Source organism: Eumetopias jubatus, unplaced genomic scaffold, assembly GCF_037043125.1.
Source record: "Eumetopias jubatus isolate StellerSeaLion01/CBP00866 unplaced genomic scaffold, mEumJub1_p1.0 scaffold_11, whole genome shotgun sequence".
NCBI classification, from domain to species: Eukaryota; Metazoa; Chordata; class Mammalia; order Carnivora; family Otariidae; genus Eumetopias; species Eumetopias jubatus.
This window is the reverse complement of record NW_028274817.1, coordinates 42,149,816-42,221,904: the sequence shown is the minus strand read 5'-3', so window position 1 is coordinate 42,221,904 and position 72,089 is coordinate 42,149,816. Positions and strand designations below refer to the sequence as shown.

The window sequence follows — 72,089 nt, the reverse complement described above, 5'->3', positions numbered from 1 at the left end:
CCCCGCTGAGCAAGGAGCCCAATGTGGGACTCGATCCCAGGGCCCTGGGATCATGGCCTGTGCCGAAGGCAGATGCTTAACTGACTGAGCCACCCAGGCATCCCTAATTCAATAAACTGAACTCACAGCCAACAGCACTATAACTCAGGCATGAATGAAGTTTATCTCATACACGCATTTTCTCTTTAAGGTATATCACAGTCTTCTTGCTGTATCAGCTATTGACCCCTGTTCACTCCCTTATGTTCATTGAGGAATATGGCATCTCAATTAATTTCTACTTCTCCACCCCCAAGGTTCCCATTATCTTAAGTGATTTCAAGTTTTACATTTTTACTAATTTAACAGCTTGGCCTCTTATTCCTTGATCCTCTTATCTCCAATGACCTTCTTCCATAGTCATTCCTTGAACTGTGTGATCACCTAGAATTTTCTTTACCCTTGAAACAATGAACTTTAGTCTACTACTATCTCTCTAACTCATTCCCTCTCTGATTGGGAGGGTCGGAGATGGTTTCCTTCATGCCTGGTGCCTTAGTGGGAATATCTAGAATGCTGGGCACAGCTGGGCTGTATGTGCACGTGTGCTCTCTCTCTCTCCATTTTGTCTCATGATCTCTCCATGTGATCTCTCCAGCAGGGAGATCAGACTTCTTACATGATTGCTCAGGGAAATGATTACTGGGACGAATGGTTAATAGGAGCCACATGTTAAAGCCTACCACTCCTTAATCCACTGCAGTCTGGCAACACTCCTTGTCACTCTACCGTAATCACAATCTCTGAGGTAAAGACCTCTCAGTTGTTAAATCCAATGCATACTTCTCAGTACTTACTTTGCTTGCTTTTCCTGCTGAATTGGGCCCTATTGACCACTAACACTTTTGTGAAACTCTCTTCCCGTGGCTTCTCTATACCATTTTTTTTTTTTTTTTTTTTGCTGTGCCTTTAATTTTTTTGGCTGTTTCTCAGTCTCCTAAAGTGACTCATTTCTTATGGCTCTCCCCTTAACTACTGGGCTTTGTTATCAATTCTCTTCTCACTCTGCATGTGCTCTCTGGTTACATCATCCACACCTATGGCCTTATCTGTTACTTACCTACTGAGGATTCCTCAATATACATCTCCATCCCAGATCTCTCTCCAGTCCTCCAGACTCATATGTACTCTGACTTGGATGGTACCTCAAATGTGGCCAAAGCCAAATTCATCTTCTCCCTTAAACTTGCTTGCCTCTATCCTATATTGACCAACCTTCCAGATGGCCAAGGCAGAAACTTGAAGTCGTCCTTAAGTCTACTCTCTCAAATCCCCGTCATATACTTTGTTACCAATCCCTGACCCTTCAACATTCTATGAAGCTCCTCAATTTATCCATTCTTCTCCATCCCAGATACTAGATCTGGCAGAGGACTGAGGAGGGGTCTTAGCATGTTATAAGGATCTATAAATTGCATAGAAAGTATAGTTTACTGCAATAAACTCAAATAATGTTTTTAAAATTTTTAAAAAGATTTTATTTTTAAGTAATCTCCACACCCAACATGGGGTTTGAACTCACAACCTGAAGGTCAAAAGTTGCATGCTCTATGGATTGAGCCAGTCAGGCTCCCCTCAGATAATGTTTTTTAAAAAAGCAGAGGTGACCAAGAGATACCACAGGATAGGGGATATTTAAAGAGTAAAGCTCCTCATGGAAAGAGGCACTGAGCTTGGTGGTAGCAGGATTCTGCCTGGTCACAAGGAAGTTATTTTCAGCTCACGGGAAAGCCCAACTAGGGTCTTATCAGGCTTCTCCTGAACCTGCCATCCTGAAACTTCATCACGGCTAGCTTATCTGGTTATAAAAACTGCTTTTATCAAGCCACATCATCAGGAACTAACATCGGGATCCTGGGTACAATTTCTTACTACCCCACTAGAATATTCTTGCCCTGTTGGCCACAGGTTATATAAAAGTGACCAGTTTCTGGCTTTCACTAAATGACCAAGTAGCTTCTATTAAACCCACCTTCCCTCAAATGTAAAAATATACTCAGGACAAGACAGTAAAAAACAACTACCTGAAAGTACTGACAACCCAAAGCAGGCAGAAACTGGAAGAGAATCTATACTTAAAAGATAGGATTAGAACTAGGTGGTATTACCATTCTTTAAGGCTTTTAGCTATAGGGCAGGCCTTAATCAGTGGGTAAAACTGAATCTTTACCAAAAGGCAGAATTCAGGATTTCAGCGGCTGAAATATGTGGGGGTAAAATCCTGGAATGGAGAGATCCTGACAAGTGGAACCCTAAATTCTTTGTATAAACTCTGTCCAAATATCCAGCTGACCTGTGAACCATGAATGCATGGGGCAGTCTCCAAACATCCCCTAAAGCTAAAAGAATTGAATAGAAACTTCAGCTGCTGCTTACTACCAGGGAGACTGAGTATGGAATTTGAGTTCAGTCAAGTTAACTGCCTGTTAAAACAAACAAAAATCAATACTCTTCAGAGGGACATAATGGAATCCAGATTCTCTACAACATGTCTTCTACGATGTCTAGGAGACAAATCAAAATGACTGGATATGTCAGAAATAGAAAATGTGACCCATACTGAAGGAAAAAGGCAGTCAACAAAGACTGGTTCCAAGACAATCTAGATGCCGGAATTAGCAGGACTTTTTTTTTTTTTTTAGATTTATTTATTTATTTGAGAAAGAGAGAGAGTGGTGGGAGGGGACAGAGGGAGAGGGCAAGAATCCCAAGCAGACTCCCCACTAAGCGGGCAGCCTGCCACAGGGCTCGACATGCAGCTTGATGGGGGCTTGACAGGGCAGGGGGGGAGCCTCGACAGGGTTGGCTCAGTGGGGTGGGGCTTGATCCCATGACCCATGAGACCATGACCCGAGCAGAAACTAAGTTGGACACCTACTCAACTGAGCCACCCAGGTGCCACTGGAATTAGCAGGACTTTTTAAGCAGTTATTATAACTATGCCCAAGGACATAGTGGAAAATATGTTCATAATGAATAGTGACCAGCTGTACTTCATCCAGGTAAAGATAACCAGCTTGCAGATATGGGCAACTAGTTCTAGGTCTAGAAGGAACATGACAAGCCTGGCCAGGAGCTATAGTACCCACTGACATCACCTTAGTTCAAATACTTATTGTTTCTCATGTTGACTATTTAAACAGTCTCATAAATCACCTCCCTGCTTCTGGTTGCTATCTAGTATGACCCCCACCCCAACACACACACAGACCTTAAACACATCTACACTGATTCCAGAAATAACTTTTAAAACACAGCTTTAATCAGGGCTTTAATTGCAAGGGACAGAAACACAACTTTAATTCAAGCAAAAGAGGAAATTTATTGGAATTCTCATATAATCATAGGAAGGACATGGATGTAGGTGGGCCTCAAGGACGATTGATTAAGACCAGAGACTTGAACACTGATAGGAATCTACTTACTGTTCATCCTGCATTTTGATTGCATTCTCTCAGATAAGCTTCCTCCCTGTGGCTGTTAAAGGGCCTATGAGCAATTCCTGGCCACACATCTTCCAGCTATACCACAAATGTGGGACACAATATTTTCCCCCATTTAAGTCAGAAAAAAATTGAAGAGAAGAATTGATTGTTCTGATCTAGATGACATGCCCATATATCAACCAATCGAATCAACTACTATGACTGGAAGCCCCCATTAGACCTGCATGGCTGGGCACCTGGGTGGCTCAGTGGGTTAAGTACCCGCCTTTGGCTCAGGTCATAATCTTGGGGTTCTGGGATTGAGCTCCATGTCAGGCTCCCTGCTTAGCGGGGGGTCTGCTTTTCCCTTTCCCTCTGCCCCTCCCCCTGATCATGCTCTCTCTTTCTCTCACTTGCTCTCAGTAAATAAATATATTAAAAAAAAAAAAAAGAACTGCATGGCCGGGGTACCTGGGTGGCTCAGTCAGTTAAGTGTCTGCCTTCGGCTCAGATCATGATCCCAGGGTCCTGGGATCGAGTCCCGCATTGGGCTCCCTGCTCAGCAGGGTCTGCTTATCCTTCTGCCCCTCCCCTGCTCATGCTCTCTCTCTCTCTCACTCTCTCTGTCTCTCACTCTCTCTCAAATAAATAAATAAAATCTTAAAAAAAAAAAAAAGAACTGCATGGCTGGACAGGAAAGAAGCAGCACTCACCCATGCCAAAACAGAGGGTTTTATTTCCAGGGTAAGGGAAAGACATTGGGAAAACAATAAAGATCTACCAGATCTCCTGTGTTCTCTATCTCAATTGGTGGTAACACCACCTTCCATGCAATCATTCATGGCAGAGTCCTGGAATTTCTCTTACAGAAGAGACTATTAGTTGTCCTCAGTATCTGTTCTCCCCTTTCCTCCACCAGGCATTCTGCTGCTTGGAACATGAATGTGATGGCTGGAGCTCTATCTTGTATCATGAAGGAAAGTGTCACACTGTGGAGATGACAGGACATTAAGCCCTTCAGGGTTTAACATGAAAGAGAAATGAATTTCTATCCTGTTTAATCCAGTTATTTTGGATGTCTGATAACTCATAGCTGAAACTGATCCTGACAACCCCCTCATTCGCCAATGTGATCCAGCAAAATAATCAAGAAATTAAGAGTGAACCAGGTTAGAGTACATTAGAGCCAACCACCTAGGCTTGAATCTATGCTCTGTAGCTTCCCAGCTCTGTGATCCTCAGCAAATTGCTTTATTTCTCTGTACCTCAGCTTCCTCATATATAAAATGAGGTTAATAACATTATCTATATCATAGGTTGGTTGTGAGAATTATGAAAGATGATTCACATAAGCACTGAGAATAATGCCTGGCACATAGTAAGTGCTCAGTGAGTGTTAGCTACCATTTTTAATGCCTGCCAATTTTACCTACTAAAGATCTTAAAAGACAGCCCCTACCTTCACTGCCCAAGAGCCACTTTATTCCACTCGAATGAGCCCTGCTTCCAGTCCCATTCCTCCACAGCATCCTATACGATGTCTCAGCCTTGCTTATCTAGAACACCCAGATCTGTTCAGGTCACTCTTGTTTTTTGTTTTTTGAAGATTTTATTTATTTATTTTAGAGAGAGAGAGCACAAGCAGAGGGAGGGGCAGGGGGGAGGGAGAGGGAGAGAATCTCAAGCGGACTCCCCGCTGAGCATGGAGCCCCATGTGGGGCTCCACCTTAGGACCCTGAGGAACCTTAGGAACCTGAGCCAAAACCAAGAGTCGGATGCTTAACGGACTGAGCCACCCAGATAGTGCCCTGGGCCATTCCTGTTTTAAACTCAGTGATGATTCTCCATTATCTACAGAATGAAGCTTTAACTCCTTAGCCTGGTGACTAAGGCCTGTGTGTGTGTGTGTGTGTGTGTGTGTGTGTGTGTGTGTGTGTGTGTGTTTTGCCCTTTTGGACGAGGCCTTTCTGAGCTTACTTCCTGTCTTCCACCACCAACCACATCCTGGCTGCACTGAACTATTCTCAACCACCATCTCTTTACCTGCCTCAAAAGTGTCAACCATCCCCACTCCCTCTCTCCTGAACTCTTTCCTCTCTTGGCTTCTGTGGCAACACATTCTCCTGGTTTTCTTCCAATGTTCCTGGCTATTCCTTTTCCATCTTTTTCATGTGCTTCTCATTCTACAGCCCCTTGGTGAGTGTCAGGGTTCCCTCCCTAGTCCACTTCCGATTTCACTGCCGGTCTTCTCCCTGAGTGATGGCATCCACTGTCAGGCTCTCAAGATCCATCTATAGGCAATGACTCCCAGATCTTCACTCCTGACCTCTTGCCTGAGCTCTGAGCTCACACATCATATGGATATTATCTCCTGAAGATCAGACAGACAAACCCTTAGAATGTCCAAAACAGAACTCATCTCCCCCATCCCAAACTTGCTTCTCTTTTTTACTCTGAATCTATTGACAGCACCACCAGCACCCAAGCCAGAAACCTGAAACTCCTTATTCTCTCCATCTAATAAATTACCAAATGCTGCCAATTCCACATTCTCTGTAACTCTCCAATCTGTCTTCGCTTCTCTATACTCACTGCCCTTGCCCTAGTCTGGCTCTCATCCTCTCTAGCACGGACTCAGCAATAGTCCCCTCTCTACCTCCAGTCTCTCATGCCTCCAATCCAGCTGACAACCTGAGTTACCTACCTACAATGAAAATCTTATCATGCTACTGCTCTGCTTGAAACTCTTCATTGGTTCCCACTGCCCAGACAAAATTACCACTTCCCACTCCCCAGTTGTTAAATACCTACTATGTACTAGGGACTATGCTAGGTTTTAGTAATATAATGTTGACCATAAAATGGCCCTTGCCTTTTAAGGAATTTGCCATTCTTCTGTGGAAAGACAGATACATAACCACATATTAATAGCATAATGTGATAAGTCCTATGATACATTCACAGAGCATTACAGAAGCACAAGACGAGTTCCCTGAGAGCAAAGACTTGTGCCTTCCTAATCTTTGTATCCCCAACATATGGTACCAGATCTGATTCAGTAGAGAATTGTTTTTGAACTGAACAGATGATCTTCTCTGATCCTCAGTTTCTCTCCATGTAAAATGGTTCACAGCTCACGTATCAAATGAATGCAATCTATGGGTCTTGTTTGGACCCTACTTTGAATAAAGTAAATGCAATTTTTAACAGTGAGACAACCAGGTAAATTTAAACACTGGTTAGATATTTTATGATGTTAAGGTATTATTACTTTTTTTTTTTTTTAGTGTTATAATGGTATTGTCGTGTGTTAAAAAGTCCTTATCTTTTAGAGGTATGTAAGAAAGTACTTAAAAATGAAAGAATGCAATGAAATATGAAATTTGCCTGAAAATAATCCAGTGGTGTTGAGTGGGGGTATAGCGAAGTACAACTGGCCACAGCTATGTTAATAATTGCTGAAGCAATAATAATAATTGCTGAAGCAGAGGGATAAAGTAAATGACAAAATTAATCTCTCAGGGTTTCGTGGCAGTTCAATGAAGTGATTATATAAAATTGCTGATATAGTGCTTGCTGTCTTAAAAATGTTAGTTTTGCTTCTCCCCTCAGCCATTTACCTCCATCTATGGGGACATAGCAGAAGCAACAGCAAGTCAGTGGTGGGAGAATTTGAAACCCAACATCCAAAGAACTGACATATTCAGCCTCCATTTCTCTCCTCTGCTCAGTAAAGATAGAGTGGCTAAGAGCGCCAAAGGGCGCCCAAGCAGCCTTGGGCAGGAATGGCAGTGCTCCAAGACCAGCAGAACACTGGGAAAGAAATCATGGTTTGAAATTTTGTGGACAGAAAAACTGTTTCAGATATAAAGGAACTCTTGGATGGAAAGGGCTGGTCGTTTCCTCTGCTGTTTGAATCCCTTGGCAATACTGCCACCTTGTGGCTCTTTGGCATATTGCTTTACCTTTCCTGGATGCAGTCAGCTCTCCTGGTTCTACACTGAAAATTCTGGAAGGGAACAGTCCCTCTCAATGAAACGTTCCTTGAACTGCTCAAAGTTGAGCATATATCATATCATATCCCTCATATCAACAATGAACAAAATTAGTTGAGCATATAAACAGAATTAAACATGTAAACAGAGTTAAAATAGCTACCTTCCCACCCACTATAAAAATATTTAACATTTGTTGCACACTTAATATATGCCAGGAACTTATCTAAGTCCTTTATGTATATATGCATTAACTCATTTAACTCTTTTTCTAAAGATTTTATTTATTCATTTGAGAGAGAGAGAGCATGAGCAGAGGGGAGAGGCAGAGGGAGAGGGAAAGGGGGAAGCAGAAGCCCTGCTGAGCAAGGAGGCCAATGGGTGACTTGATCCAGGACCCCGGGACCATGACCTGAGCAGAAGGCTCAGCTTAACCAACTGAGCCACCCAGGCATCCCTAACTCATTTAACTCTTAACAACAAATCCATGAAGGTTATATTAGGTAATGTTATTATCCTCATGTTACAAATGAAGCAACAGAGGCACAGACAAGTTAGGTAAGTTGGCCAAAGTCACAGAGCTAGGAAATGCTAGATAGAACTCACATTCAAGCCTGACCTGGGTCCAGAGCCCATGCTTTAGTTTAAAAAAAAAAATACTACTAAACCCACACCACTTCCCAATGTCTGTTTGATGACTGAATAAATAAAAACCTTGGACCTCTGAAACCCAAGGAGAGAAAAGCTCAGGTAGTAGAATCTCCTAGTAGGAGGTTAAACTGATCAAGACCTCATCCCTCTGAATCTCACCTAGTCCCTGGAATTCTCTCTGCTGGATCACTACCTCTTTCACACCCTTTGCCTCCAAAATAAGTGCTCTCCCTTTAATGTGTTGTCTTAGATATAAACAAAAAACACTCCATGATTCTTCCTAACATGAACAAAACATGCTGGCATTTTCAAAGATGCTACCAAATTCTAAAGATAAACAGAACAGAAATAGGGGCACCTGGGTGGCTCAGTTCAGTTAAGCATCTGACTCTTGATTTCAGCTCAGGTCATGATCTCAGGGTCCTGAGATAAAGCCCAGCATCAGGTTCCATGTGGAGTATGGAGCCTGCTTAAGATTCTCTCTCCCTCTCCCTCTTCCCCTCCTCTGGCTCACACTCTCGTTCATGCTCTCTCTCTCAAAAAAAAAGAAAAAAGAACAGAAATAAACAAGGCAATTGTAGAGAGTATTCAAAAACAGTGTAGATTCTGACCACATCTATGTGGTTTCCAGGCTTTGTGCATTTCAGTATCTGGATTTGTGGCTGGACTCAGATAAAAATATGGCTGCCTTTTGGTGAGCACTCACTCTATGCAAGGCAGGGCAATGAAGAGAGAAAAAGAAATAACAAGCATCCATATTGGAGAAGAAGAAGTAAAACTACCTCTATTTATAGGTGGCATGATCTTGTATATAGAAAATCTTAAGAAATCCACAAAAATACTATTATAACTAATAAATTCAGCAAGGTTGCAAGATACAAGGTCAACATACAAAAATCAACTGCATTTCTATACACTAACAATAACACTCCAAACAGGAAATAAAATTAATAAAACAAGTCCATTTACAATAGCATAAAAATACTTAGGAATTAGAATAGAGACCCGAGATTGAGCTCTTTGCTGACAATTGGAAGTGGCTCGTATCACTTTGGACCTGATGGATAAAGAAAGGAGCCATATGCCTCCAGAAGACTGTTCCCTTGATCATAAGAGAGAACATTTGAAGGAGCATTCAAGCAAATCATGGAAGACACCTAACAGAACATCAGCAAATGTTTTTTAAACTCAACTAATTGATCCCATAAACACTCAAGAGATCCAATAGAGAGAAGGAGTCAAGGCCAGCAAGAAATAGCACTGAAAGGATTGGTGATTTATATTTCTAACGTACACTTAAAAAGATCACTCTGATTATAGAACTGGTGAATATTTATCGTAGATTTTTTTTTTTTAAATACTGAGTTTATTTCACATGTATATTTTTGTCTCCCCACCATTTCCATTTGTCTGACCACCACTACTACTATGTCCTATCATAACATTCCATACATACTTAAAACCAAGCAAAGGGTGGAGTTCCATCTTTAAAAACTAAACAGGCATTTTGGACAACACATTCTTGGCAATGGAACCTGGACAACATTTATCAGACACGGTAGGGAAAGTTCTCACTCTGCATTATAAAAAGGACAGCCAGATATCAACTGTTACAGAAAAGAAATAAGACGGAAAATTTTAACAAACTGTTTAAACTATTTTCTTAAAGAGACTTCCTCCACTGCCAGAGATCTTGAATAGCCTCTTGGTCAGTCATCCAGAAGCAATTCTTCACATAATTGATGAACTTGGCTTCCACTTTGGGAAGAGAACCACCTTTTTCTATACTTGCTTGCATTTTTGCTTTAATGTCTTCTACAGAACTAGGTCCTTTCGGTGTTTTGGGCGTGTTTTCCTGTTTTTTGAAAGATTCTTGACCTTTTGTTCTTGGTGTTGACGGTTTTGAGTCTTTTCCATTCTGGTTTGATTTTTGTGCATTTTTGGCTGGAGTATCTCGTATAGATTTCTTTACTGGAGCCTTTTCTTCAGCTTCCTCATCATCAAAATCATCATCATCATCATCTTCATCATCATCATCATCGTCGTCATCTTCATCATCATCTTCATCAGCAGCAAGTTTTACTTTTTTCTGTGGAACCTTGCTACCACTTCCAGGAGCAGAACGCTTTCCAGATATACTAAGGAGTTTCACGTCCTCTTCCTCTTCATCTTCTGACTCTGCATCTTCCTCCACAGCTACTAAGTGCTGTCCACTAATATGCACAGGCCCTGAACCACATTTCAACCGTAAGACCACAGGTGGTGTTATTTCAAAGCCCCCAAGAGAAACCGTTGGCTGTACAGACATTTTCAAAGTTGCCAGTGTGACTTTAATTGGACTGCCTTCATAATTCATTGCCTCTGCTTCAACAATGTGCAATTCATCCTTTGCACCAGCTCCTAAACTGACCGTTCTTAAAGATAACTGGTGCTCATTTTCATCATTATCCACCTTAAAGTGATAATCCTTGTCAGCCTTTAGTTCACAACCGAAAAAATAGTTCTGGGGCCTCAGGGGGCTCATGTCCATGTCCATCGAATCTTCCATGGGGTGGTGGCACGCACTTAGGTGGAAGAGAAGGCAGACGGAGATAAACGACTACTGTTCCACAAAACGGCCGCGCAGGACGGAATCACACCAGGGACTCGTAGAAGATTTTTTAAATAAAGGAAGAAATAAAGAATATAAAAACAATGTATAAACCCACCACCCCAAATTAACCATTTTAAACAATTCTGAGCATTTCAGATCTTTTTCTATACATAGGCACCAGTCTATCTATCCATCCAAATTATGCTTACGAGGGAATGTGGATTATAGTGAAAAAGTGATTTTGTACCCTCCTCCATTTAATGATATATTCTTTCATTTGACAAATGTTTAGAGGGCTTAATATCATGTACCAGGCACTGTTTTAAGTTCTAGGGATACATTAGTATCTTGAATGTTTTCCTGAAAACTGGATATTTAATGACTTATTAATATTTCATATTTTAGGTTAACTATAATTCATTTGACAAATTCCTGGCTGTTGTAGTTATCCTTTTACACTGTTATTAGTAATTTCTGCAGCAAGTACCCTCATTCATGAATCTTTGTGTTCTTCTCTGATCATTCACTTAGGATAGAAGGGAAGTTATATCAGATTATAAAGCATAAACTGTTCACAAAGTTGTTTAGAGATGCTTCTACAAAAGCAGATTATACAAATAGTAATATACAAATATTTTATAAGAATAATATACAATAATATTCATAATAATTCACAAACCCAGCTCCACAGTAGTACATGAGAGTACCCATCCTGCCACCTCAGTGGTATTAACTTGTATTTCATTGTTAAATATCTTTGTATATTGCCTCATATTAGAATCTGTTTATTCTAGTAGGTCTAATGTCACACTTGTATATAAATATGTAATCTTTGTTTTTCCATTAAATTTTGTTGATTTTCACTTATTGTGACCATTCAGAAAATACAGATTTTAAAGGAAAAAAAATACTTAGGAATTAGTTTAACAAAAGAAGTGTAAAAGTTGTATACTGAAACAAAATAAAGTTGAAATAAATATACAGATCTACATATTCAATGCAATCTGTATCAAAATCCCAGTAGTCTTTTATTTCAGAACTTAATGAGATGATCCTACACTTCACATAGAAATGCAAAGAAGCCAGAATGGTCAAAACAATCTTGAAAAAAAAATAATAAAGTGGGAGGACTCACAGCTCATGATTTGCAAAATTACTCCAAAGCTATGGTAATTAAGATTGGTACTGGCATAGGATAAATATATTGATCAGTGGAATAGAACTAAGAATCCAGAAATAAACTCAGACCTTTATGGCCGTTGATTTTTAACAAGGGTGCCAAGACCATTCAACAGGAAAAAAAAAATAGTATTTTCAACAAATGGTGCTGGGACACCTAGATATCCACATGCAAAAGAATGAAGTTGGACTCCTACTTCACACCATATGCAAAAATTAACTCAAAATGGATCAAAGACCTAAATGTAAGAGATAAAAACACAAAACTAGAAGAGAACACAGGTGTAAATCTTTGTAATCCTAGATTAGGCAACGGTGTCTTAGATATGACTCCAAAAGCACAAGCAACATGTAACTGAGATTTGTTTTTAGTAAAGGATTAAAGCAACCAAAATAAAGCTCCCGAAAACACTCTTAGATATAATTCCTTAATTGCTCATGTTTTGCTTCTCTAACACCTATTTGTTACATATGTAGGGTACCACTCATATCTCCCCTCCAGCCTTCTTTTTTTTTTAATTTTATTTATTTATTTGACGGAGAGAGACAGCGAGAGAGGGAACACAAGCAGGAGGAGTGGGAGAGGGAGAAGCAGGCTTCCTGCGGAGCAGGGAGCCCGATGCAGGGCTTGATCCCAGGACCCTGGGATCATGATCTGAGCTGAAGGCAGACGCTTAACGACTGAGCCACCCAGGCGCCCCTCCCCTCCAGCCTTCTGATGGTGCATACACACAAGGATCTGATTTAATAATTTTAATGTTAATAATTACAGATATAATAATAACTAACATTTTTTAAAAAATATTTTATTTATTTATTTGACAGAGAGAGTGTGCACAAGCAAGGGGAGTGGCAGAGGGAGAAGCAGGCTCCCCACTGAGCAGGGAGCCCAACATGGGGCTCGATCTCAGGACTCTGGGATCATGACCTGAGCCAAAGGCAGATGCTTAACCAACTGAGCCACCCAAGCACCCCAATACCTAACTTTAAACAGCACTTACTATTTACCAGGCACCATTCTCAGTGCTTTACATATATTAACTCTGCAAATCCTAACAACCCTCTCCTCTATTTTACAGATGAGGAAACTGCAGCATAGATTAAACAACTTGCCCTGGGTCATCAAAGCCTATAGAGCGTGGAGCTCAGATTCCAACACAGGAAGTCTTACTCCAGAGTCTGTGTTCTTAATCTGGGCAAGCCCCCTTAACTCCTCAGATGGAGTGGTTCTTATAAACCATGTGGCTTAGGACTGGACTGGGGCCAAAGTGGGATTCTTATTCCCACTTCCTCTGCCACATGTTTTATTTTTTTAAACAGTATTTTATTTTATTTTTTTTAAGTAATCTCTCTGCCCAACGTGGGGCTCAAATTCATGACCCTGAGATCAAGTAAGCAATACCCACACCCTTAAAGACTGTTGTTATCATCCGGGTACATGAATGCCTACTTACATCCATCACTTATTATGTCAGTAAATATGTATCGAGCACCTGTTATGTGCCAGGCACTGTTCTAGGCACTGGGGATGAAGCAGTGAACAAAACAGACACAAAGTTTTGCCCTCATGAAGCATACTACTTCTTCCTGCTTTTCTTCTTCCCCTTTTTGCTCCTTTTTCTCCTTCGTCTAGTGGGGAACACCAAACTGTGAATTCAGAGATCTGAGTTCTGGTACCTACTTCTGCCACTAATGTGAAGATACGTGATCTTCACTAGCATCTCCGGGCTTAGGTGCTCTCTCTACAGATCCTCAAGATGAAAACACCCATCATGGACCTATGGTGAACCCACAAATCAATCAAATACAGACTGTTTTCCAGGAGTTCACAGACCAGCAGGAAGGCCAGACATGCACCCAAATAACTATTATGCAAAACTGAAGATTGAAGGTGACAGAAAAGAAATAGGGCAAGATCTAGTAGCAGGACCCAGACAATCAAAGAAGTGTTGCTGACTTTGGGTCTTGAATGTTAGATAAGATTCAGGTATGTGTGAATGGACAGAAGTCCTTTTCAAGGTAGAATGCACCTAGAGGGCATAAACAGATCTAGTAGCAGGACCCAGACAATCAAGGCTCCCATGGGGGAGCGCAGAGTAGTCCTGTCTGGCTGGAACACCCTGAATGAGCCAAACACCAAATTCACAAGCATTTTTACAATGAAACAAGAGGCTGCAACATTTTGTATTTGGCCCATAACCATGAGGTCAGTTGACAACTGTATTCAACATTTATAATCAGTATCTTTGAGTGCTCACTGATTACATAATTCCAGTACAGTACTGGGACTTCTAACTTACCGACTGACTTACCCAGCAAGAGCTATTTGTGTGTGTAACATATAGACACATATGGAGGCTTTAAAAGTGAACCAGATTCTGCCAAATTAAAGAATAAAACTTCCATACATGTCACTGGAAACAATATTGTTTGTGTTTTCATCTGACCTCATACAATGAAATAGAGAAGAGCAAATGTCCCTTACCCCTTCGTTACTAAGTACTGTTACCAAGGAAGATTAAAGAGCTAAGTCGTCACAGACAGTTTCAACATTAATGCCATCAAATTGTCTTACCTAAATACCTCAAATAAAGTATACTGAAGCAAACCTTCACATAACCACAGTAAAACTGAAATTATTATTATTATATTTTATTTATTTGAGAGAGAGAGCATGAGCGAGCGAGCATGAGTGGGGTGAGGGGCAGGGAGAAGAGCAGGCTCTCTGCTGAGCAGGGATCCCGATGTGGGGTTCAATCCCGGGACCCCAGGATCATGACCTAAGCCAAAGGCAGACGCTTAACCGACTGAGCCGCCCAGGCGTCCCCAAAATGATTTGTATAAATAACACGTGACTGAAAATGATTAGTGGGATTTTTTTCAAAGGATTGTTACCATAGGCGATTATAATATCAAATTTTGTTATTCATCGAGTAGTTTGCTAGTGTTAATATTACTCCTTTTTTTCCTTAGGGAAAAACCCCACACACACTTCGTTAATTTTACACAAAAATTTCAGTTAAATAAATAGTTCAATATCTTATCTTAAGGGACGCCTGGGTGGCTCAGTTAAGCAACTGCCTTGGGCTCAGGTCATGATCCCAGTGTCCTGGGATCCAGCCCAGCATTGCCTCCTTACTCAAGCGGGGAGCCTGTTTCTCCCTCTGCCTGCCGCTCCCCCAACTTGTGCTCTCTCTCTCTCTGACAAATAAATAAAATCTTTAAAAAAAGATATTATTTTAAAAGGAGGTGCAAATTATCTGCAGAAGCTTCTTTTAGCGTACTGGGTAACCTCTTGTTCCACGCTTCCTTCTGTCCACTTCTGGACACTCTGGGTCTCTGGGACCAAAGAGCCCAGCAACATTAGCAAAGCTAAATGCTTTGTCACTATCCTGTGTTCCCTCTACCAATTACCTTCTTTGCTCCTTTCACTCCATCCCTTCTGTTTTAACCAAAATTTCTACCTCTGATTGGATCACTACTGCTTTGCGATAAACCAATCCAAAACAGTGGCATTAAAAAACAATCGTTTTATTCTCCTCTCTGATTCTGTGGTTCAGGAACTCAGACAGAGTATGGCAGGGATAGCTTGATTCTGCTCCATGCTCTCTGGGGCCTCAGTGGGAGACTCAATGGCTGGGAGCTTTAATCATCTAGGGGTATCTTTATTCACAGGTCTCCTGTTGAATGTTGGCTATTAGGTGGAACCTCAGCTGGGACTGCTGACTGGAAGACCTATAGGTGGCCTCAACATGGGCCTGGACTTTCTCAAAGTATGGCAGCCTCAGGGTAGTCAGACTTCTTACAAGGCAGCTCAGGACTCTACAGGTCAACGTCCTTGTAAATAAGGCAGAAGCTGCACTGCCTCTTATGGCTTCGCCTCAGAAGTCACAGGTCTCATTTCTCCCTATTCTATTGGTCAGTACAATCAAAGTCTGCCCAGATTCAAAGCAGAGGGTACATCAACCCTAATTCTCAATGGAACGGTGGCAAGATCACATTGTAGAAGAATGTGGAATGGGAGATACTGTTGTGGCCATCTTTGAAAAATTCTGCTACATTCGCCCATCTACTTCTCTTGCTTAAGTATACTCTGATCTGATATTTTTGTTTGTTTAAGGAAAAACAACCTCAGGAGACTATTATTTTCACTGAGGCTTTTAAGTTCTACTAGAGGGTAACCAGAAGACTTTCATCCATATCGACATCCACTGCTCAATCTTTCCTCTTCAGCACATCTAACCATCTTCCTGCTATATACGGCTCCTGGCAGAAATGGAATTTGGTTCCCTACAGGCTGTTGGGCCCAGCACTGATCACTCTGAGGAGAAAAGCAGCCACTGACAAAAAGCAGCTGGCCTAGTCCTCACAGCTAGGCCTTGGTGTTCTTGGCATAAAACAATTTCATGGGCCACTGACATCAGACAAGGCCACTATGTCATCACTGTGACCGAGACAAAAGCAAGACCACTGCATAGTTAGGTCTGAAAAGAGGCAGAACATGAACTTTGACCAAACCACAAAATGACCAAACATCCTTCTATCCTGGCTAATGGCCACCACTGCTACTTTACCAATTAGCCTCCTTCTAGTCTAGCCTCCCTCTAGATAAGATTAACGAAGATACCCAATTATAGCATTACCCCTATACTCTGCAACTTCCTAACAGAATCCATTCCAGAGCAAAGCCTCACTTCTTTAAATCCTCCCCAAAATCACCCAACACAAGTCCAAAACCTATAATAAATCCTTTCTAACACCCTTTGAGACATGCTGCAAGTTCCCAATGATTGGCACTCTCCCTCGATGTAGTGAGTAATCAACCCAACTTATTCAACCACAGGTATGTTTCTGGTGGTCTTTAGCTGGAGGGCACTGACAACTCCTCTGAGGACCTTGAAATTAGAGAACATATTTCTCGCGAGGTCACTTCTGATCTGCTGAACTCCAGCTTTCAGTTAGACTTTGGATTTGGCTCTTTTACAATGCAGTTTTGGAAGACAATTATATGCATTACTCAGACCTCCAAAAGCTATTAAAATGACCATATAGTTAAAAATTATATTTACATGAGATTAAGTCCTCCAGGTTTCCTCATCGCCTTATCAAGTGCAGGAAAGTTATCATGATAACAGAGGCAATAGCTGCTCTGTCCCCATGATGGTCACAGGATCTAAGGACAACCTGGCTGCAGGCTACAGGTGCTTAAGCCTCTGCTTCTGCTGTGGGAAAAGCTAAGCAGGTATGCACCTGCCAACTCGCTTTTCAGTTTCAGATGCCAGACTCTAGAATATATTTCTGCCTCCTTCTCCTCCTCCTAGTGAGTTCTTTATTTTTCTCTAATTTATTTTACAGTTCTCACTCACTTTATGTAGGGACTCTCATCCTTAGAAAGGCAATTCCAAATAACCTCCATAGCCTTGTGGTTAAGTGCCTGATCCGAAACCCTACTCTAACTCAGGTTAGAGACACTTACTGATTTAGTTGTTTAGAGAATCAGCTGCAGCAACCAGGAAATTTGAATTGGAAACAGTCCTATCTGAATTTGAATTGTGGAGTAATCATATGTATTACATGGCCCAAAATTCCCTTCTATCTGTCCACTCTCAGAGATTGTGAAATACTGAGTGCTCAAGCAACAAAATTAAATCATTTCTACCTAGGAATCACTTAGGACACAGTGACGCATAGTTCAAACTAACATAAGTTTGTTTTCTTCTTTCTTTCTTTCTTTTTTTTTTTTTTTTTTTTTTGAGAGAGAGCATGTGTGCGAGTAAGGGGGAGAGACAGAGGGAGAGGAAGAGAGAATCTTAAGCAGGCTCCATGCCCAACACTGAGATCATGACCTGAGCCGAAATCAAGAGTCAGATGCTTAACTGACTGAGCCACCCAGGCACCCCTTCATTTCATAGAAAAATATACTCTCTTGTAAGTTTAGGTGATTAAGTAGAGATGAGAACTGGTGTGGAGAGGAGGAATCATTGCACAAATATAATAAGTGAGAGTCTCACTGACCACCTGCAAAATTTGATTAATATTCAAGAGTCATGTATATGAGTGTTGAGGGGGCTCAGGAAATGCTATCCCAAAATATGGCACTTTGGCATATTGAATGATTTAAGCTAAAGGATTTGGAAAAAATGGCAGAAGCAGAAAGCTCATTTTGACCTCCTGTCCTCTGAAACAGGTCATAAAACGCTCACATGAGAGGTGGCCTCCTGATAGCATGAAGGAAAGTGTATCTTTATCTTCAAAGACAAAGGGATGCTGAGAGAATCCTAAAAAACAGGCCCTTGCTAAGTTTCCTCCCATTTACTATGCTTGCTTCATACTCATTATCATATTCCTCCATGACTGTCCACTCTTCATCAAACCTAGCATAAAATATTTAGGTATGTTTCTTAGGGTCTTAATTTCCTTATAAAGGTTCCTGTGTCATATAAAACTTAAATACACTTGTATGCTTCTCTCCTGTTAGTCTATCTTTGTCAATTTAAAGACTCAATGAGGAACCCTAAGAGGGTAGAGGAAAATTTTTTCCTCCCATACAGTGTACTGCTGACTGCCTTGGGTTGTGGATATGACAGATCCTTAGATTGCTGAAACATCCAGAGTACTGATAATCCTAGCATCTTGCTGGTCCCTACAAAGACTCATAATAGACTCAGGCCAGTGCATTTGGATTTTTTTTGGTGTTTTATGTGTGCATGTTTGGTTTTGCAGTTTTGTTTCATAACTGGCCTGGGGAGAGATGTGGGATCCAACATTGCTAGGGGTCTAGAATGGTTACTGTCATTCCTAAAAATGTGTCTTGGCCTTTTTTTAGGCTCATGGGAGGGGTTTGGAGATTAGGTAGAAATGTGGACTGTCTCCCTCCAAGAGCCTGTCTAGGCCGTTCCCTAAAGGAAGGTTTCAAATTAAGCTTTGGCACAGTAAGATTTCTGGTTCTATCTGCACTCTACAGTGAATAAACTGATTGTTTCTTCTGAGAATGGTGGGGTTTCATTGTGGATGGAAAAAAAAAACAACTATTCATCAAACCTCAATTCTAGCTCCTTATACTAATCTCTATTGATTAGATTGTCACTTTTTTTTTTTTTACGTTTAAAAGCAAACATAGTTTATTACGAGAAATTAGGAACACTTCAGGGATTTTGGTGATGACACAAGCTGGGGTGTGAGTTCCATTGTAATACCTAGTACCTGAATATAACTGAGCAAGGCATCTGAAAATAGCTATGTTGTTTTTTAAACAATTTATGGTACAAGGAAATCTTATACTTATTTGGGAAGAAAAAAACTGGTGCCAGCCTTGTTTTTAGTTCAGGAAGATTCATCTTTGTTCCTTCATTGAAAGCATACAAATGAACAACAAAAACAAATCCATTTCGTATCTACTGAGAGTTAACTCAGACATGTCTAACCTTTAGGAGTGTCTCTGGTTTTCCCTAGAGATGTCCTTTACAGTTTAATGTTAGTTCTGTTTAGACCAGTAGTTCTCCTAGTGTGGTCTCAAGAACCGGTAGCATCAGCATCTCCAGAGAATGTTAGAAATGTAAATTGGGGGGCTCAACCCAAGACCCACGGAATCAGCAACTCTGTGGGTAGGACCCAGCAATCTGTGTTTTAACAAGCCCTCCAGCGGATTCAGATGCACAAGAAAGTTTGAGAACCACTGACTTCGATTGTCCGCTACACTTTTGTTTCTCTGGTAAACAAAGCAGTAGGTTTAATGAATCGGAAGTCTTAAAACATTGCTTAGGATTCTAGGTGGATGCACAATTCTGTGAACTGAATTTGCTGGAAAACCAAAGAACAGGCACAGAGATGTTTCAAATGCTTAGGGCAGAGAGGCCTTGTGTCCTGCACTGTAGTTCTACCCAGAGCTTGCAGGCTACATGTGCAAAGGGAGGCCCTGTTCTCAAGTAAGACTGATTCTCCAGCAGGGGCCCTGGAAGTGCCATTGTGATGGACAACTGCTCTTACCAGTAATGAACTAGCTTGGGCCTTAAGAGTGTTCCTCAGTTCTCCAGGTAGCTGCTGCTCCTGAACTAAATAGGCTTGGAAAATTTTAGTTTTGCCCCACTTATATTATCTTCAAAGTATATGTCAAATCATCACATCAAAGACTGTCTCGGATTGCACCCTCAGGTAAGTTTGGTGGCCCCCAGCAGGTTTTCAAAACACTTGATGTATCTCTCTCTTCTTATATTGCAATTGACTATCTCCAAATACATATCGTTAACTAGCAGGCTTTAAATGTCGAAAATAATGGCTAACTCCTTTCCTCATCCAGAGCCTTTAGTACAGTACCCAGCACAGACTGGGTACTTGGTAATTTGTTAAAGGGAATCAACCCATCAAAAGTAAAATCTGAAACCAGGGATCCATTAAAATAATTCCATAAAATCATCCCGTATAGGTACGATTCATAGATGCTGGCCTTCTGGACACCAGCATCTATGAATGCTGGTGTAATTTACATTACATTACATTAATTCTGGGTAATTTACATTACCCCCCATTCATCTGTTCGCCGCTTCCCCCATATCCAAGTAACCAGAATATTCACGCGTCTCAACAGCACTACACAACACATTACACTTCCCTCTCCGACAAGTACGCAATCAAGTCTCGCCACTGGTCCGTCAATCTGTCAGTTCCCCCTACTCCTTGTCCCCTCTCACTTCCGTTCCCCTCTCCCTGTGCGGCTGGAGGCAGGATGTGCCTATGCCTTCAGCCGAAAAGAAGTGCTTACAGACCTCCACCTCATCCGCTCTCCAGGCAGCGGCCGACGGCCCCTGCCTTGCGGCCCCGGAGAGCAACTGCGGCGGCATTAACCAGATCCCAGCTTGCCGTGGCCTTCACTACGAGTCGGTCATAATAGAGAGACACACACACAGGATATTTCCCAGGAGCCCACGGGGCGACGTAAAACGGGATCCCCACAATCCTCTTCGCCTTCGTTTTCCCCATCCGTTCTCCCCCCGCCCCGCAAAAAAAGAGGGGTTAACCATTAACCCTTTCGTGTCTGAGCTCATTGTCCCATCGACGCCTTCTTGTGCGCGGATTCCTTTGCTGGGAGATACAGGTAACTTATCTGGTAAAAGAAATAAAAGACCAGGCCTGTCCTCTTAGTCATAGTCATCCATTGAACATTTTCTCAATTTGCTTGTAAATTGACCTGTAAGTTTACCAGTCATTTTTAAATAGGAGCTTAATTTACTTGTTTACAACCTGAATAGTTCATAATGATGCCTTTAAGCTTCCGGACCAGCCGAAACTTGAACTTTGTAGTTTATGATTTTTCACCTTGAACCTGTGCCCTTTCTATCCTACGTTCCCCATCTCCTTTGGTTTGATTGTTTAACTGCTTACCTCAATGGTTAAGAGCAGGTACTTTCTAAACCTGGCTTTCTGGGTTTGAATCTCACTCTACAAACGCGGAATCTTAGGCAAGTGATTTAAGCACGCTATTCCTTGGCTTCTACATCTGTAGGATTGATATGAGTAGTACGTACGTCTAGAGTTGTAGTGAGAATTTTATAAGTTCGCATGTGAGCCGCACCTAGAACATTGCCTCGCACAGAGTTAAGCAGTATATTGAAATAGAAATGTTAATTATTGACTTTGAGGGTGATGTCATCTCAGCTAAGGCCTTCTAGCTAATAAATACTAAATGATAATAATGGTTAACGTGTGGGCATCTATGGACCAAGTACTGTATTAATTGCTTTAAACCCATTTTGTTGGGTTTTTTGTTGTTGTTTAATCCTCGTAATTATTGGTGGTAGTTACAAATATTATCCTTCCCTTTCCTCCTCTTTGTTTTTCTAAAGCAGCTAAGAAAATTCAGGTCAGTGAGATAGCAGATAACTCTATAACTTTCCCGTGGTCACAGAGTCAGTAATAAATAGAGCCAAGACTTAAACTCAGATAAACTCAAATATATATGTCCCTTTCAAATATCACTGAGAATATGGCAATAAAGTATTTTTGAGTGCTCTTTTTTCCCCTAAGAATTGCTTCAATATCTGTGCAGGTGAGGAAGTCTAGGTTCTCTTCAGAGGTAGAAGGGCAGCAGGCAATAAAGCAAGGGTCTCTCTCTTGAAAGCTGGCAGCAAAGGAGATGAGCAAATTAGCAATAGTCATAACCAGCTCACTTATTGTGCCCCACTGTGCTACACAGGCCCCATTACTGCCTAAAGCCACCAGAGATAAAGATGCAGGATCCCCACCTCACCTGACCATCCTGTAAAGCTTGGATATTATCAAAGATCATGCTTGTTTTAGGACAGCACCAAGAGACTGTAATATACTATTCTGACTCCAGCCAAAGTGGTAGTTATTTCCACATTTGCAATTCATAGAATCAGGTATTTCTGCCTCAGCCCAAGAGCATGGGGAAATCTCCTTTCCCCTCATTAAAACAAAAAAGGAATTACCTCCTTTCTTTCAAGAGCCTCCAGTACACAGGGTCTTGTTATTCTTGCTTCACACCCACCTACTACTGCTTCCCAACTTATCTATCCTCAGGCAGTTTATAATGGTTTTTCCAGCAGACAGACTGGTGACGGTAAAGAGACTGGGGAAGGAGAAGGTAAATTCCCGATTTTCCTGAAGGTAAACCAAGTACTGCCTTGTCCCCACCCTCTACCACTTCTGCTGATCCCTGACCTTCTTCAATCCCTCTTGGCGCTTCAGAATCCATTATTCTGTACACCCAGGAAACCTCTGGGCTTGAATTACAGAAGAATCAACTTCTTGTCTTTTTTTCCCCCTAATGCCCATAATAGCATACATGACCGGGCGTGGTCTTCTACTTAAAGAGGTTAAATTTAAAAAGAAAAAGGAAGAGAGATAGCAGGGGAAGGCATTTTACTTAATCTTCTTCATTATTTCTAGCTATGAAGCTATTAGAAAATGTCAGTGTAGGGGTAAAGCTGCAAGAAGTTCAGTTCCAGAGGCTAGGAAAGATAGAAATCTTGGTGCAAGGCAGAAGCGTTGTCAGAAGACAGACAAGCAGACAAGGGTGTCTCTAAGGCCAGTAGAAATAAAGAAAAGGGGGATGTTGGGGTGCAGATCTCAGACACAGACAAGAGACCTTGCCTTTATAGCTCCTTTCACCCTAAACTACATATCACCGTTCCAGAGACTTCACCCACATTAAATCCTAATCAACCTGGTCCTTTCACTGCTGGGCATCTTGTCCTGATCACTGAAGCCACCACCAGCTGCGATGGCTTAGCGAAGAGAATAGGTGAGGGGGGAGGATATTCCTAAACCCAATGCTAGATGTGTTCCCAGCATCTGTAATTATTCTCTTATTTTTAGAAACACCATCATACATAGTTTAAGTGTTCAAGTTTTGCAATGCTTTCTGTAGTATGTTTCAGTTACATGTTTCTTAATGGCTGATTTGGGGTCCTAACATGCAAATGACAGTGTTTCTGTATTGTAGTGTATGTACACTGCTGGTGACCAGTTCAGGCCCCCTTTATAGGGCAGATGGACCCATCCCCTGCAGCTCTGGGTTTTAGCTGCTAACTCCAGCTGCTTCCTTCTCTGGAGAATTGCACTCTGCAAAATATGAGCCTCAGTACTCTGCAGCACCTCCTCTCCTTACACACCCCTGCAACCTGCAGTCAATGAATGAATGATGATGAGGGTACATAATGCCAGCCACTTTGCCTCAAGGTAAACCAATTCTGTGGGGCAAATCCTACTCCAGTGTTCCTTGTGGGGTCAGGCTAAAGCTAGTCTCCAGTTGGCTTAGTTGTTTTCCCCCTTGCCCTGTCCTGCTTCCTTCTGAAATTCCTTTTACCTGAGAGCACTTCCTCAATAAATGACTTGCATAAGAACCACCTCCTCTAAGGCTGTGCTTCAAACAACATTCTCTAAGATTCATTCTTATTTTAGGTTTATCAGAGGACTAAGTAAAGAAGGCCCTCTGTAGTCCTCCCTTCCCTCCCCCATTGTTGGCATCCATCTCTGGGGAAGCCAGTGGTGAGTTAAGATGCAGGGCCCCTCAAATCAAACTTGGACCTATGACCTAATTCAGATAAAGACCAGGCCCAGCCAATTCCTAATATCTTTTTCAAAGATTTTATTTATTTATTGGAGAGAGAGAACGAGAGTGGGGAGGGGCAGAGGGAGAGGGACAAGCAGACTCCCCGCTGAGCAGGGAGCACCATGTGCGGGGCTGGATCCAAGGACCTGGAGATCATGACCTGAGCCAAAATCGAGTTGGATGCTTAACTGACTGAGCCACCCAGGTGCCCCCTAATATCTTTTGTCTTGCTGATATGAACAGACCACATTCTATCAATCAGAAATAAAGGTACATTCGTTCATGCTTCATTGTAATTCTTTCTCACTACAGAATATGAAAAATTTTTTAAATTATTAGAGCTATGTAGCATTGGTTAAAAATTTGGTTAGATTATAATTCTCTTGTGATATTCTTGCTATAATAGCGTGACTCTTAAATTTATTTGTCAGCTGTTGGCTGTTTTATTTCTGTTAACTGTAAACTGTTAAGATGGCCAAAGAATGAGCCCAAGTTTGGATACCTGATAAAGATGTGCTGCTTAATCTAGAAGTGTTAAAAAACAGACCAGATTACCAGTTTGCAAAAAATAAAAATATATCCTAATTTAATAATTCTATGATTCAGAAGACATATTGGGGTCATCATTATAAACCTTGATATTGTAGAAGTGTATAGGTATTAGTTAAGAGTAATGTTCAGGTTGAAAAAATGTTCAGATTGAAAATGACCAGATTTTAAAAATTTACATTTGCAAAGATGCAAATTCTATAACATCTGGCATCTTGTTCAGTTTTTTCCTCCAATATATATATCCTGTTATGTATCCCTTGTATAGCCACCAATACCAGTATCAATTGACTAAATCCACTCTACTGGAGGCGCCTGGGTGGCTCAGTCGTTAAGCGTCTGCCTTCGGCTCAGGTCATGATCTTGGGGTCCTGGGATCTAGCCCCACGTTGGGCTCTCTGCTCAGCGGAGAGCCTGCTTCTCCCTCTCCCACTCCCCCTGCTTGTGTTCCCTCTCTCTATGTCTCTCTCTGTCAAATAAATAAAATCTTTTATAAAATTAAAAAAAATAAATCCACTCTACTGGCTTACAACAAAAGTGTCAAGACAATAATTTTCACTGGGATTATCTTCTCAATTACTTCCCAAAATTAGGACCCAAATGTATCTGAAAACCTATATCTGTGTATATTTGAATACATTCCTTTTGGTGTGACTTCTCATAATTAGTTCCCTTTTTATTTATTGTTTTCATTTATTTACATATATCTATATATAATTTATTATTTTAATTCTTTTTCATTTGTTATTTAGCAAAATATATTGATCATCTCTTCCCTGTAAAAAATTTAAATTATGGAGGGTCTTTTAAATGGTTTCTTTTGATTTGGTAACTGAAATAAACATTCTTTATTTCATAAGAATAAAATATTATTAAAAATTTCCTCTGATCTGAGAAATGTTTGTTGTTTCTGAAAAGCACTTTCTGCATTAGTCAAATAAATCTCAATATTTATAGGTCTTGTACAGTATTTTAGTTGTGTGCAAGATTTGCAATATAACATAGGAAAGAGTGCTATACTTGCTTAACACAGACATATACTGAAGAGGAGGTATGACTTTGAGAACTTCTCTGTAACAGTGTTTAAATGAAGGTTTGGTAAGAGCAATTGAAGAATGGACAATTATCCACTCATTAAAACTTTTAAAGTACTTGAACATTAGGATGGACAGAATTATACAGGAGAAGATTATATCTTACTTCCTTTTCAAAAGTAAGGAGAAAATTGTATGAGGGCAACTATGTAAATTTTATTATAATAGTCCCCTTTGTTGGTATTTCTCAAAGTATTTCTGGCCATCAACCCTTAAGGGTTTCCATGGTTGTATATGATTAATATTACATCATCCATTTCTTTTTTTTAAAAAAATTTATTTATTTATTTGAGAGAGAGAGTGCTTGGGGGTGGGGGGGTGGGAAGAGGGAGAGAATATCAAGCAGACTCCTTGCTGAGCACAGAGCCCGATGTGGGGCTCAGTCTCACGACCCTGAGATCATGACCTGAGCCAAAACCAAGAGTTGGATGCTCAACCAACTGAGCCACCCAGGTGCCCCTCACATCATCCATTTTTAATCAGTTTTCTAAGTCTATGATCTATCTTTCAAATTTACCAGTTTCACCACAGAAATGATACTGAATTTCATTGTCGCACTGTTTTATCTAAAATGCCCACCTTGGGGTGCCTGGGTGGCTCAGTCAGTTAAGCATCCAACTCTTGATTTCAGCTCAAGTCATAATCTCAGTGTGGTGGGATTAAGCCCCATGTCGGGCTCTGCTCTCAGCACAGATTCTACCTGAGATCCTCTCTCTTCCTCTCCCTCTGCCCCTCCCTCTGCTCACAGACGTTCTCTCTCTCTCTCTCTCTGAATAAATAAATAAATAAAATCTTTTTTTTTAAAAAGTAAAATGCCCATCTTCCGTAGCCTAGCAGACAGCTATTCATATTCTTTTTTTTATTATGTTAAGTTAGCCACCATACAGTACAACATTAGTTTTTGACGTAGTGTTCAGTGATTCATTAGTTGCATATAACACCCAGTGCTCATCACAACACATGCCCTCCTTTTCTTCTTTTAAAGATTTTATTTATTTATTAGACAGAGAGCGAGAGCACAAGCAGGGGGAGCAGCAGGCAGAGGGAGAAGGAGAAGCAGGCCCATCGAGAAGGGAGCCCAATACGGGGCTCGATCCCAGGACCCTGGGATCATGACCTGAGCCGAAGGCAGATGCTTAACAACTGAGCCCCAACACATGCCCTCCTTAATACCCATCACCCGGTTACCCCATTCCCCCACGCCCCTCCCCTCAGAAACCTTCGGTTTGTTTCCTGGAGTCCATAGTCTCTCATGGTTTGTTTCCCTTTCTGATTCCTCCCCGCTTCAGTTTTCCCTTCCTTCCCCTTTTGTCCTCCGTGCTATTCCTTATATTCACATATGAGTGAAACCATATGATAATTGTCTTTCTCTGCTTGACTTATTTAACTTAGCATAATCCCCTCCAGTTCCATCCAAACTACTCATATTCTAAAAGCCCAGGCCAAATGTTACTCCCTCTGTGAAGCCCTTCCCAATCTTTCTCCCAGACAGAGTTCATCCTTTCCTTAAATGTACACTCATAGGTCTTTATAGACACAGACCTTGCATCCCAAGGTATTATATGTTGCATCAGTTAGGAGTTGTGTTTGGCTGTCATTAAGAAACCAATTATTTTTCTATCCCATGAAAGAAATCCAAAGGTAGGTAGTTCAATATTGTTATGGTGGCTGCTTTCATCTTTCTGCTCTATTTTCCAAGCTCAGGCTTTGCCTTTGTAGCTTGAGGTTTCCTCAGTGTAACAAAATGGTTGCTGTATCTCCAGCCATCACATCGATGTCTTAGAGAAGGATGAGTAAGAAAGTAATACAAAATGGCCTCCCATCTTAGCAGCCTCATAAGCACCATCTCTCTTCTTCCCCCACCCCAGTACATGCATGCACACACACACATACATATGGACAAAATTATGAATCTTTCTAGAAAGGCCCAATCAACATCTTCAACCTCCATACCATTGGCCCATATATAGTCACATGGGCACCCCTGTCTGAAAGAAAGGCTGAGAAATTACATTTTTCCCCATTGAGTACATAGTCAGCCTCAACAAAATCAGGTTTTGTCACTTAGAATGAAGAGATAGGTTATGTGATAGACAACTGGCAATCTCTGCCACATTTTCCCACTTTTTTTTTTTTTTTTTTACCATATCTGTTTCTTTACCTAGATTGTAAAATCTTGGAAGGTTTAGAATATGTCACATTCATTTTGTATTTCTAGAGCCTAGCATAGTACAAGACACTCAGTGGTTTACTGTTTATTTCCTTCACCTACAATATGAAGGGTTATTCTGTGTAGTCTGCGTAGATAGAAAAGATTCCATGTTTTACCAGAACAATTTTTTGTGCTTTATGTTGACTTTATTATATCCTCAATTATTTAAGAAAACAAAGCTTCCTTATTTATGTAAGGACCAAGATTCTTAACAATCATGTTACCTTCTATATTTATCTTCAAATGTCTTATTGTTCCCTTCATATGAATAGCCAAATATTGTTTCTTAGCACCAACTATCCTATTTTAAGTGTTCAAATCTCTTGATAACTTTTGATTTTTTCCTTTCTAAAATTGAATCCTAAATGTAAAATGAAATAAAATAACTTTCAGGATATGTTTTGCACCTGTAGTTATCTTTAACATTTTCAAGAGGGTCCCTGGACAATCAAAAACTTGTTCTTTCACCTTATAAAAAGAGAGGTGCTAGAAACTGTTATGTTTATTAAATGTTACTATTGATGAGTTGCATGGGAAGAGTTGTCCAATCAGAAGAGATGCTCAGACTTCCCCAGATTAAATTTGTATGGAGAAAATGTTATTAATATAAAAATTTCAGAAATTATATGCTATATGGGAAGTACCTAGAGATTTCTCAATTCCCTCGTCTCCATGATGTTTGTTTATCAGAGTCCTAGTAGTGCTTTTCCTGAGAATATTATGTAACAGCAATATGGTGTTACCAGTTATAATTTCAGTTATTATTATAAACTTTTACTTGGCCACATCTTATGAATTTGAATCTAGCATCTGAAGGTGAGTATTTTTTTAAAGATTTTATTTATTTATTTGAGAGAGAGTGTGAGACAGAGCATGTGTAGAGGGGGAGGGGCACAGGAAAGGGGGAAGCAGGCTTCCCTCTGAGCAGGGAATCCAAGATGTGGAGCCCCATCCCAGGACCCCGGAATCATGACCTGAGCTGAAGGCAGATGCTTCACCAACTGAGCCACCCTCAAGGGCAGTGGTTTTTAATTGAGGATGCACGTTGGACTTAATTATGGAGTTCCATTAAAATATAGAATTTTGTACCTGTTCCAGACTTACTGAATCACCTTATTTGATATTGTTCATATTCTACCAATATGTATTCTCCTGTATGTTTGGTATATTCATAGTATAGAATATACATTATATCTCTGTATTATTATATGTTATATCTTAAGTTTTTTCTTTTTTAAAGATTTATTTATTTTAATGAGAGAGAGCATGAGCGGGAGAGACAGAGGGAGAGGGAGAAAGACTCTGAAGCAGATTCCATGCCGAGTGTGGAGCCCAATGCAGGAGCTCAATCCCACAACCCTGAGATTACAACCTGAGCTGAAACCAAGAGTCAGATGCTTAACCAACTGTGCCACCCAGGAGCCTCAAGTTTTTTCCTTTATAAAAGTTATTTTCATTAATTTTTTGTAAGGAGGTAATATTCACTATCTTTGCTGAAAATAGGCTCAGTAATCCTTATAGATATTTTTTTCTAAAACTTTGGGAATTGGCTTTATTATTGGGATTGTCTCTGATATCATACATTTGGGCCCATTGCTAGCCCACTCTAGCAAAAAGGATCAGCAGATAATTTAATTCAAGAAAGGAAAAGAAGTTAGGGGTCTCTGATTTGAGAACTGAAACTCTAACTACTTTAGAGGAATTCTGGATTTCTTTTTTCTCTCCTCAGCCCTCTTGGTTTCATGGTTTATAAGAGGTCCAGAAAGTAGAGCAAGTCCTACATGCTGTGGTTCAGAGCATAGCAAGCAGTTTAGACAATGCCACTGCAACAGGCTGAATGGTAGTCCCCTAATGATATTTCCACTTCCTCATCCCTGGAACATGTGACTATTAATATGGCAAAAGAGCGAATGTTACTATATATGGCAAACCAAAAAATGTGAATAAATTAAGGATTTTGAGAGAAGGACCTTATCCTGGATTATCTGGGTAGGCCCTCAGTCCAAAGACAAATGTCCTTATAAATCAGAGACTGGGTAATTTGGAGAACAACTTCATACCTGGTTTGACAGTCTTTGGATTGGGGCTGAGATCTATTCCCTTGGTTTAATATGGGCACTTGGCTCCTGGCTGAAAAGTGAACCACAAACTGTAATAAGTAATACACTCAAGCTTTGTTTTATCAGTAGGTTGTGTTGGTGATCTTTGGGGAGTTAATTTTATATATATATATATATATATATATACACACACACACACATATACATTATATATATATACATTTTATATATAACACTTTGTGTATCTAGATGTAGATATAGATACATACACACACATACGTACACATCAATCACGTGAAAACATTAACAGGGGTTAGATCATTGGGTCAAGTCTAATATATTTCTATCCAATAGTAACCCAAATAATAAAGACTGGTTGACAATTCTCAATCTTGTTTAGTCTCCATGACCCTCTTGCAGCCCATCAGCTCTCTGGGAGGTAAATTATGCATCTGAAGACAGGTCACCCCAGGGATTCTTTCTAGGCCCAGACTGTCAGAGAAGGTAGGGAACTACTATATCCATGTTTTCAGAGAAATAGGAATTAGGAAAGATCTTGTTGGAGAATGGAAGGGAAGGGTGAATTGGGTAAATGCATTCAGACTAGGTACACCCAAGGGACAAACCAAACAAATTAAAGTGGGGCAAGGAGGAAGGATGCACAGCAGTCATCAACTCCTAGTGGCGAAGAGCTTGGTAAAGATGTATTAGTACATTATTACCTTATATTTAAGTAAATGTTACACACACAGTGCACATACCCTGTTTACTGCTCTCATTATCTAATTTTCTTTTAGCGTTTCTCAATTGAGAAATATATTGGAGGGACCTCTTTTAAAGGAAAAACGTTCTCTTAGACTCAAGCATTTATGTAAATTCTTTTTATAGTATTTCTTAAATGTAAACAAACAATGAAATAGAAACTGCTGTTCATAACGTTCTTATACAAATTTAACATCAAAGTAAATTTACAAATTGTGCACAAATAAAAAATGTTAATTTAATGTGGTACATGATGTTTACTGAGACAAAACTGCTCTTAGAAACCTGAACAAACTACTGACTGGCCAGCATGTGTTCTTGGCTTTCAACATGCTTGTATGTGAGTCTTGTGAGGACCCTGCTTTCCCATCACTTTCCTTTTCCAGACTACCAATCTTCATCTGTATAGTATGCCATGAAGTAGGAGGTACACCTAATTTATTTTCTTACTAGCTCATGACAGTTAAAAGTAGTATTGTTGCCAACTTGTCAAATACATGTCCTAATTAGTTACCATTGTCATCCAGATACTCCAGGATATGCTTAAAATTAAATGTAAAAGTAAAACATACTTGTAAAAAACTCGCAGACTCTGAGTACCTACATTATTATGCAGCCCTTGAGTCTTGTTAGTGGGGACTAAGCCATTGCCCATTCAGGCTCACTGGGAATGGTGCATTGGGGACCACAAGTCAAACCATCATCACCCTCACATCCATGATTTTTAAATTAAATGAAAGAAGAGAGGCACACTCAACAGTCAGGTAACCAAATAACTGAAGCAAGACCATATATACATTTTAAAGAAGTGGTTGAGTTGTTTTCATTATAAGTTGCATTGGTAGGACATGGCACAGAGATTAAGACTGTTTAGGGCTGGTGTGTGACAACTCCCCATTTCTCCCAGCCTCCTTTCTCCTTCCCTTCCTCCTGGGTTCTTTCACCTTTCCTCTTTTTTGCACCTAAGTTTTATGTTTCCCTCAAAGTTCAATGTAATGATTTTTTCCATAGAGCTAAATATATTTAATGTTTTTATTAAGAGATTATTCCCTCATTATTTTATATGAAAATGTGCTTCCTTTTATAAAGTAGTAGCAGTTTAAAAAATTGTCTTCATTTGGCGAAATAAGAAATTGGAAATCTTGTGTTTTCCTCCAAATATTAAAAAAATATTTTACATGTCCAATATCTGCAACCACTTGTCTGGAAAGCGGAGAAAAGAGAATGAGACAGGAGGATAGAATGGTATGTGACACCTAGTAAGTTGACTTAAGTTGCACAAGTTAAACGCCATAATGTACTTTCTACTGGAGCACTGACAGGAATATGTAAGACTCATTGGGAGTCAGGGAAGGCTTCACAGAGGAGGTAACTTTTGAGCTGGGGCTTTAAGGATTAGCAGGGGAGAACCCGCAGGGCATTCCAAGCAGAATGCATAATGCGAGCAAGAGCACAGAGCACAAAAGAGCACTGCGTGTCTAGCAGCTCTAAGTAGCCTGGTGGCTGTTATGTAGAGTTCTCAGGGTTAGAAGATCAAGGGTGAGGCAGGGACTATTTTTTTTTCTTACTTGGCTCATTTCCCCTACAGTTCATTGCACAGTGCTGGGCGCACACACTGGCGGAGTTCAATATAACTAAATACTCATTGAATTGGGACAGGGTGGTCGAGTACGCTGGGAACCAGGGCATCTGGATTCTTTCTCACGCACTCGCAGTGTGACCTTGGCCAAGTCCCTTCTCTCAGGGCTGCCGCTTGCTGCTTATTAATCAGCCGTGGGTGAAAAAACAGAGGTGGTTGGCCTGAAGCGCAGGGCCGTTCCAGCGCCAGGAAGCCCAGATTCGACGCGTGGAGGGCGGGCGGGCGGAGGTTCAATTCCTCCTCCGCTCCAGCAGGGGGCACGGGAGCGGCTTCTCAAACGCCTTTCTCCTCCCGGAGGGCGCCGGCGGATTGCAGCAGTAGCGAGTGACAAGCGCGGTGGGCGGGCCGGGCGGCGGCGGCGGCGGCGGCGGCGGCGGCGGCGGCGGCGGCGCCCGCGCTGCGGTGCGCTGCGCTGCGCTGCGCTGCGCTGACTGGGCTGGGCCGGGCAGCGGCGGCGACGGAGACGGTTGCCGAGGCCACTGAGGCGCTGACCGGGTGGCCAGTCCGCTGCTGTGCCCTCTAGCAGCCCCTTAGCGCGGCCGGCATTGGCCCGGCGGCATCTGGCCACGGCGTTCAGCCTGCTAGTGAGCTGCGGTGGGCACACCCGGCCTCGGCGGTGGCGGCGGCCGCGGACAGGTTAGAGTGGGGGAAGGGGCAGGCGCGGGAGCAGCCCGGGGCCAGAGAGGGAGCCCAAAGCCAGGCCGTCTCCAGCCATGTCCGACGAGACGTCGGCCACCACTTCGTACGAGAAGTTTCTAACCCCCGAGGAGCCCTTCCCGCTTCTGGGACCTCCTCGCGGGGTGGGCACCTGCCCGAGCGAGGAGCCAGGCTGCCTGGACATCAGCGATTTCGGCTGCCAGCTTTCCTCTTGTCATCGCACGGATCCACTCCACCGCTTCCACACCAACAGGTATGAACCGCCCCTTAGGGCAGGGGCGAACTGTCCACACCCCTGCCTCAAACGGGAGAACGCTGGGTCGCTCCCGAACCTGGCACTCCGCCTCGGGTCTGCGCTTCCATTCGTCCCCTCCCCCACCTTCCTCCGACCAGTGCTCCTTCCCTGCTCCTTCACTGTTCCTTCCCTGTCCCCCTCCCTATTTTTACCCCTTCCCTCCGATTTTCCTTTCGGTCGGCATTTTACTTGCTCCCTTTTCCCCATTCATCTTCTGACCAGAGCGATGCCTGCCTTTCCCCTCCTGCCTCATCTGTGCCCGGAGAATCTCAAATTCGCATCCTCAATTTTAAGATGCATCCCTGTTTCCGTTCACCTGAAAAGTTTAACCCCTTCCATTTTCCATACGTTCTAGAGTAGATTTCGGATGACTCAAAACCAATCTCTGGTTCTTTTGAAAGATGGCACTTTTTAAAGCTAGAATCTTCCATTTCCCGATTTTTAATCTGCCTCACAGCCCCATTTCCACTCCCACCCCAATTTTTTCTTGGTGAAGCTCTAGGAAACCAGACGGTCCTTCCCGCCCCCCTCCTTATGAACTCTTTGCTTTACCGCTTTAGGCCCTGCCAAAATGTATAAGCTTAGATCTGGAAGGTTCTTTCATGTAGCTTATCCCTTGGTTTGCTCCCCCAGTGGAGGGATGGAGCTAAGCTTAGGATGGGCTTGCTTATACAAATTTACTCAGAGGGTGCACCTCCTAACCGATTTTATTGGAAGCTAGAGTGTTCTGGAGAATTCTCTCATGCAAGCATTTGAGTATTATGGGGGATGTGAAGATGTTGTACACATAGCCCCAACCTATAATAGAGGTGCATATTTGAGAGATACATACCAAGGCCTGGGAGGGTGTGTGGAGAACAAGCGAGGAGATGGATTCAACTATGGAAAATCTTGGCATTGAATTAAGGAGTTTAGTTCTGATTTCTGGTCCACAATATGAGCATGAATAAGTCCTTCCACACTTTAATGTCTTTTGCATGCCCTCCCCCACCTCTTAAATCAGTCTACAGATTTACTGAGCTTCTGCCAGGTACAAGGAGTGTATAAAACATCATTCTTCCCTAAAAGAAAGTTAAGAGTCTGGAAACAAGGTGTTATAGTTAAATAGAAGATCAGCATAACACATTTGAAAAGGAAGTGGTAGTAAATTTGTTACTTTTCCAAATCTTCACTGCAAAAATGAGGAAACTGAGGCCCAGAGAGGAAAGACTAAGTTCAAGGTCATAAAACTGAGTTAGGCAAAGCCAAGATTACTTCTTTGGAGTCAGTGATGAAACTTGGAACAGAACTAATGGCTCAAATGTTATAAATGGTTGTTATAGTTTCTTAGACTGACTCACAGAAGCTTACTTAACCCATGATGTGATTTTAACATGAGTGTAATGTATTTATGAAATCAAGTGTGCTTAGGATTGTTTGCATTGGAAAACAATATGAAAGAATACTTTTGCACATATTTGGTATGTAAGTTTTGCAGCATTGGAGCAAGTCCTATAAACAGGAAAGTGAAATGATTTCGGAATTAACCTGCTCTGATGATGAGGGCAAGGGAGTGGGGAAAAAGGCTAAGGGTAAGCATTGCCAAAATTGGTAGGGTGATGAAGAGTGAAGCAAGGAGAATACATTTCTTACAGCTTGTTCTATTCCTTTTTCTCGTTTCCATTTTTCTCTTGTGTTTTTCTATTCCTTTTCTTAGGGACCGAGGTAAGGCCAAGGTTGTTTTCCAGAATGGGGCAGTTAAGATAGAGGAGGTTCCTGTTCAGCCCCAGTTTTCCCAAGTCAAACATTTTGCCTGCTTTTTAAAAACCTCCATCTCTTACCGTACTTTTCCAAAGGCTTGGAATGGCACTAGGATGTCTAATGTATTTTGATTTGTACCCTTTTCAACAGAGATTAGGGCAAATAGAAGCAGCGATATTTACATCAGATGATGTTTCTGCCCTAGGCTACCTTGCTTTTTAAATCTTTTCTCATTCTGGAATGTTCTTCCTTCCTGCCCTTCCTCAAGATGGCATTTGAGAGGACCATATACTTCCAGTCAGTCCTTTTCAGGGAGAAGCAAACAGCTAAGTCATGTATGTAGGCAAAGTTTAGTTTACATAATTCTTTTATTTTGGATTTGCACGTGTCACATCTTTTCTTCACATCACCAGTTCAAGCAGCAATTCAAAGACAGATCTCCATAGTTGAGTATTGATGTTCTGCTTTGGGTTTAGTCATTATAAAACACATTTTACTGGAAATAAAATGCTTGTCAGTTGGTAGATACTTGGTTTACCTTTATTTTGCATCTTCCTTGTTACCTGATAAGAAAACTATTGAGATTATTTAATGCCATTGATAAGAGCCTTATGATGATGGCAGTTTTGTGCCTGCTCATTTACTGGACTCTGGGCTGTATTTGTAATCTTCCTTAACCAGGGGATTCAGGGCACTATTAATTTATGATCCCTAAGTTTGAATGTTTATAGTGTTCATATTAGAATCACCTGTGACTGAGGTTGGCATATCACTACCCTAGGTTCATTGGAAAATTACATGAACACAACCACTTTCCTAAGAATTCACACATTCCTAAGAGTATCTTTTAGGATTTTATGACAGAGTTGGGTTTGTCTGGAAGTTTGGTAGAATAAAACAAATTTCAATAAACTAAGAAACTTAATTATATTTTTAAAGATGTATTTATATGAGAAAGAGTGCACATGTGCGAGAGGGGGCAGGGGCAGAATGAGAAAGAAGAGAGAGAATCTCAAGCAGACTCTGTGCTGAACCGGATGCGGGGCTTAATCTCAACCTGAGATCATGACCTGAGCCAAAACTAAGAGTTGGACACTTAACCGACTGAGCCACCCAGGTGCCCCAATTATTTTTTAATTTAAATGTTAATATGGAATATATGTGGTGTTTAAGACATTTTTCTTTGGTTTTGGCACAGGATGTTTCTGATGTAATTGTGGGTTTTCTTTTAGCATTTGTCCATGGCAGCCTCCACCATTATCAAAAAGGGAAGTCATTTACCAAATTGAATTAATTATAATGATATTGGTAAGTTCTGTAATTAAATTGTGAGATGAAGGAGATTAATACGAACTACTGGATGTGTTATTCTCTTCATCTTTTAGTAGTACATCAGTACTTTGACATTGAACAATTGTGAAAAGTATGTGAGAGGACAGTGTCTCACTTTTGTTCACCCTATTGGCAGGATAGGAAATGAACTATTGTATAAAGCAGTTACTCGGTTATGTGATTTTAGAACCCTATTTCAATCATTGTTAAGTAGAAGAACCCCGAGACTACTATATACCTTTTGTACTACCCACAGTTTTCCTATCTCAATATAGAATTAACAGTTGCAGCAGAGCTGTGAGTTACAGGTGGGAGAACCATGGTCCATGAAATAACAGATTATAGAGGCAGGAAGAATTTGGTTTGGGGGCTTGTTCAGACAAATTAAGAATGGGGATCAGGCTTGGGAGAGCTTTCCAGCCTAATGTGGATTTGGGAGCATTCAGAATGGAAAGAACAGTAGAACAATAACGTGTTAGGAGTAGAACTGTGGGTTACAAGAGTTGAGAGAAGAAGAAACTTTTCAATAAATTTAGCAGGGAAAGGAAGGAGAAGAGATGTGGTAATTGAAAAAAAAAAAGGTGAAGGTTTCGTTGTTGTTGTTTGTTTGCCTTGTTTAGTTTTTCTTTTCCAAGAACAGATATTTTTAGCTCCTTAGAAGTAGCCCACAGGAAAGGGAGAAATTGAAAATATGAGAGAGTGTGGGATGATAGGAGATGGCTGGGATGAACTCAGAACATGAATGGAATATTTATTCTTAGAAATGACATGGAATGTTTTTTACTTCCAAGACTATAGAGAGGGTAAGAGGGATGGATAATGATACCAAGACAGTTGAGATCGCTAGGAGGAGAGTTGGGAATTTGAGTAGAGTGGGGGGGTTGTGTCATCTTCTCTAACTTGGGATCTTGATGGCCTACTGTGCTCCAAAATTGTAGCAGAGGTGAAGGGGTGGCTATATGCGGGTTTTGGCAGATAAGCTTTGCAGATAAATGTTCTTGGCTTTACTTTTTTTTAATTAAAATTTGGGCAGCAAGCCTAGTTATTGCATTAGACTCCATTTCATTAGGATTCTTTTCAACATTTTTCTTTTAAGGTAGAAAGTCTCCTTTGTGAATAATTTTATGGTTATAGCTAGGATCTTAGTGTTAGGTAGCTTTCTCCTACTGGAATAAGATGTCAGGGCTTTGTAGATTTGAGTAGTTCAGTGCTGAGCACATGTACACAGTGGTCGTTCATTACACATTTGAAACCAACAGAACAGTCTAAAAGAATCACACTTAAATTTTTATTACAAAAGCTTACTTTAGAAATTGGCATATACAAAACTGTAACTGTAAAGATCACTCATGCTCCCTTTCAGTAAAGATGACAGCTGTCAGCATTTTGATGTTGTTACTTTCAATGTTCTTTTTATGTTCATATGTAATTTTTAAAAATCAGGATATATAATTGGTGACCAGGTTTTTACACTTACATTGTGAGTGTTTTTCTTTTCCAAAAAATAGTCTGAAAATATAATTTTTAGTTTTTTTATTTTTTAAGATTTTATTTATTTGAGAGAGAGATAGCAAGTGAGAGAGAGCATGAGCTGGGGCAGGGCGGGGGGGTGGGGGGAGAAGCAGGCTCCCTGACGAGCAGGGAGACTCAAGTGGGGCTTGATCCCAGGACGCTGGGATCATGACCTGAGCCAAAGGCAGTCGCTTAACTGACTGAGCCAACCAGGCGCCCCTGAAAATATAATTTTTTAAAAAGATTTTATTTATTTGAGAGAGAATGTGAGAGAATGCGCGAGTTGAGGGGAGAGGCAGGGGAGAGAGAGAATCTCAAGCTGACTCCACAAGGAGTCAGTGCACAGAGCCCCACAGGGTGGGGGGCATCCTCCATCTCACAACCCTGAGATCATGGCCTGAGCCGAAATCAAGAGTCAGGCGCTCAACCGACTGAGCCACCCAGGTGCCCCCTGAAAATATAATTTTTAATGATTAAAAAACACCATTATTTAGATATATTATTTAATTATTCCCCATTTTGGGGGGCATTTCTTTTCCCTTTGATGGCTATTACAAATGATATATTTTGGACATACATTTTTTCCCAATTTCTATTTGGGGAAGTGATAGATTCCTGAAAGGGCGATTACTGAGTCCAAAGGAATGAACTTTTTTGAAGCTCTTGATATATATACAGTAGCAAATTGCTTTTCAGGAAGATTATGCTAATTTAACACTCTCACCAGCAATGAATAAAAGTACTACCTACTTTGTTTTTGTTCAGATTGCCTTAAAGTAATAATAATATTTGGAAATTAGAAGATAATAGAATTTTTTTAAATCTCTAGTAGTAAAAATATTATTTTTCTATTTTGTAAATGATTGGTTTCAAGTATGAACCCAGTATTTTTTACCACTGTTAATTAAAAAAAAAAGAGCAAAAGCTTCTAAGAATACCCAGAATCCTATTAAATCTGTTATAAAGTCATGGACCTAGAAAACTGAGAAACATACTGATTTTGCCCTACATTAAGAGTACAAAACCAAGCAAATTCCTGTCTTGTCAGTGATCTAACCATTAGGTTATTAAATCTAGCATAGTTTTTTGAAAAGGAAAGTCATTACTAGTCATGGAGGGAAATACATTTCTACTGAATTTTTGCAAGCTCAGAAAAAAGTTCTCATTAAAAAAAATTACCTAACAACTTTTCCTACCAGATAACACAGTACTTGGCCTGTAGAAGATACTGTTTGTTGAGTGGATGAATGAATAAAGATTGAAAAAGCTCACATGCAATTTGAAGACACAAAAGAAAAAAACAATTTGCCCAGAATACGGCATAGATAATGGTTTACTAGGTCTAGGAGAGTGATTGCCATTTTTTAGCTTTTATATTGTCTTATTGTACATCCTGAACAATTTGGTTAATTCTACTAGGTTTGTTGATTTTTTAAAAAATGAGGATACTGCCTGTCTAGTAAGCATGTGATGAAACTAGGTAATATTACAAGGCATTCTGGGCGCCTGGGTGGCTCAGTTGGTTAAGCAACTGCCTTCGGCTCGGGTTATGATCCTGGAGTCCCGGGATCGAGTCCCACATCGGGCCTCCTGCCAAGCAGGGAGTCTGCTTCTCCCTCTGACCCTCTTCCCTCCCGTGCTCTCTATCTCTCATTCTCTCTCTCAAATAAATAAATAAAAAAAAATCTTAAAAAAAAAAAAATATTACAAGGTATTCTAAGATGTTAGATGAATTTTAGATTTTTACCTATTTATAAAAGCTTGTTGACATCTGTATTGATGGTTACTGAACCATAATAGTTTAGAGAGAGTGTGTCTGTGTGTGTTTTGATCCTTTAAAATATTTTACATTTAGCTCAAAGGAAAAAGTGCCATAAAATTGTCAGATTGCCCAAATTTTGTAAATCAAGAACTTTGAAATTAAGATTAATAATACAAAATAAGGGGGGAGTTAAAAAATGAAAAACATGGTTCAAGAAAAAAATGGGTTTAATGAATGATGAGAAACAACCTAATAATAGGTAAGTAACAGGCTTTTCTTCAGGAAGTCATTATTTCAGTATCTTATTAGTATCGGATATACGAAATCATTATCTTAAGGATTAATTCCCTAGGCTACTGCTTAAGCAATGAAGATTATCTTGTTAACAGTATGAAGCTAGTGGAAATTTACAAAAGAAAATAGATTTGTAGATTTCAAGAAAAAAGTTACCCTGCAACAAATACCACAGGCAAAATGTTAATATTTTTAATGCATCAAGAACTCATAGAATCAGTAAAGAAAACATTAACATAGAAAAACACTAGAGCAAAATAGCTAATTAATATTTTAAAATTTGATCTTGGCAGTATTTGAAGAAATAAAAATTGATATAAAAAATTTTTTTTCGGGACACCGGGTGGCTCAATTAAGCGTCTGCCTTCAGCTCAGGTTATGATCCAGGGTCCTGGGATCAAGTTCTGCATCGGGCTCCTTGCTCAGTGGGGAGCCTGCTTCTCCCTCTGCCTGCCACTCCCCCTGCTTGTGCTCTTTCTCTCTCTCTCTCTCTCTGACAAATAAATAAAATCTTTAAAAAAAATGTTTTTTTTTTCCCCCTATCAGATAGGTCAAACTTTAAAAATGAAAATTCCAGGGGCACCTGGGTGGCTCAGTCGTTAAGGGTCTGCCTTTGGCTCAGGTCATGGTCCCAGGGTCCTGGGATGGAGCCCCTCATCGGGCTGCCTGCTCAGCGGGAAGCCTGCTTCTCCCTCTCACACTCCCCCTGCTTGTGTTCCCTCTCTAGCTGTCTCTCTCTCTCTCTGTCAAATAAATAAATAAAATCTTAAAAAAAATTCCAGTGCTGTTAAGGTTGTGGTGAAATGAGCAATTTTTATATACTGCTTTGGGGAGTGTAAATTGGTACAGCCTTTCAGAAAGGCATTTGACTAAGTATGATATGACCTTGAGAAGTGTTCATATTCTTTGACTTAGTACTTTCCTTTCAAGTAATCTATCTTGAAAGATTATGTGTTTTGTTTTTGTTTTTTAGTCTTTTATTAATTAAATTAAATTAATTATAAATTATAAATTAAAAAGTCTCGTGATCTATTTGACCTTATTCCTTCAATAATACTTAGGCTGTTTCCATTTTTTTGGTATTACAAATAATACTGAGATGAACCTTTCTATTTATAATTATTTATCAAAATACATAAACCCTGGGATCATGACCTGAACCGAAGGCAGATGCTTAACTGACTGAGCCACCCAGGCAGCCCTAGATACAATTTTCTTTTAAAATATTTTATTATAAAAAATTTCAGACAAATACAAGAGTAAAGAATAGTGTAATGAGCGTCATATATCCATCAGCCAGCTTCAACAATTATTCACATATGGCAATGTGTTTTATAGCACTACTCATTCCTCAAACCCTTACTATTTTGTGAAAAATCCCAAATATATTTCATTCATAAATGTTTTAGTATACATGTTTAAAAGATAAGGGCTCTTTTGAAAATAATCACAATATCATTGTCATACCTGAAAATATATTTACATTCTTCATAAGTGTCTTGAATTTGTCTCCTATGAATATCTTAAAATTGTGTGGCTTCTGGAGTTCCTGTTGTGATTTCTTTTGTGTTTTGTTTTTAAGGTGGAACTTAACTTCTTGTGGAACAAGTGTTGCCAGCTCAGAATGCAGTGAGGAGCTATTTTCATCAGTTTCTGTTGGAGATCAAGATGATTGCTATTCACTGTTAGATGACCAAGACTTCACTTCTTTTGATTTATTCCCTGAGGGGAGTGTCTGCAGTGATGTCTCTTCTTCTATTAGCACATACTGGGATTGGTCAGATAGTGAGTTTGAATGGCAGGTAGGTTTGTTTTTTTTTTTTTCTCTTATATTACCATCATTACTCCATAAATAGAATAATGAATTTCTATTTTGATATTTTCATCTCTGACAACATTAAGAATTAGATGGAATATGTATCCTTTATTTTTGCTGACATACCATTTAGGCTTCTGATGCTACAGATATCTTTTTGTGGATTTTCATGTAATTTAATACTTGTATAATGTTCTCATTATTATATATTATCAGTACTTTCTATGCATGAATCCAAGCAAATGTATTCTTTCTACATTATAGTAAATAGCCTTTGTATCCTTACAGACACAATATCCTTGCATCAGGGTTATGTTTTATATATCTAAGATCACAAACCACTGTTATCATAAAAACATAATTTTTGGTTCTGTTGTCAGAAATACAACAATTTCTCATTTTGTAATCTCTTAATATGTAGAGTTTTTTTGCCCTACAGTGTGTGTGTGTGTGTGTGTGTGTGTGTGTGTGTGTGTGGCATATATACCATGTAAAATGGCTTTGTGGCAAACTGTTTGGGAATTCTGCCATATAATGAGTGCAGTCTATCAGAAAATGTAAATCATGTTATTGCAACATCCATTTTCTGATTGTAAAAGACAGTGACATTTGAGGAAGCTTTCCTTGCATAAACCAAATGTTACATTCAACAGATACTTGAATGCCCGCTATGTTTGAAAGCCATCAAATCTTTGAATTTATATTCCAAAAGAGGAATCAAATATTATTTTATTTCAAACATTTTCTTATTAAAATATGAAAACAGACCAGCATGAACTTAAAAATAATTCTCCAAATCCCACTCTGCTGTGGTTACCATTGTAAGAGCTTATGCAGATACAAGTATGTTTGCACAGTGTTAAAAACACACAAATGGGATCATACTTCAGCCACGGTTTGGCCCTTTGCTTTTTTTCAACTAATATCTCATTCTTTTCTATAGCTGTATCATTATTTATTTAATCTATTCCCTAATAATGGATATTTAGATTAGTTTCAGTTTTTTTTGTTATAAAAATGTGACACTTAAGAGTTTTTAAAGAGGAAAAAATAATCTAAAACCCCTCTTTTTATATTATTTCAGATGTTTTGGTTTTATGTACAGTTGTAAATATGATTTGCATAAAAATTATAAAGTATTTTCAGCTTTTAAAAAATTGAGATAAAATTGCCATGTTAATAATTTTAAAGTGTATAATTCAGTGATTTTTAATACATTCACAGTGTTGTACAGCCATCACAACTATCTAACTCAGGGACATTTCCATCACTTTAAAAAGAAATACATATCTGTTAGCAGATACTCCCAATTCCCCCCTGCCCCCATCACCTGGCCTCCACCAATCTACTTTCTCTATGGATGTGCCTTCCTGGACATTTCATATAAATGTACTCATATAATATGTGGCCTTTGTGTCTTGCTGCTTTTACTTGGCATGTTTTCAAGGTTCATCCATGTTATAGTGTGTGACAGTACTTCATTTCTGTCTTAGCTCAAACTGCTATAACAAATACCATAGACTGGGTGGCTTAAACAACAAACATTTATTTCTCACAGTTCTGGAGGCTGAAAGTCCAAGGTCAGAATGCCATTGTGGGCGGGTTCTGGTGAGGATCCTCTTTGTGGTTTGCTTATGGCTGCCTTTTGCTTTATCTTCACATGGAGAAGGGAGAGAGAGCTGTGGTCTCTTCATCCCCTTATAATTATGATTACCAATCCCATCATGGGGGCTCTACTCTCATGTAAATGTAATTATCACCCAAAGCCCTACCCCCAGATCCTCCTAATTGAGGATTAGGGCTTCAAGATAAGGATTTGGTGCTGGTGGTGAAGGGAGGGTGCACACATTCAGTCCACACCAATTCCTTTTCATTCCTGAATAGATATGGACACATCACATTTTGTTTATCCATTCATCTGCTGATGGGTGGTTTCCAGTTTGGGGCTGTTACGAATATACTGCCTTGAACATTCAGATAAAAGTTTTTATATGGATGTATCTTTTTTATTATTGAAGTATAGTTGACATACTATGGATGTATATTTGTAATTCTCTTGGACACACACTTAGGAGTGTAATTGCTGGGTCATGTGATAACTTTATGTTTAACTTTTTGAGGAACTACCAAAATGTTTTCCAAAGTGGCTGTACCATTTTACATTTCCACCAGCAATATATGAAACTTCTAATTTCTCCATATCCTTGCCAAACCTTGGTATTGTCTGTCTTTTTGATTATAACCATCCTACTGTGTGTAAAGGGGTATTTCATTTTGGTTTTAATTTGCATTTCCCTGATGACTAATGATGTTGAGCATCTTTTCATATGCTTGCTTTTCATTGATTGGTATTTTTTGGAAAAAAGGTCTGTTCAAATCCTTTGCCCATTTTTAAATTGTATTGTCTTTTATTGCGTTGTAAGAGTTCTTTATATGTTGTGGCTACTAGACCCTTATACATGATTTACAAAAGATCTTTCCCTTCCTGTGGGTTGTCTTTTTATTTGATACTGTCCTTTGACACACAAAAGGTTTTAATTTTAGTAAAGTTCAATTTATTTTTTTCTTTGAATACTGTGCTTATTATGTCATATTTTAAAAAACCATTGCTTAATCCAAGGTCATGCAGATTTTCACCTGTTTCCTTCTTAGAGTTTTACAGTTTAAGTTTTTACATCTAGTCTTTTTTTTTAATCCATTTTGAGTTCCTTTTTGTATATGGGATACAAATAACAAATGTATAAGGGGTACAGATTCATTATTTTGCATGTAAATATTCAGTTGTACCAACACCGTTTGTTGAAAAAACTATATTCTTTGCTTATTGAATGGTCTTGGTACCCTTGTGGAAATGAATTGGTCATAGATATGTAGGTTTAGTTCTGGACTGTCAATTCTATCCCATTAATATATATGGCTATCCTTAATGCCAGTACCACACTGTTTTAATTGCTCTAGCTTTGTAGTAAAGTTTGAAATCAGGAAGCATGAGGTTCTCTTTTGTTCTTTATTAAGATTGTTATGGCTATTGGGGATCCCTTCTGCAATTCCACATGAGTTTTAGGATCAGGTTTCCATTTCTGCAAAAAGGGCAGTTAGAATTTTGGTAGGGATTGCATTGAATCTGTTATTTTTAGTGTCCAAGCCTTGTACTTCCTTGGTTCAATTTATTCCTACATATTTTATTCCTTTGATGCTGGTGAAAATGTAATTGTTTTCTTAATTTCATTTTTGCATTGTTCGTTGCTAGGGTATAGAAATAAAACTAGATTTTTATATATTGATTTTGTATCCTACCACTTTGCTGAACTCAATTGTTAGCTTAAATGATTATTTTTTCTGTGTGGATTCTTTAGAGTTTCTATGTTTAAAATCTTGTCATCCGTGAATAGAGATAGGTTTTCTTCTTCCTTTCTAGTCTGGGTAGCTCTTTTTTTCCTTGCTTAATTGCCCTAGCTAGATCGCCAGTCCAGTGTTGAATAGAAGTTGCAAAAATGGGCATCCTTGTCTTTTCTGATCTTAAGAGAGAAGCTTTCAGTCTTTCACCATTGAGCATAATGGTAGCTGTAGGTTTTTCATAAATGCCCTTTATCATATTAAGGAATTTCCCTTCTATTCCTTGTTTGTTCGGTGTTTTTATCTGAAAGAACTATTTAGATTTTGTGAAAATACTTTTTCTGCCTTTATTGAGATGATCATGCAGTTTTTTCCCTTCATTCTATTAGTATGATGTACTACATTGATTTTTGTATGTTGATCCACCCTTGCATTCCTGGAATAAATCTGAATTGGTCATGGTATATATTTGTTTTAATAAGCTGCTGGATTTCATTTTGCTGAGAATTTTTGCATCTGCATTCATAAGGGATATTGGTCTGTAGTTTTCTTGTGATATCTTTGTATTGCTTTGGCCTCATAGAATGGGTTAATAAGTATTCCCTTCTCTTCTTGATAACATACTGTAATACACTTTCCCATTTAAGGTATAAACTTTTTCATGATCTTCATAATGACTCTTTTAATGACTATATAATATTCCTGGTACTATTCCTGGGACTATAATATTCCTGGTGCCAGAACTTGTGAGACCATTCCTTTTACATTTGTTTCAAAATTTTTTCTACTATTGGTAACACAGCAGTAAACATCTTTGTGTGGGTACCTTTTTATTCTGTGCTTCATTTTTTTTTTAAAGATTTTATTTATTTGACAGATAGAGACATAGTGAGAGAGAGCACAAGCAGGGGGAGTGGGAGAGGGAGAACAGGCCTCCCGTGGAGCAGGGAGCCCAATGCGGGCCTTGATCCCAGGACCCTGGAATCATGATCTGAGCCGAAGGCAGACGCTTAACGGCTGAGCCACCCAGGCGCCCCCTGTGCTTCATTTCTTAAGTGTACGCTTTGTGTTTAAAATCAGACTACTATAAGGATTCTTAATAAAGTATAATCGGATGGAGTTCTGATAATTCTGAGAATTATTTTTTCTGATTATTTGATTTAGAGTTTTTATCCATAATGTCGCAAAGTGGCAGGCATTTTTTAATTTTAATTGCTGACTTCACTCATTTCATGAGTAGAGTGGAAAACTATCCCTAACTACTCACTAAAAATGTACATGACTGACTAGGACATTGGAACAAAAATGAGGCCTGCCTTAGTAATGTGTTTCCCCACTTCTGAAAGTGGAGTGTGGGTATTCTGTTACCATGGATGTTTGCTATTTATATATTCTGAAAGGTTTAAAATGCTCTCTTGTCTTTGTGGGACCTTGCAATGATGAGCAGTAAATTATCCAAGAAGATAATTAAAAATTATGTGTTGGGATTAATATAGGTTAAAATCGTTAACTATAACTTAAAAATTCCTGTTACCTCTGTTGTGATTAAAAACTACATTTGTTTAAATCTTTTTAACATGTTTCAGTTACTACTAAAGTAAATATAAAGGGTTCATAGATTCTCTGGGAAGAGAAATACTACTTGATAAGGCAAGGTTTTAACCTTACAGTGAACTAGCATCAAAGCATTTTGCTTTTCTGATAGTCTTCTTTGCTTGCAGTCCTTTTATTATTAAAGCTATATTTGATTAGTGTTAGAGCTTGAGAAATTACTGTTGAGCAGGGAACCATAGAAAATTTAAAGAGTGAGTAATTCAGCTGTCACACTTGAAACCTAAAGGTGCAGTTTGAAATTACACATCATTTGTTACAGAAATGAGCTTACTCATGAAATTTTGCTGCATACTGCAGAAAATATGGCAGAGGTTTGATTTAATTCTCCCTACTTGTCACAGTTACTGATTATAATATAAATATACTAAATATTTTTTTCCATGAAAAATATGGAATAAGAATTATTAAGCATTTTTAGCTTGAGATATAAAATGGAAAATTGCTCGTCTAATAAATATACAGGAGCTCATACAGTTAATTCTGATGTACATCTGCAACTCTAATCCTATATCTCCAATTGACTACTTGACATTTCCACTTGGATGACCTTATTATTTAATGTACCTATTATCTGATGCCAAGTCCTTGATCAGTAATGTAGCTTCCAATTACAGTGTTTCCACGGGAAAAAAATAGACTCCGCTTTGTGACATGTCTTACAGTGTAGTGAAAAATGACTATTGTCATTTTGAAGGACATTTGCACTTGCTGCTTTCATTATCACTACAAACTTACCATATTCTAAATTGCCTTCTTCTCTCATTCCAAACTACCTGCAAGGCAAGACAGCCCAGCATAGTTGAAAGCACCAGACTTGTGTCCCAGTTTGGATACTGGCACTAGCCATATGACCCTCCCTAGACATCATTTTTCCTTATTTGTAAAATGAGGGTGTTGGACTAGAAGATCTATAATATTGCCTCCGGTCTCTTGCTATAAAAAATTGAGGTCTTTTAAGTGCATTACCCTGGATGGGTTGTATGACTGTGAAATGTGGCCAGTTTTCTTCTGGTTTCAACAAATGGTCATCTATCATCCATTCAGTTATCAAACATCTGGCTGTCTCAGTCAGAGGAACATGTGACTCTTGATCCCAGAGTTGTGAGTTTGAGCACCATGTTGTGTGTAGAGATGACTTAAAAAAAAAATCTTAAAAACAGCCTTGTGAATTGTTTTTCTTTTGAAATTCTCCCTATTTAGTCCCATTTTTCTTTGCATTTTTATCTTAGTCCAAGTCTAGATCAAATAAGAACTTCCTGTCTGATTCTAGTCTTTCCTCACTCTGTTTTGTCCCTGTACTGCTTTTTAACTCATCTTCCCTCAAGACTAGTTTCATCAAGTTACTTCTACTTAGAAAATGTTACTGGCCTACTTCTGCATATCATATAACAGCTTGTTCATCCATTGAGTTTTCAATTCCATAACACTGATTTTCTATTTTTTTTTAAGATTTTATTTATTTGAGAGAGAGAGAGTGAGAGAGAGCATGAGAGCGGGGTGAGGGGCAGAGGGAAAAGCAGATTCCCCGCTGAGCAGGGAGCCTGGACGCAGGGCTCAATCCCAGGACCCTGGGATCATGACCTGAGCTGAAGGCAAGACGCTTAACCAACTGAGCCACCCAGATGCCCCGATTTTCTGTTTTAATTATATTAGTCTCCTTATCCTCATCCTATTTTTTTTTTAAATCTGTGGTTTTACCAAGGTGTTCTTACTTGAATGCCTTCTCCTTTTCCCCATTCTGTGATTCTGAGAGTACCTTGTGAAACTTCACCCACTTTAGCAACATGTGGAATTCTCTGATGGCTTATGCTACCTTTTATAAGGGTACAAAACCATGGAAAGAGATGGAAAAAGGAAGACACATTTGTTTATTGAGTGTTGCCTTGTGCCAGGCCTATCACCTCATGTAAATTTCTCAACAGTCCTTTGAGATGGGTGGCATTAACCATTACTCTGGGGCTCAAAGAAGCAAACTAACCTCCACAAGATCACATGGCTAGTGAGCAGCAGAACTGGGATTTAAACTCTGGCATCTTTTTACTTCTCCCTGAAAAAAAAAAATAGCTGAAGAACCACTAGTTGCCTTCTTTATCCCACCCCCCACCCCCAGCAAACACATAAATAGAACCAAAGGCACAAATTTAAGTGCTTAACATATAGTCTGTTACCTAGCGGATGTTCACTAAAGATTTAAATGGAAATTGTTCTTAAATTTTGAGAGTATACATATTTTGATAGTTCCTTTACCTAATATATCAAAGGAGCTTGAAGTAGGGGAGGCCTTTCATCTGATAAGGACTGTTTCATTTTGTTTTAGGAACCCCAGGGAGATCTTTAATGTAGTAGTGTTGTATTTGAAGTCTTTCAAAGGGAAAATAGCAAAACATTTTTTTTTGACATTAAAGACTGAAAGATGGCCTTCATCTATGCATTCAGCAATTATTCTTTCATGACACTGACTAGGTAACATCAAAGCTAAGGGTGAATGAACAATTCAAGCAGTGTTAGTTAATGAGATTTTAACGGAAGTCATACAGATTGTTAGTAGTCATTTATGTACTTGGACTCATCAGTGACTGTTAAAATGAAAATGTGGTTTTTAACAGGAGTAGCTAACTTAGACAATTTCATCCTAAGCATCATGGTCACCTTGCATGGTGATCAACCCCATTTTTGTATCTTCGTTTATCTCTTCTGTGCAGCTGACTCCCCATTGCCTGTCCCCTTGTAGCTTTCCTAAGCTTTAATCCTGCAGCTTTAACTCACTGCTAGATATTTCTATTGATGACCTGTCATTTCAAACCTAGCATTTGTCATTTGCTATTTTGTATAATTGTATGTTTGTGTTATTATCTTCCCCAGTAGAGTATAAAGTTTTTGTATAAGCACCATGACTTAAAATCCTTTGAATCCCCTGTACCTATTAGAATGCTCAGGTATAGTAGGAGGCCAGATGTGTGTGATTGCAATAATCTTTGTGGCAAAAGTAGCTTTTCTCTTTTGGTAACCTCAAAAGCCTAGTAATCTTCCAGAGTTCAGATGCAATTGCAAAGGACAACAACAACAAAAAGGTGGTATTTTGTACCTTGTAAAAATGAAAGCATTATCTTTGAAAATTACGTACTCCTTGTAGAAGAAATTATCTTTCTGGTGAATGACTTAAATTTATTTATTTGTTTATTTTTAAAAGTTGATTTAAGTATCTCTCTATACCTAATGTGGGACTCAAACTCATGACTCCAAGATCAAATGTTGCATGTTCTTCCAACTGAGCCAGCCAGGTGTCCCTAAACACATTTATTTAAAATCAAAACCATTCTGACTTTTGGAGGTGATATATTTATTACCCTGATTGTGGTGATGGTTTCATGGGCATATGCTTATGTCCAGAGTCCTCAAATTATATGTATTAGATATGTACTGTTCTTTGCATCACGTATGACTCAAGATAGCTGTTAAAAAATGAGATCCGTTCTATTTTTATTAGGCAGTATAAAATTATAGCACATTATTTTTTGGTGTACATCTCACTTTAAAGTGATTTTCTGTGTATTAGGCTTGCTTGCTTTTCTCCTTTGTCTACACATTGTCTCAGCATTTTTCTAATTTTTCTTTTATAATGCTTCTGATTTTTAAAGTGTTTTGCTCTATATTAACAGCATATTTTAAATTATTTTAATTGCCTTGTTAATACTGACTTGAGCACAAGGACCATGGCTTATTTGTCTTATATTGACAGTATGTCCAGCATAATGTTAGGCAAAGAGCCAGGTAATGGCAGATCAGTCCTGTCTCCTGAGATGGAGACCAGTGTTCCTTATTCATCATGCTGTGTGAGCCCTAGCCTACATTCACACTGTGAAATAAAAACGCTAATGATGATTGACTCTTAAGTTAGCATTTTATTAACAAGTCTTGATTATGATTTTCAGCTTTTGGAAAGTATCTCATTGAGTGACTGTATACAAAGAATATGTTGATGTTGCTGCTTTGTCTAAAATAGTGAATCAGAATTAATGTCTTCTCATTCTGTATTTGTCATTAAAAAGTAATTTTTAGTCAATATGAAAAATGTTGTATTTAAAATGTATTTTTGAAAAATTTTGCTTTTCCCACCCTCTTCTTATTTTTATAAAGTTACCAGGCAGTGACATTGCCAGTGGGAGTGATGTACTTTCTGATGTCATACCCAGTATTCCCAGTTCACCTTGCCTGCTTCCTAAAAAGAAAAATAAGCACCGGAATTTAGATGAACTTCCTTGGAGTGCAATGACAAACGATGAGCAGGTAGGGATCTTGACGTTCTTAATTGAAAGCATACATGTAGGGACTATGTGAAACTCAATGTATTGCCTGTTTAAAGCTACTGGGTAAATGTGGATTGCTTAGTAAAATCTGAGGGGGAGCTTTAACTGTTTTGCAGGGAACACCTATCATGTTAAGTGCTTTTGATATTTGAAACACATTATAAATGACACACTAAAATAGAGGTTTTGGCACTGATCTTGTTTATTATAATTTTTCATCACATAGGTGGAATATATTGAGTATCTGAGTCGTAAAGTCAGTACGGAGATGGGTCTTCGGGAGCAACTTGATATTATAAAAATAATTGATCCTTCTGCTCAAATTTCCCCTACAGACAGTGAGTTTATTATTGAACTTAACTGTCTCACAGATGAAAAACTGAAGCAGGTATGTAAAGAAAATACAGATTGTACAGCTATGAAGAAAACCATTAGTTTATAGTATGTAGACTTGAATAATCATATTTTAAAATACACAAATAATTAAGGTCCATATCACTGCTGTGAAATGTAATATTAGAAAAAATGATGGCAGTATTTGAGAGCACATGGTTGTAAGGTTTTAGGTACATCTCACCTGGCAGGGCCTTTCTGGGATCATGTGGATCTAGAACCTCCTGTTTAGTTGTGTAGGCTTTGCAACTTAATTTTACCACTTAAGGGGTGGTTATGCAATTTATTTATTCTAACTCACCTTAAAAAAGAGTAATTGACAGAATCAAAATACTGATTATTGAGGACTATCTATACTTGAGTGAACATCTGAATGGGGGATTTGAGTAGTCTTATGGAGTGATTGAGCCTGGCTAGGGTAAAATGTAATTTTCCTTCTGCTATTCTGAAATACACATTTCTGGTATCTTCTAAATAGTCTCTACTGCTCTTTTTCGGTACATAGTTGAATGAATACTTATGTTCTCTTTTCATTTTTTAAGTTTTTTTTTTTGCCTTTATCATCACTTTAAAAAATTTTTTTATTTCACTATTTCTCTCAACAGACATACTATAATTTTCTACATTCCAGCTCATTTTTCATTAGTATTGAAATTGTGCCTTGCATTTGAAGACAGGTACCATGGGCCCCTAGCTAAGATTTAGGAAACACCCTAATCTTAGATATAATCAGCAACTTACTTACATCATATTAAGACCTTTAAAAAATGCCTAATCTGATTTGTTTTATTGTTAATTTCTCTGAGTGTTATTTTCTTTTTTTTTTTAAGACTATTTGAGAGAGAGAGAGAGAGAGTAAGCTGTGGGAGGGGCAGAGGGAGAAGGAGAAAGAGAAACCAGCAGACTGCCTGCTCAGTGCAGAGCCCAGCTCAGGGCTTGATATCATAACCCTGAGGTCACGACCTGAGCTGAAACCAAGAGTTGGACACTTAACCAACTATGCCACCCGGGCTCCTCTGAATGTTATTTCCTTATAATCCTAAATTCTGGAGGCTCATAGCCTTCTATTTGCTGATTATATTTTATATGTTTTTTTTTAAATTTTTTTTAAGATTTTATTTATTTGACACAGAGAGAGAGACAGTGAGAGAGGGAACACAGCAGGGGGAGTGGGAAGGGGAGAAGCAGGCCTCCTGCGGAGCAGGGAGCTTGATGTGGGACTCAATCCCAGGACCCATGGATCATGACCTGAGCTGAAGGCAGACGCTTAATGACTGAGTCACCTAGGCGCCCCTATATGTTTTTAATATATAGCTCCATAATATATATTCTAGAATTTTGAACATTGTCAATTTTTTTGGTATTGTTTCTACATTTAGAGATTTCTTTCATCCTTATAGTCTACTTATGTACATCTCTAGCACTTTTTTATTTGATTTATTTATTTAACAATATTGTCTATTAAATATTAGGATACAAAACAGTTTTGAAATGATCCTTGTCTTCACGGAGCCTACAACTCAGGAAAGAGCCAAAGAAATCAACCTAGATTATAATCCACGTTTACAAATCTGTATTCAATAAATGTTATTTTTATTTCTTTATAATTACTGTATTTTATTCTCACTATTTGTTAAGCATCTATTAAAGTTATTTTTTTGGTACACTAATCAAGCAAGAAGTTAACATAGATACAGTACTATTAAATAATCTACAGATTGTATTCAGGCTACACCAGTTTTTCAACTAATGTCTTGTTTTATCCCAGGATCCAATCCAACCTTTTTTTTTGTCTTTATTTAAATTCTAGTTAGTTAACATACAGTATAATATTAGTTTCAGGTGTACAATTTAGTGATTCAACACCTATGGACAATACCCGGTGCTCCTCACAAATGCCCTCCTTAATCCCCATCACCTATTTAATTCATCCCCTCACCCTCCTCCCCTCTGGTAACCATCAGTGTGTTCTCTATAGTTAAGAGTCTGTTTCTTGGTTTTCCTCTCTCATTCTTTTATTCCCTATGCTCATTTGTTTTGTTTCTTAAATTCCACGTATGAATGAAATCATATGGTATTTGTCTTCTCTGGCTGACTTATTTCGCTTAACATAATACTCTCTAGCTCTATCCACGTCATTGCAAATGGCAAGATTTCATTCTTTTTGATGGCTGAGTAATATTCTATTATATATATACATACCCCATCTTCTTTATCCATTCATCAGTTGATGGACATTTGGGCTCTTTCCATAATTTGGCTGTTGTTGATAATGCTGGTATAAACATGGGGGGGGAGCATGTATCTCTTCGAATTAGTATTTTTTTATTCTTTGGGTAAATACCTAGTGGTACAATTGCTGGATCATGGGGTAGCTCTATTTTTAGCCTTTTGCAGAGCCTCCATACTGTTCTCCAGAGTGGCTGCATCAGTTTGTATTCCCAACAACAGTGCAGGAGGGTTCCCCTTTCTCCGTATCCTCACCAACATCTGGTGTTTCTTGTGTTGTTGATTTTAGCCATTCTGACAGGTGTGAGGTGGTATCTCATTGTAGTTTTTTTTTTAAGATTTTTATTTGAGGGAGAGAGTGAGCAAAGGGGAGAGAGAGAACATGAGCAGGGCCAGGGGGAGGAGCAGAGGAAGAAGCAGACTCCCTGCTGAGCAGGGAGCCCAATGGATTGGATGCGGGGCTCCATCCCAAGCCTCCAGGATCATGACCTGAGCCGAAGGCAAATGCTTAATGACTGAGCCACCCAGGCGCCCCTCATTGTAGTTTTGATTTGCATTCCCCTGATGATGAGTACATCTGTAGCACTTCTGATAATGTCTTTCATTATGTACAGTGTTCTTTTTGCCAGTGTTTTGAGGGAGCATGTCAAAGAACGACACTGACCAGTTTTTGTCTGTGTGTTCCAAGGTCAGAAACTATATCAAGGAGCATAGCCCTCGCCAACGGCCTGCAAGAGAGGCCTGGAAGAGAAGCAACTTTAGTTGCGCAAGCACCAGTGGAGTGAGCGGGGCCAGTGCCAGCGCCAGCAGCAGCAGTGCCAGCATGGTCAGTTCTGCAAGCAGCAGTGGGTCCAGTGTTGGAAACTCTGCTTCAAACTCCAGTGCCAACATGAGTCGAGCACACAGTGACAGCAACTTGTCTGCAAGTGCAGCAGAGCGGATTCGGGATTCAAAAGTAAAATGTCTAATCAATACAAAACTTTACCTTTCAATATTAACATTAGTACTCCTTCATATAAATATCTTGAAGAGGTCAAATCATCTTGCTCTCTAGATGCCTGTGGGTTTTGGCTTTAAGTGAACAAGCAGGATATTCTGCTGTTGAGTAGAGGCCTTTAGGCTGAGTGCTTTGAAATACTGTTTTGACCCACAGCCGTATCACATTCAATTTTATCTGATATTTGTGTCTGTTTTAAGTAAGATAAATTGATGGAAATAGTGAGTGAGTCTCAGGATTGCAGTATCGACTGCAACTCACTACTGAGCGGATCTCACTATGTTGCTGATGTTGCTGTCTATTAGCTCCTAAGAATGTTCTGCATGTCTTGTGTGTGTGTGTATTAAATGTTTTCTTAATGTTTTAATCTTGAATGTTCTTAGATCTTTTAAATTATAATAACACCTCTAATTTCTGTCTATTCACAGCTGAAGAATTCTTTGTAATACTTTTGGGCAAAAAAGGGAGGTGTAAGTGTATTTAGAATGGTTTTGTGATGCTTAGGTAAGTTCGGTTCCTTGCGGTGGTGACAGTTTGGAGCCAACTTAAGGAAGAAAAAGGTATCTCTATAACTCTTTGGGAACCCAGTGGGTGACTAGAAGATAGACAGTGATTCCTTCCCTGGCTCTTACCAAAGTAGCAGAAACATAGCCAGCTTTGTTGGTTGCCTGGGGATTCCTCTGGATATGTGGTCATTCCTTTTTTGCATCAGTTCACCAGTGACAAGGAATGGAGTACCCACTGGGTTTCTAATGGGCTTTTAAGATGGTATTTGCCTAATATGGAAAAGACATGATTCTTTCCCAGCCGTTGTAAAATCGCTACTGCTTTTGGATAAAAGACACCTTAAAAGCATAAGCATTAGAGATTTTGGCAATGTTCTCTACATTGGTATTCAGTATTGTTTATTATGTGTTCACTCCGCAGTGACGCCAATGTACCTTAATCTGGTAAAAAAAAAAAAAAAAGCTTTGAAATGACTGATTATCCATAACTAGGCAGAATGATCGGGTTTCAATTCTTCCTAAGATTCACGGGTCAAATACCATAAAAATAGAATCTTGAAGAATCATTTCCAAGTCTAAGCCAATGGCTCACTTACTGGAACCAGGATCGTACTGCAGAGGAATTTGAACATCTCCAGAGATTCTAAAAATATAGAATTTGATCCATAAAATATTCTGGGGTGGATATGCCAGAACTGAACCTTACTGATTTAGAAATTTGTATTTTGACAGAAGCGATCCAAGCAGCGGAAGTTACAGCAGAAGGCTTTACGCAAGAGGCAGCTGAAAGAACAGAGGCAGGCTCGGAAGGAGAGGCTCAGTGGGCTCTTCCTTAATGAAGAAGTGCTGTCCTTGAAAGTGACTGAGGAAGACCACGAAGCAGATGTAGATGTTTTGATGTAATAAGGATGAATTTATCAGCATTCTTTCTAAGCATTTAAGTATTCTGTCCTTTTATTTGTTTACATGCATCTTGACCAAACTTTTGGTTAGGGCTGTGCTGATGTACTGTTAATAATTTAGGCCAGTGGTTCTCAGCAGGTGGTCCCCGGACCAGCAGCTTCAGCATCACCTGAGAAGTTGTTAGAAATGCATACTACCAGGTCCCATTCCAGATCCAGTGAATCAGAAACCCTGGAGGAGGGGCCCAGCATTGTGTTTTAACAAGCACCAGGTTATTCTGCTGCACGCAGCTCTTGTTTTAAGAACCACTAATTTAGTAAATGTTTTGACTATTTAGACTTTAGGGTGGTTTAAGTGGGCTTTTTCAAGAAGTAGTACTTTTACAGTTTAGAGGATTTCAAGGTACTGCTGACAAGTAGTTTATTATGTCAGTATAGGTACATACGTAGCGATCATAATTCAGTTTCCTTTTTAATGTTACAGTTCCTTAGTTTGCTTTTTCTAAAGGGCCATAGTATTATTCTCAATTCCTAGTGAAAATCCTTTTTTGAGGTTGTGGGGTTGGGGTGTGGATTGCTGTTTACAATAGTGCCTTCATTAGGTTTAGTTCTGTTTTCATTTGTTATTAACTTAAAGGTGTAATAACAGGCCCTAATGTCTTTCCTGTTAGGTTTGTTTTTCACTTTATGTAAATTCAGAATTCTTTTGTAAGTGAGGACTACTGAGGAAATAATGTTACTAGTAGCTGAACTTTAGACTTGATGCTATATTGATTAATATTCAAATGGAGAAAGCAATTAAGCAAAACAACCGATTCTGCTTTTCCACTGCTTTTTGAAATTTTAGGCTGTGAAGCTGTCTCAAAGGCAGAAACTATGTCTTAAGTTCTTTTTGTAGGTCGTTTTTTTTTCCAGCACAGCTCTAATTTTTAAATATTTGGTATAAGCTTCTGGCATGTGAACAGGTTAATGTTCAAAGTTAACTAAAGAAAACCCTTAAAGTTCTCCTAAACTTCTCTATAATATAAATCACTAGAAATACACAGAACAGTGAGATGTAGAAAAAAACCGTAGCTTGTTGGCTATTAATAGAAGTCAATTTTAGATGTGAAATCATGGAATTTCTTTAAATGTTTTCATGGAGAGTTTGTTATCATGAACATTAGGAGTAGTGTAATTCCTTTTCTTCTACCACATGTCTTTAAGCATTCACGTGGGTTAAAGAAGATGGAAACTGATACTACTGACAATCAAGCTGCTGACTTTCATAATTTTCTTTTTATTGTGGATAACTTGGGAGGTAATCATGATTCTGTAGGAGTTGTAATCAATGTTTTTTTAAACTCTAGAATCAGGTTGATAGGATTTTTACTTTTTTTAACTATCATATCAAGTGACTCCTTAAGAAAGAGATAGACTTAAGTTCTTAATTCTCAGTTGATATAAAGGCTTAACCTTGGCTTACAATCATGTGTTTTGAAAACTTGATTTTACTTTAGTTCCTTGAAGGTTAAAGGATTGAAACTGAGGATAAAAATTGATGTATTGCAGCTTTGCTGAGGTCTGTGGTATGGTAGATTTTGAAGACTACCAAATTCATACTTAAAAATTTTACCTAAAATGAAGGTATGTGTATATGGTTATCAGTTGGATTACTCCCTCTGACTTTCCTCTTACCCTTTCTTTGATGCTCCTAACCACCTTTAGAGGGCCCAAAGAGAGCTTGGGGTTAGACCCCAGAATACTTTGAGGAAGGTGGAAAGGGTCAACCTCATTGTGTTTTCCCTTCCAAGTATAGGAGGAGTAAAAGGAGAGAAGAGCAAATAAAGCTGAATTTTCTACCTGCTCTTAGCAAAAGCAAAATCCCAGAGAATGACTTGTCTGTTTTCTTTACCTACTCTTCCAGGAAAACAGTCCACTTTTGGAGACCATAGAGCAGCATTTATCTGTTAAATACTTGGAAACAATTGACAATGACCAGTAAAAGAAAGTCCTAACGGGGTCATGATAAAATAAGACCAATTTTTCCACTCTCCCAACAATCACATAATCTTATTACCTTAGATTTAACTTAAGTCACTATTAAACAAGTTTACCAAAGCACCACAAAGCCAGTTTTAAAAGTTTATAAAGATTTGAGTGTTTATAGTAAAGTATGCCATGAAATTTTGTGTAAATCTGGATGCACTGTCTTTACAGTACTATAAATTAGAGATTGCCCATAAAGTTGGTTTAGAGGAGATTGAAAGTAATTCCTCTGATTAAAAGAAAAAAAATTAAAACAACTTGGGTTTGCTTGTGATGTGGAAGAGGGAGATTACAAAGTCTTTCTCCATCTCTCCCCCCATAAAAAAAAAAAAACAGCAGTAAAAGACAAAAAGTTCTCTCGTTTTTGTTAATGTGCTATACTGTTTTTTTCTGTTTTAATATCTCATGTAGATAATTCAAGTTGGAATTCTTTCTTTCTTGGAATTCTTTCTTTCTTGGAATAAGGAATAATTTATTCAGTCTGGTATATCTCTGAGTTTAAGACAAATCCAACTCAGCATTTTTTCTTTTTAAATATAAACCTAAACTAACCAATTAATAAAAACATGAGACTTATTTGCTCCAGTGTCAGTTGTCATCTGTAGAGAATGGACACTGGAGCAAATAAGTTTCTTCCCCCCTTTAAACATAACCTTTGTTAACTTAGGGCATGATCACGTTCCCTCAGATTTTTTGAAAAACATTAGAGATCTTTATGTAAGTTTAATTATATCTCAATAAAACTGGAAAAAAAAGGAGCTCTTGTAGAAGTCTGTCAGTGCCCACCACATGTATGAACTTTGAGTTAAACAAAATGGCATGTCTTTTTCTACAGTTTTACAACTGAATTAAAGTATGGCAAAGTAGTATAATGTTTAGTGGACTATAAAGAGCGAATTCATTCCGCCCTAACAAGAACATAGAATAAAATAACGCTTTTTTTCATGAGAGAGACTTGTCTCATTTTTTCTTAGGTTGGGGCAGTTTTGTCCATTTCCTTAGCCCTTTGGGTTAACTATAGATAGGTATTGCTGAATTAATCCCAGAAACTGACTTGTAATTTAATGACTTTATGAATTGGGTGGAGGCCTCATTTTATTTAGCTCCTAGAAGTGCTTAGGAAAAATTCCTAGAAACTACTGTATAAAGGTATCCAGATTCTGATGAGCTTTAAAAATTGAAATTTATCACGTATCTTCATATTTAAGCCAAAAATGTTAGTACTTGACAAATATAGAAGTCTTGTTTCCAGATTCTGTAGCAGAGACTTTTGTTCATGGCTTACTTTATAGCCTCATGTGCCTTAAAGGTGAACTCTGTACTTTTTCTCAATATCAGGCTTTTTCAAACTCAAAAATAATCTAAATATTGTAATTTGTTTTATAAAATCCCCATCTGTTGGATATCAGTAAGCAAAAACATTAAATTGAACCAATCAGTGGTAATAGTGTATAACAAAACAGTGACCTTTCAGATCTTAAATTTCATTACATAACTTCATTTTTGGCCCAGCTAGGTCATTGAAGAACACTGAAAGTTACCTTAAGTAGAGCTTAATGTATTCTCTCATTTTTTCCCCTGAAAAAGGTCATAAGCCAGAATGCTTTTTTAATGCCAGGTAATTCTTAGTATCTGGAAAGATAATTTTAAAGACAAAAGTATGTCAAGAACAGAGATTATATAGCAGCTTGATTCTCTTATTAGAACTTTAGGGATTCTTTGCATTCATTTGTGTAATAGCTGGAACACTCCCTTTCCCTTTAACAGATTACCTGTTAGCTCTTCAGTCTTCAAGAAATGTTTGCTTAGAATTGGGAGGGGGTTACTTAAAGTCAGTTTATAGTTTGGGACAGTTGATAGGAAAATTCCCAGTTGTATTTCAAATATGGTATTGGTGTTGAGCACACTGACATTCAACATGTCTAAACTTAGAGGTAAATCTAATCCTGAAAAGGACTGTTAGTTAGAAAATAAGTATTTGTATACACATGTATTGTGGTAACTTTGGATTCATTTTAAGTCTGACAAAGTAAGATAAATTCTATCTTTACAATGAAATTATGCTAAGTGGGTGAGAAACATTGGAGAGATATTTAGACCTAGGCATCTCTGTCAGCATAGTATCTGGAACATAGCTCCTTAGAATTCTAGCTTAATTCTCATTTCTTTGGAAAATAATTTACTTATTCCAAAGGCTTAGAAGGAACCCTGAAAATTCCTCTAATTTACTGGCTATTAATAGAGTACAGAAGTTGCATGCTATAAGCTGCAGATCTAACTTGACTCACTAAAATTTTATTTTCATATTTTTTCTAATATTAAAATTATTTATTTTAAGCCCCCTCACAATTTTATTTTAAATTAAAGTTATTAATGTTTTAACCTAGATCACATGATGGTAAGTTAATTTTTAATTTGACATTCATACTGAACTCTGAAAAACTGATTTAGTCTTCTCTGATTTCAGTATATAGTATTTTTTCTTTATCGTCAGGTTTGTTACATCTTTGTGGTCAGTGGAACCTGTGGAAATCTGTGTTCTTTTTTTGTGGTGAGGGCTAGGGGTAGAAAAGAGGAGAATTGCTCTGATTATACATATGCATTTTGACTATATAAAGGTAGTTGTAGAATTAATATGTATAAATGACAAGTTAACACTTACCTACTCTGACTTGTTCTAAGGAACAGTGGCCTGAAGCCATGGCTTGTTTTCTGGAGCTGCTTGCTCTTCAATAGTAGCTGACCAGTTGGATTTAAGTTTGGACTTTGGGGTTAGGTTATCTAGCTGAGGCTTTTAGGAATGGATCAGACTATGTCTGTTCCTGTAGTGGATCAATTTAATTTCCTCTTTGAGTACTCTAATTTAGGTAAAGTTATTATCCATTCTAAATCTTTGTGTTGGGAGTTTAATAGGACTATTGTCAAAAGCTATTAAAGATAAACACAAGTATATGTAAAACATTTCATTTCACGGATGGTTAAAAATTTCACTTTTTTTCAGTTTCAGAGGTTAGTTATGTAGCATCAATATCATAACCAAAGCAAGTAGGAAGTTGACTGGTTTGGAGAATCTTCAAGTAGTCTTAAATACTGTAATGTATCAGATTGTTAACCAGGATTTTTTTCCTGTATTTCTGCTAAATGTATTACTATATTAATGCACTTTTGTATATATAACTGTCTTCTGTACATTCTGTACTTACTACAGTGTATATAAAAGCTGTTTTTCCTGAAAGCTGTAAGGGAAAGACAATAGCTGTAACACAGGTCGTTTCTATTTTGAGTTCCTTCTTGTACTTGGAAGTAGTAGTTCTGTAGTTAAATCTGAATGTGTATGTATGGTTGTAATTAAAACTGGCAATGTGGCAGAGCTGTCTTTTGAAGCTGAATATCAGACTGAACAGTGTGTTGTTTTGGGTATTAAAATCTCTTGTAATATTTTGTTTCTTTTGATGTACAGTGAGTTTTTACAAACCCCACTGCTGCTTACTACTTTATACTTCATAATTCACTCCTTTACATGTTCCATCCCAGCACATTTATCAACAGGGAAGAATTAGGTCTCCTCTCTTTTGCTCACAGTTTGGTTAAGGCTCCATAAACTTTTGTTTTGTTGAAAGCCACGATTTCCATTGGCAAATCATTTTTTTCTGGAGAGATCAGATTTCTAGAGAGATAGCATTCATAGCAAGTGAAAATTAGGTCTAACTTTTGTTTACAAAAATCATGTCTGTTTTCCTTATATATTAATCTAGAGTCTTTAGGTTATAATTATATAAAAGAAATGTCTGTGAGCAGTTATATAGTTTCAGAAGCAACTCAACTTTCAACAGCAACTTTATCTCTTGCCACTAGAGGGAGGTCTGTGGTTGCTCTCCTGAAAATGTCTTAGCTGCTTTTCTTTTGTTTTTAATTTCAGAGGTTGAAATCAACCTCATTTTCAAAATTCCTTTTGTGATATTAAATACTTTCATTGATTAGTGGGAGCTAAGTTAATTGAGCTTGTTTAATAAAGCAAATCTTATGCTTTTCTGTAATCTTCAATTTTTAATAAACGTCTGTTAGCTATTAAGTGAAACGTGTGTGTGTGTGTTTTTCTTCTCTTAGGTACTTTAGAACTGTACTGTCCACTGTGGTAGCCATTAGCCACATGTGGCTATTTAAATGAATTAAAATTTAAAATTTAGTTCCTTGGTCCCATTAGCAATACTTCAAGTGCCCAGTAGCCGCATATGGCAAGAGGCTACCATATTGGAAACCCCAGGATACAGAACACCTCCACCATCACAGGAAGTGTCTACTGGACAGAGGAAGTTCTACTAGAGATTTGATGGTTTATGTGGTGCCCGCTGTCATCATCTTACCAGTGAACAGTAATCAGTGATTCAAAATTGCTTCCTACAGTTAACTGTTGTAGGTGATTTGTGTGAGGGGGAGAGCAAGCTGGGCTTCATTTTTCTACTTAATTAAAGCCACTACCAAAGTTGGAACTTGGTGGTTTAATAGAGAAATTTCTCAAATACTATTTCACTTGACTGTGAATAAGATTTTTTAAAGACTCTATTTTTCAAAACTACTTAGAGTGTTTCTTTATTCTTGTGATGTGAGAGCCTTAACAGGGCCACTGTTACTTGGGACTGATAATCCTCTGCCCTCTCCCAATCAGTTTGAATCTCATGGTTAAGTGGTATTTTTATATTACATTATTTGTGTTTTTTAGTAATAGGTTGATAGATACTAGATTTAGGTACAATGTTATTTCCCTTTGTAAAGGGTAAATAACATTTTTAACATTTCAGTTTATTCATTTGGTTGCCAGGATCTCATTATATGCCTTTTCTTTTTAAAAAGCAGCAGATAACTGAATTTATATATTTTCAGGTTTGTCTTATAAAGATTGTCAAGTAACAGTAAAATGAATTCCCACATACCCATATCTACATCCACTCTTCTCTCATGGCCAATCTTGTTTTTTTTAACCTCTACCCCCAGACACCTTACCTGAACTCCCAATGTTGCTCAGGCTAACCCCAGATGATACTACATTTTTAAATGTTTCAGTATCAGATTTTTAAAAGATAAGGACACTCCTATTTTATATATAAATACAGCCATATACCTCCACAAATAAAAATAATTCCTTAATATCAAATATCTGGTTTACTTGAAATCAAAACCATAACTTTAATTTCAAAATCATTCTGCATTTTGTTAGCACTAAGGTATAAGAATAATTTTTGTTATTGCTTGGGTAAGTCCTGACAGTATGTCTTCACCACACTTTTATTGAAAGTGAGATACCGCTTTTAGATAAAAACCCAGCTGTTTTCCTTACTATGTTGGTAAGCCATGAAATAATTTGGGTAGCAGGAAGGGAGGGAAATAACTGTTAAAGATGAGTTGAAAGGTTATTTTCTGTCTCACCTACCTTTGAGTTCAAGAATGCTCTTTGTTAGCCAAAATTGGCACACATGGTAAAGATCCGAATACCTACTATTTATTTTTATTTTAACTTTTAAACATTTTTTTCAAATTAATAAATTTTATTTTTTTATTTAAATTCAATTAGCCAACATATATAGTACATTATTAGTTTCAGATGTAGCCAACAGTAATTCATCAATTGCATATAACACCCAGTGCTCATCACATCATGTGCCCTCCTTTATGCCCATCACTCAATTACTCCATCCACCCACCTCCCCTCCAGCAACCCTCAGTTTGTTTCCCATAGTTAAGAGTCTCTCGTGGTTTGTCTCCCTCTCTGATTTCTTCCCATTCAGTTTCCCTTCCCTTCCCCTATGATCCTCTGTGCTGTTTCTTATATTCCACATGAGTGAAAGCATATAATTGTCTTTTTCTGACTGACTTATTTCGCTCAGTATAATACCCTCCACTAATATCCATGTCGATGTAAATGGTAAGTATTCATTCTCTCAGATGGCTGTGTAATATTCCGTTGTACATATATATATACCACAACTTTTTTTTTTTAATTTTATTTTTTTGAGAGAGCGCACGAGCAGGGGGTGGGGGCAGAGGGAGAAGCAGACTCGCCACTGAGCAGGGAGCCTGATGCGGGACTCCATCCCAGGATCCTGGGATCATGACCTGAGCCACCCAGGCACCCATGCCATATCTTTATCCATTCATTTGTCGATAGACATCTAGGCTCTTTTCATAGTTTGGCTATTGTGGACATTGCTGCTATAAACATTGGGGTGCATGTGCCCGTTCATATCACTATATTTGTATCTCGGGTAAATGCCTAGTAGTGCAATTGCTGGGTTGTAGAGTAGCTCAATTTTTACCTTCTTGAGGAACCTCCATACTGTTTTCCAGAGTGGCTGCACTAGCTTGCCTTCTCACCAGTAGTGTAAGAGGGCTTCCCTTTTTCCACATCCTTGCCGATATTTATTTCCTGACTTGTTAATTTTAGCCATTCTGACTGGTGTGAGGTGGTATCTTACTGTGGTTTTGATTTGTGTTTTCTGGATGACAAATGGTGTTGAGCATTTTTCATGCATCTGTTGGCCATTTGTATGTCTTCTTTGGAGAAATGTCTGTTCATGTCTTCTGCCCATTTCTTGACTGGACTATTTGTTTATTGGGTGTTGAGTTTGATAAGTTCTTTATGGATCTTGGACACTAGCCCTTTATCTGATATGTCATTTGCAAATATCTTATCCCATTCCATAGGTTGCCTTTTAGTTTTGTTGACTGTTTCCTTTGCTGTGCAGAAAACTTTATCCTGATGAAATCCCAATAGTTCATTTTTTATTTGGTTTCCCTTGCCTTTGGAGATGTGTCTAGCAAGAAATTGCTGCAGCCAAGGTTAAAGAGGTTATTGCCTCTCTTCTTCTCTAGGATTTTGATGGATTCTTGTCTCACATTGAGGTCTTTCATCCATTTTGAGTTTATCTTTGTGTATGGTGTAAGAAAATGGTCCAGTTTTACTCTGCTACATGTGGCTGTCCAATTTTCCCAATGCCATTTGTTGAAGAGACTGTCTTTTTTTCCATTGGGTCTTCTTTCCTGCTTTGTTGAAAATCAGTTGACCATAGAATTGAGGATCCATTTCTGGGTTCTCTGTTCTGTCCCATTGATCTATGTGTCTGTTTGTCTGTTTTTGTGCCAGTACCATACTGTCTTGATTACAGCTTTGTAATATAGCTCGAAGTTTGGCATTGTGATGCCCCAGCTTTGGTTTTCTTTTTTAACATTTCTCTGGCATTTTCTGGTTCCATACAAAGTTTAGGATTATTTGTTCTGGGTCTGTGAAAAATGTCGATGGTATTTTGATAGGGATTGCATTGAATGTGTAGGACATTTTAACAATATTTATTCTTCCAATCCATGAGCATGGAATGTTTTTCCATTTCTTTGTGTCTTCCTTAATTTCTTTCGTAAGTGTTCTGTAGTTTTTAGAGTACAGATCCTTTACCTCTTTGGTTAGGTTTATTCCTAGGTATCTTATGGTTTTTGGTGCAGTTGTAAATGGGATCAATTCCTTAATTTCTCTTTCTTCTGTCTCAGTGTACAGAAATGCAACTGATTTCTGTGCATTGATTTTATAACCTGCCATGTGGCTGAATTCTTGTATGAGTTCTAGCAATTTTGGGTGAAGACTTTTGGGTTTTCCACATAGAGTATCATGTCATCTGTGAAATGTGGGAGTTTGACTTCTTTGTCAATTTGAATGACTTTTATTTCTTTTTGTTATCTGATTGCTAAGGGTAGGACTTCTAATACTATGTTGAACAACAGTGGTGAGAGTGGGCATCCCTGTCCTGTTCTTGACCTTAGGGTAAAGCTCTCAGTTTTTCCCCATTGAGAATGATATTCACTGTGAGCTTTTCGTATGTGGCTTTTATGACATTGAGGTATGTTCCCTCTATTCCTACACTGTGGAGAGTTATAATCAAGAAAGGATGCTGTAGTTGGTCAAATGCTTTCTCTGCATCAATTGAGAGGATCATATGGTTATTGTCCTTTCTTTTGTTAATGTGATGTATCACATTGATTGATTTGTGGATGTTGAACCACCCTTGCAGCCCAGGAATAAATCCCACCTGGTCGTGGTGAATAACCTTTCAATGTACTGTTGGGTCCTGTTGGCTAGTATCTTGGTGAGAATTTTGGCATCCATGTTCATCAGGGATATTGGTCTGCAATTCTCCTTTTTGGTGGGGTCTTTGGTTTTGGTATCAAGGTAATGCTGGCCTCATAGAATGAGTTTGGAAGTTTTTCTTCCCTTTCTATTTTTTGAAACAGCTTCAGAAGAATGGGTATTAGTTCTTCTTTGAATGTTTGGTAGAATTCTCCTGGGAAACCATCCGGCCCTGGACTCTTGTTTGTTGGGAGATAGATTTTTGACTACTGCTTCAATTTCCTTGCTGATTATTGGTCTGTTCAGGTGTTCTATTTGTCCCTGTTTCAGTTCTGGTAGTTTATGTTTCTAGGAATGAATCCATTTCTTCCAGTTTGCTTAATTTGTTGGCATATAGTTGCTCATATGTTCTTAAAATTGTATTTTCTTGGTGTCAGTCATAATCTCTTCTCTTTCATTCATGATTTTATTAATTTGGGTCCTTTCTCTTTTCTTTTGGATAAGCCTGGCCAGGGGTTTATTGATCTTATTAATTCTTTCAAAGAACCAGCTTCTAGTTTCATTGATCTGGAATTTCGGAGCTTGAAGGGACTTTGGAGATCATTTAGCTTGGTGGTTCTTAAACTTGAGTGTGCATCCGAATTCCCTGGAGAGCTTGTTAAAACACAGATTGCCAGGCCCCACTCCCAGAGTTTCTGATTCAGTAAGTCTCAAGTGGGACCTGAGAATTTGCATTTTTAATGAGTTCCTAGGTAATGCTGATGTTGTTGGTCCAGTGAACACAAGGAGAACCACTGATGTAGCTCAATCCCTTTTTCTCTTACCTCTATTTTTGCAAATGAGGAAATTTACACTAAATGGAAAGTGACTGCTTTGCCCAAAACTGGTTAGTGACATGGCCAAATCAGAATCCAAATCTTGAGGTGCCTTATTCACATTGGAAAAGTCCAATGCTTTTCCTATTGTGCATTTGTTTCTTTCATAGTAGTTGCCTCCAAATTCTTCCTTCCAAGTCTTTTCTGAACATTTGGGTTTTCTTGATACTGGTAAATCTTTATTTCCCTAGATCTGGAGTTTCTCAGATCTGGAGTGTCAGAATTAAAATTGTTGGCAATTATTTTTTACATGCCAATGTATTTTTCTGAGGAGGGCTCCATATCTTTTATCAAGTTCTCAAATGAGTTTTCTTCCCCTTAATGGCTAAGATTCTGTCCTTTAAAGCCATTTTGGTTTTTAGAAATAACCAAGGGTCCTTTGGGAGGCTGTTTGGTGGTTTATGTGTGTAAGAAACCTGGAAATTGCTACATTTGGTCAACGAGGTATGATTTTAAAAGTAAGGACTGGCTCTTCTCATGTGGCCTAAAAACTAGGGCTTTGATGTATATTAACGAAAAGAGTTCTAGAAATATTTTGGGCAATGACAGCATCATTGGATTAGGTGTATATATGGTGATGACATGGAATGGGGTTGTTATTGATTTGGATGTATTAGCTCTGGCTTATTGATTAAAATAGTCATTTCCTCATAATCATAACTTGCATTCTAGAGAAAAATCTTCCACTAATGTTTTAGAAATATCGGGTTAGATTTCACAGACTTGTTCATCAAATCTGGCATAACAGAACTAGATGGTAATCTGAAAACTTGAAAGAGGTATAGACTTTTTGACATAATGGTCATTAAACCAGTCTCTTTATTTTGCAAGTGAGAAGCTTGAGGCCAAGAGAAGTGAAGTGATTCATTCAGGTCCCTATAGCTGAATGATGATACATGAAGGATGAGAATCCAAGTCTCTTGAGCTGTAGACTAGTGCTTTTTCCACTGTATCACACTGCTTTATGTCATGCTACTACTTTCCACAGTGGTTTGTGAAAAACACCTTCAAATTTTGGCATAGAGCACTGGGTTAAAGTGTGGATCCCACACCAGCAAAATCAGCATCACCTGAGAACTTGTAAGAGGTGCAAATTCTCAGGCCCCACCACAGACCCATGGTATCAGAAACTCCTGGTGTGAAGCTTGGCACTCTGTGTTTTAACAAGCTCCCCCAGAAGATTCTGATGCACACTCAAGCTTGAGAACCACTAGTATAGAGTCATGATTGTCTGGCTGAACATCAGAATTATCTGGGGGAACTTTTAGAAAATAATGGCTCTTAAACATTACTACCATCCTTACTCACCCAGACAAATCAATCTCAGAGGTGAGGCCTGGGCATCTATTGTTTTGTAATAAGCATTGAATTCTGGAATAATTTTAGGTTTATAGAAAAATTGTAAAGACAGTATAGAGAGCTCCTGTATACCTGTTACTTAGTCCTCTAATGTTATGTCTTTCATAACTATGGTACATTTGTCAAAACTAAGAAATTAACATTGGTATATTACTGTTAACTGCAGATTTATTCAGATTTCCTTATTTATTTTTTATTCAGATTTCATTAATTTCACCCCTTTTCTATTCCAGAATCCAGTCCAAGATTCCTCATTGTATTTCATCATCATGTCTCCTTAGCCTCCTCGGGTCTGTGACCATTTCTCAGTCTCTCCTTGTTTTTCATGATCTTGACAAATATAAGGAGAATTTGTCATTTTGTGGAATGTTATCCTCAATTTGGGTTTGCCCAATGTTTTTTTTCACAATTAGACTGGCATTTTGAGATTTAGGGAGGATTACCAGAAAGGTGAGGTGCCATTCTTATCACATTATCTTGAGGGTACATAATGTAGATATGACTTAACCCTAGTTAATGTTAACTTTGGCTTGTGGTTGCCAGGCTCTTCACTGCAAAGCTACTATTTTTCCCTTTCTAAACTCTGGGAACAAGTCCTGCAGTCTAGCTCACACTCAAGGAGGAGAGAGAAAATAGGCTTTGCTTCCTGGAGCGAGAAGTATCTACATATATTATTGGGATTTCTCTATGGAAGATTTGCCTCTTCTCCATGTATTTATCTACCTGGCCATTGATATCAGTATGGATTCATGAATATTTATTTTCTACTTTGGCCTAAAACCTAATACTAAGATATCACTCAAAATTTTCCAGATTTGGACATTTGGAACTCTTGAAGGTTGCTTCTAGTGTCCCTTTGACCTACCCATATCCATTTGTATTTTGAGTGCTTTATTTTCTGGCATTACACAATGTTCCAGCCCTAGAATCAGCATTTCTTCAAGGAGCTGGACACTTCTTTTTTAAAAGCTCCTCAGGTGATTCTAATGCAGAATACGTGTGGGGACCCCTGATGTTGAGGATGAACCATATTCTTCTGTAAATCTCCTAATGCCTTTATCAGACCAGATTCTATCTTGCATCCTCATAAAATGTAGTCATCTTTGATTAATTTCTCTTCCTTTTCTTTTCATGTTCAACTTTTCACCAAAGCTATTGTCTCCTCAGCAATCAGAGCAGCACTTTTTAAACTTTAATGTACATAGGATCTTGTTAAAATGCAGATCCTAACTCAAGAGGCTCATTTTGTATTTCTAGCAGGTATCCAGGTGATAGGAGTGCTGCTGAGCCATGAACTACATTTTGAGCAGCGAGTGTCAGAACAAAATGCAGACAACTTAGGACATTTCAAGAGCCTCCATGGTCTGCCTGACCCCAGTCTGCTTTTCAGCTTAATCTTCCATGCATTTCTCCATTTACCTTATGCTCAAACCAACCAGTCTACTCAACATTTGTAGTAGTCACCTTCTGATGTGGCCCCCAAAGGTTGTGGTGATTCACTTCGTTGTTGAATTCCTTTCCCTTGGGTGTGGGAAGGACCTAGAGACTTGTTTCTGATAGAATACAGCAAAAGTGATGGGATGTCACTTCTGTGATTACATTACAAAAGACTGTGACTTCTGTCTCATTTGTACTCTTTTATTTTTTTATGTTAATCACCATACATTACATCATTAGTTTTTGATGTAGTGTTCCATGATTCATTGTTTGCGTATAACACCCAGTGCTCCACGCAGAACGTGCCCTCTTTAATACCCATCACCAGGCTAACCCATCCCCCCACCCCCCTCCCCTCTAGAACCCTCAGTTTGTTTCTCTGAGTCCATAGTCTCATGGTTCGTCTCCCCCTCCGATTTCCCCCCCTTCATTCTTCCCTTCCTACTATCTTCTTTTTTTTAAACATATAATGTATTATTTGTTTCAGAGGTACAGGTCTGTGATTCAACAGTCTTATACAATTCACAGAGCTCACCATAGCACATACCCTCCCCAATGTCTATCACCCAGCCACCCCATCCCTCCCACCCCCCACCACTCCAACAACCCTCAGTTTGTTTCCTGAGATTAAGAATTCCTCATATCATCTCACTTGTACTCTTGTCCTCTCGGTTGCTCATTCTGATGAAACAAACTGCCAGGCTGTGACATGCTTTGTGAAGAGGCCCACATGGCAAGGAACAGAGGGACTGAGGCCTTTGTAGAACAGCCCATAGGGAACTGAATTCTGCCAACAATCTTGAGTGAGCTGGGAAGTGCTTCCTTCCCAGTGGAGCCTTGAGATGACTGCAGCCTTGTGACAGATCCAAGGCTGAGTTCAAGCATCCAGCTAAGTCATGTCCAGATTCCTGCCCACAGAAATTGGGAGGTAATAAATGTATTGTTTTCAGCTGATAAATTTTGGGGTAATTTGTTAAGCAGCAATAGATAGCTAATACATTACTTACTTAATGTGCAATGAAATGACTTCCTGTTGCCTCCTTCTCATCCTCAGATGCTCCTGACTCATTCATTTATTCAACAATATTTGCTGGATGCCTACTAATATGCTAGGCACTGTATTAAGCACTAGGGGATACATGGTAAATAAGCAGGCACAGTGTCTGTCTGCCCTTAAATCACTTGTATTCTTTTGCATTGATTTTCAAAGTCTTACAAAAGAGGAGACCAAGGGGCGCCTGGGTGGCTCAGTCAAATGTCTGCCTTCAGCTCAGGTCATGATCTCAGGGTCCTGGGCTGGAGCCCCATGTGGGTTTCCTGCTCAACAGGGAGCCTGCTTCTCGCTCTCCCTCTGCCTCTCCCCCTACTCATGCTTTTTCTCTCTCCCCCCTCTCTCTCAAATAAATAAATATTTTTTTAAAAGAGACCAAGATACATTTCATTAAAGGAAAACTAATTTTTTTTTAAATGTAGGCTCCAGGCCCAGCATGGAGCCTAACACAGGGCTTGAACTCATGACCCTGAGATCAAGACATGAGCTGAGATCAAGAGCCAGCTGTCGACTGAGCCACCCAGGTACCCCAAAGGAAACCTATTTTTAATGCCAAGAAAGCAGGAAGGAAATAATCTAAAGAAGCTTTATGAAAACCTTTTCTACATTGTCATTTTTGTCATTTTGCTATAGACCAGTTAAAACTTCATTATGGACTAGTATAGGTCACATTCAAGCATTTCTGAAGTCCTAGTTCTAGTGCATTTTAAGTCAACCCTAATTCCTCCCAAGTAGGGTGTATTACTTTTTCTAAGCACTATTAAAATGTTTATTGTACCTTTATTTTGCTTGTATGCTATTCTGCCTTATAATTAGAGAGGTTTATTTGTTTTCCCCACTGGTTCTCATTTTCATTTTTACAACTCCATGGTTTCTTGCACATGTGCGAAGAACTTTGTTAATTTGATATTAGTAATAGCTGTGTTAATCTGAAATTAATGGAGATTTCATTCAAGCAGAGTTATTTTATTTTTTTTAAGAGATCTGTGTTTTTTCAAAATTTTTTAAAGATTTTATTTATTTATTTGACAGAGAGAGACAGTGAGAGCAGGAACACAAGCAGGGGGAGTGAGAGAGGGAGAAGCAGGCTTCCCGCCAAGCAGGGAGCCCAATGTGGGGCTCGATCCCAGGACCCTGGGATCATGACCTGAGCCGAAGGCAGACGCTTAACGACTGAGCCACCCAGGTGCCCCGTAAGCAGAGTTATTTTAAAAATCTAAGCACCATTATTCTTCATTTTCTCTTGTTTTAAGAGAGTATTTATTGAAA

At 38.8% G+C, this 72,089-nt stretch overlaps 1 protein-coding gene and 1 pseudogene across 1 annotated transcript; one reads left to right on the top strand and one right to left on the bottom strand.

Moving 5' to 3' along the window:
- Positions 1 to 9,459: 9,459 nt before the first annotated feature.
- Positions 9,460 to 10,743, bottom strand: LOC114203862 (nucleophosmin pseudogene; annotated as a pseudogene).
- A 21,971-nt stretch (positions 10,744 to 32,714) lies between these two features.
- FAM199X (family with sequence similarity 199, X-linked) lies at positions 32,715 to 62,060 on the top strand. The gene is made up of 6 exons (XM_088028692.1): positions 32,715 to 33,178; positions 41,443 to 41,662; positions 50,764 to 50,913; positions 51,160 to 51,321; positions 54,244 to 54,510; positions 55,791 to 62,060. Exons 1-6 carry the CDS (start codon positions 32,982 to 32,984, stop codon positions 55,959 to 55,961), a joined length of 1,167 nt encoding a protein of 388 aa, XP_087884818.1. The 5' UTR covers positions 32,715 to 32,981; the 3' UTR covers positions 55,962 to 62,060.
- Positions 62,061 to 72,089: the final 10,029 nt, after the last annotated feature.

Excerpts from the sequence above, each read along its gene's own strand:
- FAM199X (XM_088028692.1), top strand. The coding sequence starts at position 32,982 with ATGTCCGACGAGACGTCGGCCACCACTTCGTACGAGAAGTTTCTAACC. Across the intron at positions 50,914-51,159 it reads CAATGACAAACGATGAGCAG|GTGGAATATATTGAGTATCT; the intron begins GTAGGGATCTTG and ends TTCATCACATAG. Across the intron at positions 51,322-54,243 it reads CAGATGAAAAACTGAAGCAG|GTCAGAAACTATATCAAGGA; the intron begins GTATGTAAAGAA and ends GTGTGTTCCAAG.